Source organism: Quercus lobata, unplaced genomic scaffold (genome assembly GCF_001633185.2).
Source record: "Quercus lobata isolate SW786 unplaced genomic scaffold, ValleyOak3.0 Primary Assembly Scq3eQI_1866, whole genome shotgun sequence".
Classification (NCBI taxonomy): domain Eukaryota; kingdom Viridiplantae; phylum Streptophyta; class Magnoliopsida; order Fagales; family Fagaceae; genus Quercus; species Quercus lobata.
The window spans coordinates 485,765-557,853 of NW_022154708.1; the positions used below are offsets into that span (position 1 = coordinate 485,765).

General features: G+C 36.7%; 1 protein-coding gene and 1 long non-coding RNA gene across 2 annotated transcripts; one reads left to right on the forward strand and one right to left on the reverse strand.

The window, feature by feature from the left end:
- Nucleotides 1–38,496: 38,496 nt before the first annotated feature.
- On the reverse strand, nucleotides 38,497–50,201 carry LOC115972978. The gene is made up of 3 exons (XR_004087576.1): nucleotides 49,896–50,201; nucleotides 39,845–39,933; nucleotides 38,497–38,624 (listed from the first exon to the last, which is right to left on the reverse strand). It is a non-coding gene; the product is annotated as an uncharacterized LOC115972978 (long non-coding RNA).
- Nucleotides 50,202–66,271: 16,070 nt separating this feature from the next.
- Nucleotides 66,272–68,194, forward strand: LOC115972995 (short-chain collagen C4-like). The gene is made up of 2 exons (XM_031093208.1): nucleotides 66,272–66,772; nucleotides 68,129–68,194. Exons 1-2 carry the CDS (start codon nucleotides 66,272–66,274, stop codon nucleotides 68,192–68,194), a joined length of 567 nt encoding a protein of 188 aa, XP_030949068.1.
- The last annotated feature ends 3,895 nt before the right edge of the window (nucleotides 68,195–72,089 follow it).

A 72,089-nucleotide genomic window follows, 5' to 3' on the forward strand; every position in this document is an offset into this window, starting at 1 on the left:
ATCGAGCAAGTATGAATGGTACCGGCGATGGGAGAGAAGAAGAAGCAGTGACGTCAAATCCACAATCTTGCTCTAGCAGCAATCGAGCAAGTATGGATGGTACTGGTGATGAGAAATCCAAATTCGCACATGCGTGACACACGACACCGGATGAAATCCAAATTTTGTCGCACCAAAAATCTAATGTGACCTACACCTGCTTCGGATTTTGGCTGAAGGAAGAGAGATTTCTTTCTTATCTGGTTGAAGGGGAGAAATATCTTTGGCTTCTGCTTCCCTTGCCTTAACTGTGTCATTCTGAATCTTGGTGGCGCTTGTGGCTTCTGAAAAGGGCTTGGTTCCTTCACCCTCACCTTTATCCTTGACCATTTCACTCCCTAAATCTCAATCACTACTTTGGTGGGGCCCTTGGGAACATTTGAAGAGTTAAGAGCCTGAAACTCCCACAAGACTCAAGGATTTGCGAATGAAGAAGAACAACCCCCCCCCCCCCATGTGTCCTATATAGGAGGCAAACCTGGTGGCAATCAATTCGCCCAAATCTCCAAGAAAGAATTACAAGCGAGATAAATCTCGCTCAATTTCCAAAGCAGTCTTTAGCCGTTGGATTTGCGTCACCTCGTAAAAAGACCTTAATGAAAGCGCGCCTCGTGTATCGAAATGGCAAGAACGTGACTTGGATAAACTAAAAGAATGTCTCACAACCAGGCATAGTGCAAAATGGGCACGAAAGGGCAATCATCACATCGAGATCCTCCTTTCCTCCCATGAGGAAGAAAAGAAAAATCTCAAGGAGCTATTGTGGGGGGTAAAAGACTGGGAAGCCCATGTCAATATCTACATTGGGCCAAGGGCCCAGTCTAAGGAAGAACCCTCCTCGGCCATGGATGTAGCCGAGGACAAAGGGAGCAGCCTACTACTGGTAGTGACACTCCGAGTCATTCCACAGAATAGGGTAAGTACTAAGACAGAAAAAAACAACGGGAAGAATGGAAATATCTAAGGGAAAGCTGTCATTATTACATTCGGTGCTCTGTACTTGACATAGCCACGCCTCTTTGCCTTTACAACCACTCCCAACAACTTTGGGGATGGGCGGATGGGACAAGTAGCAGCCCTATGAATCTAAAAAGTGAGAGGAGCGAAAGGGGGTATAAAAAGGATGGAATGGGAGGCAACTGGGGGGACGCTGGAATCTCTATCACTCCACACGAACTGGAAAAGGCTCCTCGGATTGTGCCAAGGACCAATCTTCCTTGATAAACTCAGTTCATCTCAGCTTGATCGTGACAAACACCATATTAACTATTATACATGCACTAAAGCCTGGCTCTTCGACCCACTCTCTACAAATTTATTGTACTGGGTTCACTGGTCCAAGATCCCATACATCTGGGCTTAGGCTGAAAAATGTGACCCTATATTCACAATAAATGTGATTATGACTGTAATTGATGAATTTCAACAACTTAATTTATTTGTGTTTGAATTACTTTTTTATGTGATTGGTGAAAATTTTATGGCGCTTAACTAAAAAAAAATTAAAAACTTTACTTTTTTCTGTTATGATATGTAGGAAAAATATTGGGTTTAATTTTTATGGTTTGTTTTTTTGTTAATTTATGAAATATGATTTTTATTTCCTTTATTTTAGGTGTTTTTAAGGCTTTCCTAATTAAATTAGAGTTCTATCATGTGGTAGGTAATCAATCAAGATCAATTTAAGAATACTTTTTCTTGAGAAATAAGTTTTCTAGAGCGTTTAAATTGGCCTACAATAGGTAAAACGAAAATTTAATTCAAAAGTTAAAAATTTCATTAATAAAATTTTCTAGGGGTTTTTCTCTTTTTCTCGTGGATTCAAATTACGTATTTTTAGAGTTATTTGGAAGAATATTTTTGTAAAGGAAGTTATCATCATTATATAGTATGTGTGAAGTTATTAAGTAAAATGAGGAGAGATGTATAATTCGGTTCACCGCCTTTCTGCTTCAATTTGTAAGACTGTGAGTGGCAAAGGGAGTGTGTCTTAGAAAAATGGGAGTGATGGGATCAGCAAATAAGTTATTGAAGGAGAGCTTGCACCTGTAGTTTGACCACTTTAACTTTTTCTAATTCTCCCTTAATTCGGCATAATGTGTACCAAATTTAATCTTATTTTGGCATTGCTTTTACCGAATTATTTATCTGTCCTCATTCTCTCAATTACATCACACCTGCCATATAATGCTAAAAGAACTTGCCTACAAGCAATATTTTATGACCAAAAAAAACTCATTCTTGGCACAACTTTCAAAACTAATGAAAACACAACTTATAATATTAAGACGACTTATTACAAATTTGTTTCCAAGACAACACTCATATGACTAAAAGTATCTTCTTGCAACTCTTAGGCTTCTAATTAAAGCTGCAAAGATATTGGTTGTTGGCATGACATTGGCTGCAAACACAATATTGATGATTATTAGGATCACCTCGAAACACGCAACTACAAGGGGGTAAAAAAATGCAATTATAGGGATCTCTAGTCGCGTTTATAAAAACGCAGCTATAAACTCTCGCAAGAGACTATTGTCATGCAGGATAGGTCATATTTGGAAATGCAACTATAGCCTATAGCTACGTTTTTAGGGTATATAGATGTGTGGTTTAATACTGATGCTACAGGAATCCATCACACATCTAATGGAAATGGCTGAATAAGCAATGATAATACATGATCCTTAGGCCCTGTTTAGTATATCATTTGAAACACATGTTTTCAGTTTTTAAACAACATTATACGTATTTCCAAAAAAATTGAAAATTGTTGTTTAAACATACGTTCCAAATAGGCCCTTAGTCTCATGGTTTGGATTTCCTAACGTGTCTCTATGCTGGTAACAACAATGACCCATCCTGGCAAAATTAATTACGATCGCAATAAGGGTCTCAAATAAGGGAGATTTTGCAACTCGATCTTATTCATCTTCTTCCATGTTAAACCACACAAATATTGTATGTAATTACGAGCAACTTCTTCTGAAACTCTAGTTTCATGCATATAACATTGGATTGAACATCCCCTCTTTTTAACTCATCCTAAATCAATGAAAGGCAAAAGAAGATCATTATATTAGATACAATTGAAGAAAATAAAAATGTAATCATATTTATTGAAACTATTTTGGGAGAATGTAGCAATTGTAGCTTGCATACCTGAGATGTTCCTAAATCATTTGCGAATCGGACAATCATTGATGACAAACGAGTTATATTGTGATACTTCTCCAAGCATTGAAAGGCCTCTTTCATTATTGGATTTGTAACAAAAAAATAAGAATGCACTACCATTACAGGTCCTGCTATTGAAATCCATGCATTGTTGTTATATTCTTGAAAGCTTGGCATACCCGCTATAATACCATTTTGCCTCCAGTAAAAAAGAGTTACATAGATCTACCCACTGAAGCATTTAAAGTATTGGTTTGTAAATTTGAAATGCAATATATATATTTTAAATATAGAAAACATGCATGTTGAATTTCCAAAAATATGAACTACAAATAGTTTTCTTTTGACCTATTTTCTTTTTATTTTACTAAACACTGGAAGCAATTTTTACAGGTTTTTTCACAACACAAATGGAGCGTAAAATAAATAAATAAATAAATTATACTAAATGCTTCTACCTCTAGCTAGGAACAACTAGCAGCAATAACAATAAGAAAAACTACCACGTATTCACTCCGAGTGATTGCACATGGTCGTAATCCCAAATGGGACGTTGGTAATTTGTTGTTCTCCTAATAATGGTTGAATCGGAATCTCTTTTGGCCGCCATGCATTGGACTTGACGAGGGGTGTGACACTCACTACCATTTATTTTATGTGAGATGCGAGTTCTAGCTGAAGCTGACAATCTAGTGAGAGAGAAGAGGCACCGAAATGCTAAGGTGAAGACTCATAGTGATAGGCTGACTGCCTTTAAAATGAAACCATATAAGGTTCTTCTTTTTTGAGCTTAAGCTATATTAGATTCTTGGTTGACTAGGCATGCAATAGTATGCATTTATATACCCTTAAAAGCGCTATTATTTTCCCCCTTTTTAAAAAAAAAATTTTGTTTCCAAGGAAATAAAATTAGACAGTTTGATGTAAACAATAGTACAATATATTTAAGCCTTTTTTTAATCCAAAAAAAAAAAAAAAAACCCACTCTTTTTGGCATAGGGAAGCCAAGCAATTGATTGGTCCAGACTCCATCATCAAAGGGGATGGGACTGTTATATACCCTTAAAAGAGCTATCATTTTCCCCCTTTTTTTAAAAATTTTTGTTTCCAAGGAAGTAAAAAAGGACAGTTTGGTATGATGCAAACAATAGTACAATATATTTAAGCCTTTTTTTAATCCAAAAAAAAAAAAAACACCCACTCTTTTCGGCATAGGTGCAGTTTGGATAGGGCGTTTTGCCCGTCTACGTTTCCTCTTTTGCGTTTATTTTTTTTTTATTCTCCTCAACTGCAACTGTTGACCCGGTCTGTTGTGAAGAGTGCATTTGTGCACTGTTCACGGGTCCCACAAACTCCACTTTTTATCAACTTTTTCATTAAAAATGGGTCCCACAGCACTATTCAAACATTTAAAAATTATTTTGTTACAGTGTTTTCAGTTTTCAGTTTTTAGTTTCAGCAAAATAAGTTCTATCCAAACAGACCCATAGTGAAGCCAAGCAACTGATTGGTCTAGACTCCATCATCAAAGGGAATGGAACTGTTTCAGACTCCATCATCAAAGGGAATGGGACAGAAGGATAATTTTTGCCACAATTTACTTATATGGTAATTCGTGAGTAGTGAAGTTGTGGAGTCACATGAACTCACCATTTTTACTCTACTACTTACAATTTATTACATGAGCAAGTTGTAGCAAAAGTTGTGGTTTTAACATTTTCTTAAATGTACAAAAAACAAAAATCTTCCTTAGCATGCTTTTCATCCCCAAAAAAATTCCTTCTGAGTATGCTTTGTAATTAATCATCCTACGCTTAATTGTGCGCTTGTCTCCTTCGTCTTCAAAAAACAACACCAGTTTATTTGCATTTGGGTTGATAGGTGGGTCTTTAAAATCTTTTCAGTTTCTCTACTTACTAGCCTTCTCTCTCACTCTCTCTTATTAGTTTTTTGTTGTGTCGGTTTGGAATTCGCTTATTTTGCTAAAACTAAAAACTTTTTGCTGAAAGTACTGTAGATAAAGGTAAAAGTTAGCTGAAATAATATAGTAAAATTCATAAATAATATAAAAAATGCAATAAAACCCTAAATAGTAGCAAAATTAAACTAAATAATAAAATAAGCAAGTTTTTTAATCTCGAGCCAAACGCACACGCCTTCTTCAAGTTTTTCGATACTGATTGCTACAACTTTGGAATTTTACTCTCCAATTCTAAGAGGATGACCTCCATGTGTGTGGTGAAAAAATTAGACACTTCAAAAGGTAGACATTAAACACTTATCTACTCTCCACGTGGGTGATGTGATTTCTAAATAATAACAAAAATGCAATAAAACCCTAAATAGTAGCAAAATTAAACTAAATAATAAAATAAGCAGGTTTTTTAATCTCAAGCCAAACACACACGCCTCCTACAAGTTTTTCAATACTAATTGCTACAGCTTTTGCATTTTACTCCCCAATTCTACGAGGATGGCCTCCACGTGTGTGGTGAAAAAATTAGACACTTCAAAAGGTAAATAATAAACACTTATCTACTCTCCATGTGGGTGATGTGACTCCTCTTTGATTTCTTATTTTTTGGGTTTTTTTTTTTAAGAAGATATATATATTTTTTTGTTTTTTTAATTGTATATGTTCTATAATATAACATATAAATCACCTAATATGTCATATAAGAGCACTCACAGTAAAATTGCTAAAAATTATAACTTTTAATAACTCAAAAAATTACTTTATTTATTTTAACAACTTACTTTACAATATACCCAATATCAAAGCATCTAAATTTTTTAGCTTTTCATTTAAATATTCTTTTTTTATTACATTTTTATTCTTTTTTTATGTTTACTTTGTTCTTTGCTTCCAAATGTATTTTCAATTGATCATTTGAACGTAGCGAGCACATTTTTTAAAAAGAATTTGTTTTTAATTGAACAATCATATTTTGGAAATCCATATTTGTCATGACTATTGTGGGGGGGGGGGGGGGAAAGACTAATAGGCCCGTTTGAATATCTATACTGGGCCAGGGGTCCAGTCCATGGAAAAACCCCTCCTTGACCACGGAAAAATCCTCCTCGGATGGATAAAGCCGAGGGCAAAAGAGGTAACAAACCATCAATGGCAAAACTCCAGACCGTTCCACAGGGCAGGGAAAGCACGAAAGTGGAGAAAGACGACAGATAGAATGAATGCGTACAAGGGAAGGCAACCTCTATTGTACTCAGTGCCTTGTGCCTGACACAATCATACTTCTCTGTCCTTACAACCATTCCCAATAATTGGAGGTAAGGGCGGATTGGACAAGTACCTACCCTGGGGACCCCAGTCAGGAGGAGAAAAACGACTATAAAAGGGGAGTAAAGAGGAACAAGAGGGGGGGGGGTTAACAGAGAGGAGACACTAGAAAAAACTCCTCGGATCCTGCCGAGGACCAAATCTTCTCTATTAAACTTGACCCATGAGAGATACTATGTTGGTCATTGTTCATACATTAAAACCCAGTTTTTTGGCCCACTCTCTACAAAATTCATTGTATCGGACTCCCCAGTCTAAGGATCCATGCATCCTGGGCTTGGCCTGAAAAATGTGTCCCTACAATTGGCGTCGTCTGTGGGGAGAGCTTATGCGTTAGCAAGTGCAACGACCAATCACAATGGGGTCGAGCTCCTGCCACCGAGAGTCCATCAGAAAGACCGTCATGGTAGTGGTACGAGCTGCACGAAAGCCTCCCCTTTGTTACCTCAAACACATCGTCGTTGTCGTCACTCAGCCTCCACTCAGGCCCATACTTCGAAGCATGGATTACACAGGAAAGATTGTCAAGTGAAACGTGATCCTAGGGGCTTCTGACGTCAGATATTTGCCAAGGACGCCGGACGAGGGACTAACTCTCGTGGGCCTAGTAGTCCAGTCTATTGAATCCCCTACGCAGAGAGAAGCTGAAAACAAAGCCTAGAGGCTAGACAGAACCAAGGCCTTGCATGGTCCTCGGACTCAAGCCTATGGGGAAACTACACTCTGAAAACAAAGGCTAAGTACTAGACAGAACCAAGGTCTTGCATGGTCCTCGGACTCAAGCCTATGGGGAAACTAGACACTCTGAAAACAAAGCTTAGAGGCTAGACAGAATCAAGGTCTTGTATGGTCCTCGAACCCAAACCTATGAGAAAACTAGACACTCTGAAAATAAAGCCTAGAGGCTAGACAGAACCAAGGTCTTGCATGGTCCTCAGACTCAAGCCTATGGGGAAACTAGACACTCTGAAAACAAAGCCTAGAGGTTAGACAGAATCAAGGCCTTGCATGGTCCTCGGACCCAAGCCTATGGGGAAACTAGACACTCTGAAAACAAAGCCTAGAGGCTAGACAGAACCAAGACCTTACATGGTCCTCGGACTCAAGCCTATGGGGAAACTAAACACTCTGAAAACAAAGCCTAGAGGCTAGACAGAACCAAAACATTGCATGGTCCTCGGACCCAAGCCTATGGGGAAACTACACTCTGAAAACAAAGGCTAAGTACTAGACAGAACCAAGGCCTTGCATGGTCCTTGGACTCAAGCCTATGGGGAAACTAGACACTCCGAAAACAAAGCCTAGAGGCTAGACAGAACCAAGGCCTTGCATGGTCCTCGGACCTAAGCCTATGGGGAAACTAGACACTCTGAAAACAAAGCCTAGAGGTTAGACAGAACCAAGGCCTTGCATGGTCCTCGGACCCAAGACTATGGGGAAACTAGACACTCTGAAAACAAAGTCTAAAGGTTAGACAGAACCAAGGCCTTGCATGGTCCTCGGACCCAAGCCTATGGGGAAACTACACTCTGAAAACAAAGGCTAAGTACTAGACAGAACCAATGCCTTACATGGTCCTTGGACCCAAGCCTATGGGGAAACTACACTCTGAAAACAAAGGCTAAGTACTAGACAGAACCAAGGCCTTACATGGTCCTCGGACTCAAGCTTATGGGGAAACTAGACACTCTGAAAACAAAGCCTAGAGGCTAGACAGAACCAAGGCCTTGCATGATCCTCGGATCCAAGCCTATGGGGAAACTAGACACTCTGAAAACAAAGCCTAGAGGCTAGACAGATCCAAGACCTTGCATGGTCCTCGAACCCAAGCTTATGGGGAAACTACACTCTGAAAACAAAGGCTAAGTACTAGACAGAACCAAAGCCTTACATGGTCCTCGGACCCAAGCCTATGGGGAAACTAGACACTATGAAAACAAAGCCTAGAGGCTAGACAGAACCAAGGCCTTGCATGGTCCTCGGACTCAAGCCTATGGGGAAACTACACTGAGAACAAAGCCTAGAGGCTAGACAGAACCAAGGTCTTGCATGGTCCTCAGACTCAAGCCTATGGGGAAACTACACTCTGAGAACAAAGCCTAGAGGCTAGACAGAACCAAGGCCTTGCATGGTCCTCGGATTATATACAACAAGTTAAAGTTACGAATATCATCGAAAACTAGAGGAAGGACCCTAATGCCGGGCGACCCTCTCGGATAGTTTAGTTCAAATTACACATCCCTAGGCGGTTACTCTGTTCACAATACGAAACGTGCGGCTGTTATCCCGGTTAGTCCTATATGGTTAACTTTTTTAAAATCAGCACTATTGTGCTTGTTGATTTTGGTTAACAACTATATCACTGAAGTCATCGATTCTAAATACGATTCAAGAGAAGAACACCAACACATCCGTTCACACGATAATTATTGCAAAAAAAAGAAAGGATAAGGAAAATGCGGTAAGGTCATCTTTTATTAGATAAAGAGATGGTATAATATACATAAAGGAGCTTAGACAAGCCCGAAATCATAAGCTAACTAGAAATAAAAAATTATAACATAAAAATACACGGGGATGACAGGCCCTTCAATTCTGCTCTAACGACGACTAGGCAAGTCTGGGCGGCGCCAGTGATGGAAGAGAAGAAGAAGCAGAGGCACCTGGGGGGCGCCAGTGAGGGAAGAGAGGAAGAAGCGGGGATGCTAAATCCTCGTACTAGCTCCGACGGCAGTCGAGCAAGTATCATATTAGCTACAACCGCGCGAGAGCGGATGGTACTGGCGATGGGAAATCTTAGTGTTGTCGCACCAAAAATCTAATGCGACGTCCACCTGCTTCGGATTTTGGCTGAAGGAAAAAGAGGCTCCTCCCTTACACTATCCAGGAGAAGGAGAGCCTTGAGCCTTTTTCTCCCTTGTCCTGATCGGGCCATTCTGAACCTCGAAGATACCCAAGGCTTCCAAAGAGGGAGTTGTTCCTTCGTCCTCATCCTAACCATGATCATTCCACTCCCAAAATCTCAGTCACTCTCACAGTAGGGACTTTGGGAATGTTTGAGGAGTTAGAAATCTAAAAACTCAAGGCTCTGCTAACAAAGAGGGACTATCTCCCACCGGGCGTCTTATATAAGGGACGAATCTAGAAGCAATCAATTCGCTCCGAAACCCCAGGAAGGAATTACAAACGAGATTAATCTCACTCGAATTCCAAAGTAATCTTCAACTGTTGAATTTGTCACCTCGTGAAAGACCCATAATTAGAAGCATGCCTCGTGTACCGAAACAACAGGGATATGTCGGGGATAGCTTAAAAGAATGTTTCATAGCCAAGAACGCGCCTCAAGCAAACGAAGAGACTCTGGTATTAATGGAAGACAAGGCTTGGGAAACCGTGACAGGGGCTCAATGTCACCAAAACCCTCTTGCCCGTCCAAGGAGCCGAACAGCAGGATTTTGAGGGGCTATTATGGGGGGAAAAAGATTAATAGGCCCGTTTGAATATCTATACTAGGCCAGGGGCCCAGTCCATGGAAAAACCCCTCCTCGGCCACGGAAAAATCCTCCTCGGGTGGATAAAGCCAAGGGCAAAAGAGGTAACAAACCATCAATGGCAAAACTCCAAACCGTTCCACAGGGCAGGAAAAGCACGAAAGTGGAGAAAGAAGACAGATAGAACGAATGCGTACAAGGGAAGGCAACCTCTATTGTACTCAGTGCTTTGTGCCTGACACAGCCATACTTCTCTGTCCTTACAACCATTCCCAATAACTGGAGGTAAGGGCGGATTGGACAAGTACCTACTCTGGGGACCCCAGTCAGGAGGAGAAAAACGACTATAAAAAGGGAGTAAAGAGGAACAAGAGGGGGGGCCAACAGAGGGGAGACACCAGAAAAAGCTCCTCGGATCCTGCCGAGGACCAAATCTTCTCTATTAAACTCGGCCCATGAGAGATACTGTGTTGGTCATTGTTCATACATTAAAACCCAGTTCTTTGGCCCACTCTCTACAAAATTCATTGTATCGGACTCCCTGGTCTACGGATCCATGCATCCTGGGCTTGGCCTGAAAAATGTGTCCCTACAACTATCATATTTTTGGATTTTTTTTTCTTCAACTACCATGAATGTTATTTATTAATTTTGTTTCTTCAACTACCATGCATATATCATGTGCACTCAACGTATGAGATATTTCTCTCGTAGATATGTGGGCCCCATGCTCAGAGCATTTGAAAATTTCTCAATGATCTCATATATACTCCAATTGAACTAACTATCAACCTATCAGCACTATATACATAAATCATATACTTAACTATGACCTAACAAACCTCATATCAAAAGGCAAACATATTATAAAGGTCATTACCCTATCCACTTGGAGTAGTTTTAGCAACACTAAACTAAAATAATATTAGTGGTTGGTCTAGATAAAAATTAGTAAGAACTTGCCCATTCAATGTCACGAGAAAAGCTGTGAAAATATTGTGTCTGTAGCATTACTCATCATATAAATATAAAAATGTAATATTTGATTGGTTATTTAATTTATTTTAGGCATTCACTGATTTTTTTTCTAATTTTTAAACATCTTTTTTCAATTAATAATTTTTTAATATTAAACATGATACTTGTAAGGACACGATTCGCGACGGACCGTAACAGTATCGGGTTCGCGCCACGTAAAAAGGCCCAAACAATATCATTTGTAGAGCGTGGGTTTGAAAGGCTAGACCTTGGTCGCCAGGCGGTGGGTTTTTCGTGGTGTTCATACAAGGTTAAGTTTTCCTTCACCCCTGGAGCCTTTCTCCTGGAGGTGGGCTGGGAGGCTCTGGTTTTTAGCCATTTTTCCCAGCCCCTTGCTTGGTGCACCTACCTTTTTATTATATAGTCCGTCTTGGTTGATCCTGACCCTCCACTTGTAGGCCAGGCGGGGGCTTATTTCTGTATCCATCCCATCAACCATCCCGTCTTACTTTCTACTAGTTGCGAAGATCAAAGTTTACACCGTTCCAACGTCTTTTCTCATTAATCGGATCTGGGTGTTGGCAGATGCATTTAATGCGGAGGGGACGCATCTTCCTTGATCCAATCCTACACCCTGCTTCCCTATGGGCCCCCTTTCCACTTACATCCCCTTCAGGGGACTGTCTGGGGATAGCCTCTACCAAGATGTTGATCTTCCCATCGAAGTTCGGGAGTGCCGAGGACAGGGTAGCTTCTCAGCCGTTCCCCTTGACTCCCCGGCCATCGACAATTCGTCCTCGGCAAGAGACCTCCTCGACATGGGCCTTGGGCCCAGACAGAGTTTGGGCCGGATTGTAAACTTCCCAGACCCACAATAGCCCCTCAAAATCCTGCTATCCGTCTCTTCGGAAGGATGGGAGGGTTTTGATGACATCAGAGATCCGCCAATACCTGTCAGTCCTTGTCACCTATCGTTTCTCGAGACTTTCCACCTGCCCAAGGCACGTTCCTAGTGCCCCTGGAAGGCGAAACGTGGCCTCATTAAATACGGGCGGCTTTGTGCTTCCCACGTTCAACGGTGTGATGGAAATCGAACGGTGGTGATCTCCTGGCCTCTTTGGGCGGGAAAAGGGCGTGCAGTTACCCTAGAAAGTATAAAAAAAATTTTGGAGATGGATCCGTCTCTTCAGTTCTGCACTTAAAAGTTTTAGTGCGTGTATCCTGGGTTCATCTGAACTTCCGCTCAAATTCAAGTCTATCTCAAGCACATAAAGCCTATCCGAAGCGTAATTCTCCTTTTATGTAAGTTCCCTACCTCCATTAACTCGCGTTTTTTCTTTTCTGAGTTTATTTCTCTTTGGCTCCCTTTCTTTTCCGTCGCGGGTTAGGTTTGTTTTAGTAAATGACAAAGGCGACTAAATTGAGATTGCGGAAGTTGGTCGATACTGAAGAGGCGATGAATAAGTTCGTCGTTGATTATAGGATTCCCCCCAACGTAAGTCTGGAGCACTGTAAGATGGGGGAATGGCACTATAGGAGGGGAACGGGCGCGGTGGTAATTCCCGTCCTTGCCTTTGTTAAGGGAGGCATGAGAATCCCTATGGGGCCAGTGACGAGGGGTTATCTCAGGCATTTCCGTTTAGCCCCCACCCAATGTGCCGGCAACATTTTTAGGATTCTGGGGTGCGTGGACGCTTTGAATGAGAAGATGGGGTTAAGACTGACCCATCATGACGTGAACTGGTGCTGTAACCTCCAAAAACTGAAAGGGAAAACCTACTATATGAGGTCGAGGGACGACAGAGTTCGGTTGATCCAGTGCCTCCCTTACTCCAACAAGGGACTGAACAAGGATTTCCTTATCGTCTCTGGGGAATGGCACGATGGCGATCCATGCCCCGTAGTAGAAGGAGAACCAGGTGGGGTATTGGAGATGGAAGGGGGATAACCCTTTACGCCATTCTAATCTAATGTTGTTCGATAACTAACCATGCATATGTGTTTGTTTGTTTTTTTTTTTTTTTTTTTTTTTTTTTTTTTTTTGTAGATGAACACGCCTACATGCGGCATTTTCACTTGGTCAATCGGGCGGACTTGGAGACCGTTTTACAAGCGGCGGTTTTCATGAATGATAGAGATGGCCAAGTCCGTGCAGCTCACAAAATACTAGGATACCCTCCTGTTCAGAAGTCATTTGGGGACGCAAAGCACGTGATCAGTGCCCGCCGTCCTTGGCTTCCAAAAATTACCGTAGTCGAGAAGGGATTTTTAATCTCCCAGGAGCCAGCTGTCCCCGTGAACGTCCCCAGGTGGGCCCCTCTTCGTCTCATCAGGCAGCAGAGGACGAAGGTGAGCCAGATCAATCGGAGGAAGGGTTCGGGGTTTTTGACTTAGTCTACCAATCCGAGGACCCTCCTGGTGACATAGGTGACCCGACCTTGTCCGAGGCGGAATTGTCGTTAATAGGCACCTCTTCTCAAGCCGAGATGGGAGTCAAGAGAATACCTTTGACCCCCCTTCTCCAACTCCTCGAGGACCAACCAGGGAAGGATACCCAGGAGACACCACAACCCAATGCTCCTCCTCCACCACCTCGGCCCCTTACTATCCAAACCAGGTCATCCTCCACCAAGTCCCAGCCACAATCCACCCGCCTCGAACTTTCCATTTCCTCCCAACCAGTTCGGCCTCCTCGACCTAAAGGCGCTGATCCCAAGAGAAAGAGGAGCCCCAAGGGCAAGGATGTTGTGGACGAGGGAAAATCCCAACCTCCTAAGGAGAAGGATGAGACTCTGCGCACAAAACAATTGAAAATTGGACACCAAGGCAAGGGCAAAGAAACTGAAGCCCAAACTTCTCAAGGCAAGGGAAAGGGGATTGAGTCCCAGTCCCTACCGAGCGCCTGGCTTCCTGCCCCAATGCTTCACGGGGGTCCACTGCTGGAAACGGCCTCTCTGAGGGACCTTGGAGATGGCGAGGGTGGCTACGTGGCGGACGCATTAGGGAGAACCATGTTGCTCCCTAATGACATGGATGAACTGAGGAGAATGAGGATGCAGGAGGTCTTTCTCAGCACTAAGAGATACTTGGGCATGGTAAGATTTCTCGAAACCTAATACTTTGTTAGCTCTTGCCATTGATCTGTTACTAACCACACGCTCATCTTTCTTGACAGGCTCTCCAGGCAACCTATAGGATGGAGGAGGAGGTGAATAACAGGAGTAAGGCAGCCGAGAACGAGCGCAAGAAGCGCATTACGACCTCGAAGACTCTCGAAACTTCTAAAAATGAACTTGCCAAAGTCAAGGAAGACTTAACAATAACTACCCGCGAGAGAGACAACATCTCGGCGGGCCTTGCTAGCGCCCAAAAACAGGCCAAGGACCAAACAAAGTGTGCACTTGAAGCCGAGGACCAGTTGCGAATAGCCAAAGACCTGATCGAGGATTTAAATAAGCAGCTGGCCACGGCTGTGCATGAAAAGGGAGTGGCAGAATATGCCCGTGATGAAGCCCAAAGGGCAAAGCAGGAGGCTGAGTTTGCCAGGAATGATGCAGAGGCTGCCAAGAATACGGCCGAGGATGATGGTTACAACCTGGGAGTAGCCGAGACCCAGGCCACCCTTAAGGCGCAGATTCCTGGAGTGTGTAGGTTTTATTGCTCCCAGGTTTGGGAAGAAGCATTGAAGCGAGCTGGGGTGGATGCGTCATCTGATTTGTGGAAGGCGGAGAGCATATTCTACCCGGCGGCCATCCGCGAGGCCACTTCGACTAGCTCCGCTGCTACGTGTGATCAACCCAAGGAAGAGATCACCCCGTCGGAAGACTTGCAGGCCAGCGGTTCTTCTAGCAAGTCGCCCAAAGAAGGAGAACTTCAGGATGTGACAGTGATATCCCAGCACACCGATTCTGAGGCACCTAAAGAGGTTGCTGAGCCCGTGGTTGGCATTCAGGTGTCTAGTACAGAGGAGCCAACCACACTTGCACAGCCGCCACAGGCCATTCCCCTTACTGTGGTCCCTCAGAGTACCAGTGCTGGCCCTGTTCAGCCTTCCCCAGAAGGGACCATCCTTCCAGGCATTGAAGCTGAATCTGTTCCCTCATCTCAGGACGTGACCGACAAAAAAGCAGAAAAGTAGAAGTCTTGCTAGGCTTTTGTGTTCGTTTCTATTTGAACGATTAACTTGTTTCTTCTTATTTCAAAAACTTCCTAGTTTATTGATGATTTGCAAGCATTTGAACATGTATATATGAAATCGTGTTTTTCCTTTTTCCTTCTGGTTACATCGTTAGCCGCCCTCGTGGATACGCACTATTTGTTTATGAGTTCTGCGCTGATTCATTTTAACATGTACGAATATCTATGCATGCAATACATTTATCATCATGTTCCCCAAACCCTAATTTACTTGCACCCACAGAGGCTTTAGACTCATTTCTAACCTTCGTTTTACGAAGATATAGGCACCATTTTCGACGTCACGCATAGTAGCTAAGTCTTGCTACTCCCAATTTCTTCATCCAAGTAGTTGGTTTCCCCACAGGCTTGAGTCCGAGGACTATGCAATGCCTTGGTTCTGTCCAAAACCTAGTTTTCCTCATCCAAGTAGTTGGTTTCCCCATAGGCTTGAGTCCGTGGACCATGCAATGCCTTGGTTCTGTCCAAAACCTAGTTTTCCTCATCCAAGTAGTTGGTTTCCCCAAGGCTTGAGTCCGTGGACCATGCAATGCCTTGGTTCTGTCCAAAACCTAGTTTTCCTCATCCAAGTAGTTGGTTTCCCCATAGGCTTGAGTCCGAGGACTATGCAATGCCTTGATTCTGTCCAAAACATAGTTTTCCTCATCCAAGTAGTTGGTTTCCCCATAGGCTTGAGTCGAGGACTATGCAATGCCTTGGTTCTGTCCAAAACCTAGTTTTCCTCATCCAAGTAGTTGATTTCCCCAGAGGCTTGAGTCCGTGGACCATGCAATGCCTTGGTTCTGTCCAAAACCTAGTTTTCCTCATCCAAGTAGTTGGTTTCCCCATAGGCTTGAGTCCGTGGACCATGCAATGCCTTGGTTCTGTCCAAAACCTAGTTTTCCTCATCCAAGTAGTTGGTTTCCCAGAGGCTTGAGTCCGTGGACTTGCAATGTTTGGTTCTGTCCAAAACCTAATTTTCCTCATCCAGGTAGTTGGTTTCCCCAGAGGCTTGAGTCCGAGGACTATGCAATGCATTGGTTCTGTCCAAAACCTAGTTTTCCACATCCAGGTAGTTGGTTTCCCCAAAGGCTTGAGTCCGTGGACTATGCAATGCCTTGGTTCTGTCCAAAACCTAGTTTTCCTCATCCAGGTAGTTGGTTTCCCCAGAGGCTTGAGTCCGTGGACCATGCAATGCCTTGGTTCTGTCCAAAACCTAGTTTTCCTCATCCAGGTAGTTGGTTTCCCCAGAGGCTTGAGTCCGTGGACTATGCAATGCCTTGGTTCTGTCCAAAACCTAGTTTTTTCCTCCAGGTAGTTATCCAGGTAGTTGGTTTCCCCATAGGCTTGAGTCCGTAGACCATGCAATGCCTTGGTTCTGTCCAAAACCTAGTTTTCCTCATCCAGGTAGTTGGTTTCCCCATAAGCTTGAGTCCGAGGACTATGCAATGCCTTGGTTCTGTCCAAAACCTAGTTTTCCTCATCCAGGTAGTTGGTTTCCCCATAGGCTTGAGTCCGTGGACCACGCAATGCCTTGGTTCTGTCCAAAACCTAGTTTTCCTCATCCAGGTAGTTGGTTTCCCCATAGGCTTGAGTCCGTGGACCATGCAATGCCTTGGTTCTGTCCAAAACCTAGTTTTCTCGTCCAGGTAGTTGGTTTCCCCATAGGTTTGAGTCCGTGGACCATGTAATGCCTTGGTTCTGTCCAAAACCTAGTTTTCTTCTAGCACTGGAACTTGGCTTTAAGGGAGTTAGTTCCTCAGCCAAGCCCCTAGAATTATCCGCGCGATTAACGCTGACAAACGTAGCCCCTAATCAAGAAGCATAGCCCCTAGCGGAACTTTACGCTAAAATTCTATAACCAGTTGTCAGAAATGACAAAGGAACTAGTTCGACCTACCGCCTATGCCAACACACAAGCCGTTCCCACAGACGGCGCCAATTGTAAGGACACGATTCGCGACGGACCGTAACAGTATCGGGTTCGCGCCACGTAAAAAGGCCCAAACAATATCATTTGTAGAGCGTGGGTTTGAAAGGCTAGGCCTTGGTCGCCAGGCGGTGGGTTTTTCGTGGTGTTCATACAAGGTTAAGTTTTCCTTCACCCCTGGAGCCTTTCTCCTGGAGGTGGGCTGGGAGGCTCTGGTTTTTAGCCATTTTTCCCAGCCCCTTGCTTGGTGCACCTACCTTTTTATTATATAGTCCGTTTTAGTTGATCCTGGCCCTCCACTTGTAGGCCAGGCAGGGGCTTATTTCTGTATCTATCCCATCAACCATCCCGTCTTACTTTCTACTAGTTGCGAAGATCGAAGTTTACACCGTCCCAACGTCTTTTCTCATTAATCGAATCTGGGTGTTGGCAGATGCATTTAATGCGGAGGGGACGCATCTTCCTTGATCCAATCCTACACCCTGCTTCCCTATGGGCCCCCTTTCCACTTACATCCCCTTCAGGGGATTGTCTAGGGATAGCCTCTACCAAGATGTTGATCTTCCCATTGAAGTTCGGGAGTGCCGAGGACAGGGTAGCTTCTCAGCCGTTCCCCTTGACTCCCCGGCCATCGACAATTCGTCCTCGGCAAGAGACCTCCTCGGCACGGGCCCTGGGCCCAGACAGAGTTTGGGCCGGATTGTAAACTTCCCAGACCCACAATACTTAATAATAAATAATTTAATTTTAAAAAATTAAATTTATGGACAATTTAAATAATATTGATTGGACAAAATTTAGCTACAAAATTAATTGTAGCATTAGACTACAACTTTACTCTATATCTTTTTATTGAATGTGAATTTTGACAATCTTCTTCTTTTTATTAGAGGCTACAACCTTACTCAATAAAAATTGGTTGTAACCTACAATCAATTTGTAACTAAATTTTGTCCATATTGATTTATATAAACCTATAAAGTACTTAAACTCAACAAAAACTTTTGAGGAAAAAAAATAATTATTTCATTTTTTAGAGACACAAAATCCTGGCTCCGTGACCGCAGAAACAAAGGTTTTTTGTGAATCAAATGATCACACCTGTGTCATAAGTAAGCAACTCAAACATCTTACCAACTAAAATCATAGATTGGGTCATCCTATACTACAAGTCTTGTCGTGTCCTCTCATCCAATAATCTGCTCGGGTTGCCAACTAAAACCTCACTAGTTTATTTTCCTGTCAACTAAGCGTTTAGGACTACATAGTGATAACCACCCAAAAGTTCATGTAAAGCCAACAACTCATCACTTCCTATAGCATCAAGAATCAAGATAGCATCCGTGTTGTCAAACCATGTGAAATGGTGAGTCTTGTTGTGTAGTGGAGTTGTAATTTGAGATCAAGACAAGACCAAAAATTTTAAACTGGTTCAAATCAAAATTATTTGTTTTGGACTTGCATTTTGCGTATTTGAAAATTTTATGTTTTTAACTTTTCCCCTTAGAAAGTATGTATTAAAAATTTGGGTTTTGTTGCGGGACATTAGTTTAGAAGCTGAACAAAGTTACAAGACTGACCAGCTCAGCGAGCCTTTTTTTGGATTACTACGGGCCTATCAAATTCATTCTGGGCTTATGTATGGTACTATCGTTAGGCATTTAGGCCGAAATTTTCTCAAATTGGTTAGTTGACAAAGGCTGATAGGCATATGAACTATATATGGACTTTTGAGCTTTGGGTATACAGGCTCCTAGACCCAAGGTTTTAATGGGCTTAACTACATAACACCTACCAGGGCCTAGCTTTTCGGCTGATTTGCATCAAAAACAAAATTCAACAATTAATATTATATATAGTTCCTTTTAGTTTCTTTCTTTTAATTTTTCTATTGGTGATGATCAAGAGAAATTTTGGACTCTAGGTTATAATCCCAAATGGGACTTTGGTAATTTTCTGTTCTCCTAATAATGGTTGAATCGGAATCTCTTTCGGCCGCCATGCATTGGACTTGACGAGGGGTGCGACACTCACTACCATTTTTTTTTTATGTGAGATGTGAGTTCTACCTGAAGCTGGCAATCTGGTGAAAGAGAGTAGAGGCACCGAAACGCTAAGGTGAAGACTCATAGTGACAGCCTTTAAAATGAAACAATCTTGGTTGATTGGGCATGCAATTGTATGCATTTATATATCCTTAAAGCGCTATCATTCCCCACACCCCCCCCCCCCCCCCCCCACCCCAACCCCTTTTTTTTTTTTTTTTAATTTTTGTTTCCAAATAAATAAAAAAAGACAGTTTGGTATGGTGAAGCCAAGCAATTGATTGGACCAAACCACATCATTGAAGGGAATGGGATAGAAGGATTTTATCGTATGTAATGCTAGGATTATAACTTTTGTCACAATTTGTTTACATGGCACTTCGTGAGTGGTGGAGTTGTGGAGCTACATAAACCTATAACTTTTTTTCCACCTTTCACAACTTTCCAAATAAATAAAAAAAGACAGTTTGGTATGGTGAAGCCAAGCAATTGATTGGACCAAACCACATCATTGAAGGGAATGGGATAGAAGGATTTTATCGTATGTAATGCTAGGATTATAACTTTTGTCACAATTTATTTGCATGGCACTTCGTGAGTGGTGGAGTTGTGGAGCTACATGAACCTATAAGTTTTTTTTCCACCTTTCACAACTTTCCCAATAAATAAAAAAAGACAGTTTGGTATTGTGAAGCCAAGCAATTGATTGGATCAAACCACATCATTGAAGGGAATGGGATAGAAGGATTTTATCGTATGTAATGTTAGGATTATAACTTTTGTCACAATTTGTTTACATGGCACTTCGTGAGTGGTGGAGTTATGGAGCTACATGAACCTATAACTTTTTTTCCACCTTTCACAACTTATCACGTGAATAAGTTGTGGCAAAAATTATGTTCTTATTATCCTTTCATTTTCATAAACGCACCGAAGACAAAAGTCTCCTAAAGTATGCTTTTCATTCCAAAAAAAAATACTTCTGAGTATGCTTTGTAATTAATCATACTGTGTTTGATTGTGACGGAAAAAGAACATGTTTTGTCAGTTTACCCAAAGAAAAAAAGACAGAACTTAAGAAAAAAAGACAGAACTTAGGAGCATGGACCTTCAATAATTAATGGGATACCATTACCATGACCACATCCAGGGCGTAGCTACGTACAAGGGTGGGGGTCATAAAATTTTGAAATATATATAATTATTTTAATACTTTCAAAATTTAATCTACAAAAATAGGAGTTACCATTTCCTCCCAAATATTTAAATTAGTCCAATAATGTTCTTAAAAAAAAATTGGTCTAATAGTTATAGAGAAATAACTTTATTTTTCATAATTTTATTTTTTTATTGTAAAATGTGTTCATATATATGTTAAATATTTGATAAAATTTGACACCAAACATATTTGAATATATCTTTTTCAACCCGTAATGTGGCGATTAACAAGTCATTGACTCATTAAAAAAAATCTTGTCACTAAAACTATACATGAAATGTCTCTTTAATTGCTACATAATGAGTTAGAGTAAGATAGTTTCAAATATGTTTGGAGCCTAATTTATTCCTCCAAGTTTTGGATCATTCATGTTTTTGAAAATTTCATTAGTTCAATTGAAATAATTATGACTTACTTTAGTATAAAATTTGATAATTTGTATTGAAAATGAAACTTTTTAAGAATTTTATTGTGAAAATGGTAAAAATGAATTTTATTTTATGAAAGTCGCCATTAAATATAATTTTAATTGAAAATATTAAGCTTTTTTTTTTTTTGGGTGTATATATATATAACTTATCAAATAAAAAATAGTATATGTATATAATAAAAAAAGTGTGTATATATATGTGTGTGGGAGTTATCTTGATAAATATATTAATGCTGCAACTTGGCATTCCCAAACAAAAATTCCTGACCCGCCCCTGACCACATGATATTAGAGCCACGCATGTCCTGGAAACAGAAGGTTTTTTGTGAATCAAACGATCACGTACACCTGTGTGATAAGTAAGCAACTCAAACATCTTACCAACTAAAATCATAGATTGGGTCATCCTATACCACAAGTCGTTTTTCGTGTCATCTCATCCAATAATCTGCTCGGGTTGCCAACTAAAAATAGTGATAACCACTATAAAACCACCTTGCCTCCACTTGATATGATTTGCATAAATCTGCCCACTGAACCATAAAAAATATTGGTTATATAATGCATTCTACATATAGAAATTTAATATTCAACAAAGTGAGAAAAAAAAAAAAAAAAAAAAAAAAAAAAAAAAAAAAAATCATTAACATAGGGAGCAAATATGTACTGCTTTTTGAGTTTTTTTCAGGTAAGAACGGATGTGAAGTCCTTTGTTCCTTGAGAGTGTTATTGAGAACGTAGAAACATAGCTTCATATAGTCTGGAAGCTTCTCCATTGCATTGATGTCGTCCCACCTGAAATTAAATTGTAAATTGTATTAATTACAACCAAATTAAGTAGTAAAGAAGCATATACTTAACATAAGAAGAAGAAGCGTGTAAAACAAAGTACATTATTACTAACCATTCAACGGTATCTGTAAAGAGCTCTAGTTCATCTAACTTACCATACACATCATAAATATCATCTAACTTACCATACACACCAAATGGTGGATGGAAAATCGGTGGTGGATCAAGCACAAGACTTTCAAATGATAGTGGCAAAATTGAGATCCGAAGGCATAAAGATTGGAGACAATTTGGTGGTAGCTGGCATAATTAATAAACTATCACAATCTTGAAGGGAGTTCCAAACGACTTTGCGACACAAACAAAAGGAGACATCCTTGGAGATTTTGATCACAAGCATCCGTGTGGAGGAGAAGGCTAGAGGACAAGATGCACTCATGACATAAGAAAGCAATGGTAATTCCACCACAAAGGTAAACCTTATTTCAACCAATAATAATATGCCCAAAAATCATTTTCCTAGAAATGTTCAATTGAAGCCTAAAAAAAGAGCCTTTAAAAATAATACTAGACCTCAAGGAAGGGGAAACCCAAATAAAAATTACAATAAGAACCAAGGACCCCCTTCACAAGATCAATTTAATAGATCCTGTTTTGTCTGTGGCAAGAGTGGGCACACTGCTTGATTTTGCAAATTTCAGAAACGTGAATCTGTCCCGCAGGCTAACGTAACCGAAGAGCTTTTAGTGGCTATGATTACAGACATCAATATGGTGCATTATGTTGAAGAGTGGTGGGTAGATTCTAGTGCTAATAGGCACGTCTGCTATGACAAGAATTGGTTCAAATTGTAAACTCCTTTTGAAGAAGAAAAAACTATTATGCTTGGTGACTCTAGCAAAACCAAGGTTCTTGGGAGTGGTGAGGTTGAATTGAAATTCACTTCTGGACGTGTGCTAACATTGAAAGATGTACTTTACACTCCGTCCATGAGGAAGAATTTGATGTCAAGTCTTTTGCTTAACAAGGTTGGCTTCAAACAAATTATGGAATCTGATAATTATGTAATCACTAAAAAGGGATTATCTATGGGCAAAGGTTATGCTTGTGATGGAATGTTTAAATTGAATGTTGAGAATAACAAAGCATCTACCAGTTCAGTTTATATGTTTTCTTCTATTAATTTTTGGCATGCTCGTTTGTGTAATATAAATAGTAGATATGTGGGAATCATGAGTAATTTAGGATTAATTCCAAGACTGTTAAAAGATTTTGAAAAATGTGAAACTTGTAGTCAAGCTAAGATTACAAAAATTCCTTATAAAAATGTTGTAAGAAATACCGAATTGCTTGAGTTAATTCATTCTGATTTATGTGAATTTGAGGGAATTTTAACTTGTAGAGGAAATAGATATACTATCACTTTTATTGATGATTTCTCAAAATATACAACTATTTATTTGTTGAAAAATAAAAGTGATGCTTTTGAAAAATTTCAAGATTTTTTAAAAGAAGTTGAAAATTAATTCGGTAGAAAAATAAAAAGAATAAGAAGTGATAGAGGCCGTGAGTATGAATCAAGTGCATTCAACTCATTTGTTCAGTCTTTGGGAATTATCCATGAAACTACTGCACCATATTCACTTGCTTCTAATGGTGTGGTTGAAAGAAAAAATAGAACTTTAATTAAGTTAACAAATGCCATGTTAATTGAATCTGGTGCACCTTTACATTTTTGGGGTGAAGCTATTTTAATTGCATGTCATGTTTTGAATAGGGTGCCACATAAAAAGTCACACACCACACCTTTTGAGATGTGGAAAGAACATAAACCAAATTTGGGATATTTGAGAGTATGGGGTTGTCTTGCTTATGTAAGGCTTACTAACCCTAAAATGCCTAAATTAGGTATAAGAGCTACTACTTGTGCTTTTTTTGGTTATGTGATTAATAGTGTAGCCTATAGATTTTTTGATCTTGAAAACAAAATAATTTTTGAATCTAGTGATGCAATTTTTCATGAAGAAAAATTTCCTTTTAAATTGAAAAATAGTGGGGGTGAAGAAAATATTTTGTCACAACCTAGTTCTTCTACTTCACATTTACATAATCAAGAAAATTTTGAAATGGAACCTAGAAGGAGTAAAAGAGCTAGAGTTGAAAAGGATTTTGGTCCTGATTATTTTGTTTTTAACATTGAGGAAAATCCCCAAAATTTAAAAGAGGCTTTAACATCACCTGATGCTATATTTTGGAAAGAGGCTATAAATGATGAGATGGAATCTCTAATTTCTAATAGAACTTGGAAATTAGTAGATCTTCCACCGGGTTGTAAGACCATAGGTTGTAAATGGGTCCTTAGAAAAAATTTGAAACCGGATGGATCAATAGATAAGTTTAAAGCTAGACTTGTTGCAAAAGGCTTTAAACAAAAAGCTGATCTTGATTTCTTTAATACATTTTCTTCGGTAACAAGAATTACATCTATTAGAGTGTTAGTTACTATTGCTGTAATTTTTTATTTAAAAATTCATCAAATGGATGTAAAAACTGCTTTTCTAAATGAGGACCTAAAGGAAGAGATTTATATGGATCAACCCGAAGGCTTTGTAGAGCCTGGACAAGAAAGCAAGGTATGTAAGCTAACTAAATCCCTATATGGCTTAAAACAAGCACCTAAACAGTGGCATGAAAAGTTTGATTCCTGCATGATTGAGAATGGTTATAAGTCAAATGAATGTGATAAATGTATTTATTCTAAATCATGGAATAATTTACATGTTATTATTAGCCTCTATATGGATGATATGTTGATTTTTGGCTCAAATATGCATGTTATAAATGAAACAAAAAATATGCTTAAAAGCCATTTTGATATGAAAGATCTTGGTGAGGCTAATTTTATTTTGGGCATGAAAATTACAAAAACATGTGATGGAATATTTCTTTATCAATCACATTATGTTGAGAAAATATCATTTTCATGATCACAAAAGTGTAGCTACTTCTTTTGATCCTAGTGTTCATTTATTTCCTGTGAATTATGATGATGAGATTTTTAATCAAAAGGATTATGCTAGTATCATCGGTAGTTTGCGTTATGCTACTAATTGTACTAGACCTAACATTGCATATGTAGTAGGAGTGCTTAGCAGATTTACTAGCAAGCCTTGTAAAAATCATTGGCTAGCTATTGAGCGAGTCATGAGATATTTAATTGGTACAAAAAACTATGGTTTATTTTATAAAAAGTACTCTGTTGTGATTGAAGCTTTTAGTGATGCCGATTGGAATACTTTGTCAGGAGATTCTCTCTCTACCACTAGTTATATTTTTACCTTAGGTAGTAGTGCTATTTGTTGGAAATCTAAAAAGCAAACAATAATCGTTAATTCAACAATGAAAGCTGAATTAATAGCATTAGCTTCGGCTAGTGAAGAGGCAAATTGGCTTTGAGATTTGTTATATGAAATTCCACTTTGGGAAAAGCCAATTCCACCTATATTAATTCATTGTGATAGCACTGCCACAATTAGTAGAGTTAAAAACCATTACTACAATGGTAAATCCAAACCTATAAGAAGAAAGCACAGCACCGTGCGATCTTATTTGAGTAGTGGCATTATAACTGTGGATTATATTAAATCTAATGATAATCTTACAGATCCATTTGCCAAGGCCTTGGCAAAAGATAGAGTTTGGAATGGATCGAGGGGGATGGGACTAAAGTCCATAGAATCATGAGTCATGTATGAGGATACCCAACCCAAAGACCAGAGATCCTGAGAATTGGGTTCAATGGGAAAAACTAATCCATAAAGAAGAGGGCTTCCTTTGGTTACCTTGAGAAACATTATATCCATGCTGTCTAAGGAGTCAAAATTTGAAAGCAACAGCTTACAAAGCCTCCTTATCCCATGTATCATTGTTCGAAATTGTTAACGTATATTATGTTATGGGCTTTTGGCCCAATTAGGTTACTTGTATAGCACACTTGTACTTGTACTACACTCTACTTGTACTGCACACATATGCCTCCTATATAAAGGCAGTGATGTATATTCTTTCATTCATGAAATACAATACAATTATTCTGTATTTCTAACATGGTATCAGAGCCACTGCTCTGACCTTTTTTTAGCAGTCTTGTCTTCATTAGTGTGACTTCCTTTCTTTTACTAACGCTTCCGCCATCACAACTGCCGCCGCAGCCTCTCGCCGTTGAACCTCCGACGTCATCCAGCCGTCGTCCTTGGCTTCCGGACCTGCAGCCGCCGTCGTTAAGGAGTTTCACACTGCATAGACCACTGCTCTTTGCATCACCGCTGTGAATATTGCTCCGATTTCATTTTTGAAGGTACCACTGAGATCGTCTTGCGCCGATCTACACATTCGTGGAAGCCTCGCCGCCATCGGAGACCGCACACGCCCACACGCGCCGCTCAAAGCTGCTGCGACGCTGATCACGGGCCACACGCGCCACCACGCGTCGCAATTTCCTTTCACGTGCCGCCACTCGCCGCCACGCGCCTCCACGCGCTCTCACGCGCCGAAACCTGGTTTGCTGACGTCATCCCCTCTACCACGTCAGCCCTAGCTGCGTCAGCATCCACTGTTCTGCTGACGTCATCGCCACGTCATCCTGTGAAGTCATCTGCTGGCCGTTGACCGTTGACCGACCATTGACTGTTGACCAGATGTTGACCGTTGACTTTGACCATTGACTTTTTCAGGGTTGACTTTTTATGTCCAAGTTCTCCTTATCCAGTTTTTCGCGTAGATTTCATTTGTGCAGTCTATTTTTGCATATTTTGCTTCGAAATGAAGAATAAGGACAAGTCTTCTTCCTCTTGCAACGATCGTCGCCGACAATCCAACAAACGTTTTTGCAATTTTTGCAAATGTTTTGGCCATACTATTGAGACTTGCTATCAACGCAACAAATCAGCTGTTTCCATTTCTGCTGCTACTGTTGCTAACACTGAGAGTGTCCAACCTATGGCTCCCGTCTCTGCAAAGTCTTAGTTTTCTGGATCCACTTTCACCATTTCCAGAGATGACCTTATAAATATCATCGCCAATGTCATTCGTACGGTTGGTAATGCATCTTATTCCTCTTCTCTCTCAGCTTTATCTGGTATGTCTCCTACCTCTTAGCTTATGGATTCTGCTTGTTGCAATCACATGACACCTCACTCGTCCTTATTTTCTGACCTTAAACTTGCACCGCACCCTCTTAATATTCGCACAGCAAATGGTTCCACAATGTCTGGTGATAATATAGGTTCCGTTGCGACCTCCAATCTCTCGGTTCCTGGAGTCTTTAATGTTCCTGACCTTTCTTATAATTTATTTTCTGTTGGACAATTAGCTGAGTTGGGTTATCGCATTATCTTTGATTATTCTGGGTGTATTGTGCAGGATCCGAGGACGGGACAGGAGCTTGGGACTGGTCCCAGAGTTGGGCGTATGTTTCCCGTGGACAACCTTCGTCTTCCACTTGTTGCTCCTGTTTCTGTTGCTGCAGCTACTACGGCTTCTTCAATTCCTTCCCTTGCACTTTGGCATGCTCGACTTGGTCATGCATCTTCCTCTCGGGTACAACAATAAGCTTCTAGAGGTTTGTTAGGTTCAGTGTCTACAAAAAATTTTGATTGTGTTTCGTGCCAATTAGGAAAACAACCAACCTTGCCTTTCAATACTAGTGAATCAATATCCACTAATATCTTTGACCTTATTCATTCTGATGTTTGGGGCCCTTCTTCTGTCTCTAGTATTGGTGGGTCTCGATATTTTGTTGTCTTTGTTGATGATTACTCTCGCTATAGCTGGATGTTTAATATGAAACATCGTTCTGAATTATTGCAAGTATATTCTAATTTTGCAAAAATGGTTGAAACTCAGTTTTCCAAACGCATCAAAATTTTTCGATCTGATAATGCTCTTGAATATACTCAATATGATTTCCAAGTTGTTTTGCATTCCTATGGCACTGTTCATCAACTAACTTGTCTAGGTACCTCTCAGCAAAATGGTAGAGCTGAACGGAAACTTCGTCATATTCTTGACACTGTTCGTGCTCTTCTTCTCTCTGTCAAAGTTCCTGCTCCTTTTTGGGGCAAAGCTGCTCTTCATGCTGTTCATACTATTAATCGCATTCCGAGTCCGGTTATCCAAAATCAAACTCCATATGAGCGCCTTTTTGGGTCATCTCCAGACTATCACCACCTTCGCTCCTTTGGTTCTGCTTGTTTCGTTCTTCTTCAGCCACATGAGCATAACAAACTTGAGTCTCGGTCAAGGCTTTGTTATTTTCTTGGCTATGGCAAAACTCAAAAGGGGTATCGGTGTTATGACCCTGTCTCTCATCGTCTTCGTGTTTCCTGCAATGTTGTCTTTTGGGAACATCGCCTCTTTGTCGAGCTCTCGCACTTTCGTGCCTCCCTATCTTCCTCCTCTGTTTTAGATCTTTTTCCAGATGAGGCACATATTCCTTCTGTAACTGCTCCTGATCCTCCTGTAGTTGCTCCTGATTCTCTTGTAGACTTCTCTGTCCAACCACCAGATATCACTGATCCCTTTCCTAGTTCACCCTTTAATGAACAGGTGGAAGATGAACAGGTTGAAGACGAGCTACCCAACCCCAACCCTGAGCTTGGGTCCCCTGCTCCTGCTCCGCCTGAAGATCTTGCACAAGACATTCCACCTCGTCACTCAACTCGAGTAAGATCTATTCCTACACATTTACTTGACTATCATTATTACACTGCTCTTACTACATTACATGAGCCTCACACCTATCGTGAGGCTTCCACTGACCCTTTATGGTAGATTGCAATGAAAGAGAAACTTGATGCATTATCTAAAAACCATACTTGGGATTTGGTGACACTCCCTCCCGGGAAATCTGTGGTTGGTTGTAAGTGGATCTATAAGATTAAGACTCGCTCTGATGGGTCCATTGAGCGCTATAAAACTCGTCTTGTTGCAAAAGGTTTTACACAGGAGTATGAGATTGATTATGAAGAGACCTTTGCTCCGGTTGCTCGTATCTCATCTATCCGTGCCCTCTTAGCTGTTGCTGCTGCTGCTGCCCGTAAATGGGATCTTTTTCAAATGGATGTCAAAAATGCATTCCTTAATGGGGATTTACATGAAGAAGTTTATATGCAACCTCCTCCTGGTCTCTCTGTTGACTCAAACAAGGTTTGTTACCTTCGACGTGCACTTTATGGCCTTAAACAAGCTCCACGAGCTTGGTTTGCCAAATTCAGCTCTACCATCTCTCATTTGGGTTACATGGCCAGTCATTATAATTCTGCCTTATTTCTTCGTCGCACTGACAAAGGCACTATTTTACTTCTCCTGTATGTGGATGATATGATCATAACTAGTGATGACCTCAGTGGCATTCAAGAACTCAAGGATTTTCTCAGTCAGCAATTTGAGATGAAAGATCTTAAACATCTCAGCTACTTCTTAGGTCTTGAAATCACTCATTCTATTGATGGACTTTATCTTACTCAAGCTAAGTATGCTTCTGAACTCTTGTCTCGAGCTGGACTCACTGATAGCAAGACTGTTAACACTCCAGTTGAGCTTAATGCGCATCTGACTCCCTCAGGGGGGAAACCATTGTCTAATCCCTCTCTTTACAGACGATTGGTTGGCAGCTTAGTTTACCTCACAGTTACTCGTCCAGACATCTCCTATGCTGTTCATCAGGTGAGCCAGTATATGTCTGCTCCACGATTAACTAACTATGCTGCTGTTCTGCGCATTCTTCGATACTTGAAGGGCACCCTCTTTCATGGCCTTTTCTATTCAGCTCAGTCTCCTCTTGTACTCCGTGCATTCTCTGATGCTGATTGGGCAGGAGATCCTACTGATCGCAGGTCTACTACAGGTTACTGTTTTCTCCTTGGTTCTTCTTTGATTTCTTGGCGAAGCAAGAAACAAATTTTTGTGGCCCGCTCCAGTACTGAAGCAGAATATCGTGCTCTTGCTGATACCACATCTGAGCTCCTTTGGCTACGATGGCTCCTTAAGGATTTGGGTGTGTCCACCTCCTCTATTACTCCCCTTTATTGTGACAATCAGAGTGCCATTCATATTGCTCATAATGATGTCTTTCATGAACGGACTAAACACATCGAGATTGATTGTCATTTTATCCGTTATCATCTTGTCCATGGTGCTCTTAAGCTTTTCTCCATCTCCTCCAAAGATCAACTTGCAGATATCTTCACCAAGTCACTTCCTAAAGGACGCACTCGTGATTTGGTTGACAACCTCAAGTTGGTCTCACATCCACCTTGAGTTTGAGGGGGGCTGTTAACGTATATTATGTTATGGGTTTTAGGCCCAATTAGGTTACTTGTATAGCACACTTGTACTTGTACTACACTCTACTTGTACTGCACACATATGCCTCCTATATAAAGGCAGTGATGTATATTCTTTCATTCATGAAATACAATACAATTATTCTGTATTTCTAACAGAAATATTGTCGTATATGCTCTTCAACAATTTCTTTATATCATCCTCAAAATGATATGATAAACCAAGTTTTTGCAAGAGATCGATTAACTCAAGTTTATTTATTGGATCCACCATTTTGTCTAGCATCATTCTCACTTCTTCCTTCAACTTGTTGACTCTTTTGGTATATGATTCTCCCTTCATAATAATCATTTGAATAAAATTACACTTTTCTTTCGACTGTAATAATATAATTACATAGTTAGGAAAAAAAAAATTAATAAAACTACATAGCTTTTTTTTTTACTTTGTTCAACACTGTAATATTTAATCATTGTGGTCTCATTTATTTTAGATCTCAATCTTTCAATTTTGTGGATTAGAAAAGTGGAGTAAGATAAACTAGAGTAAGAGTGGCATTCTCTTTTTTCTTTTTTTTTTAAACGATACCAAATGCTTCTACTTCTAAGAATCAACAGCATGAATAAAAATAATAGAATCTTATACCATGTATTCACTTTTCAGTGACTGCATATAGTCGTAGTCCCAAATCGAACGTTGGTAATTAGCTGTTCTCCTAATAATGTTTGAATTTTCGGAATTTCTTTTGGCAGCCATGCATTTGTCGGAGTGAAGGAAAAGACTCATAGTAACAGGCCTTAATTAAAATAAAGCTATATAAGATTCTTGGTGGATTGGGCATGCAATTGTATGCATTTATATACCTTTTAACGCAATCATTTTGGGGATTAAATGTGGTAAAATAAAAAGGTAGGACCAAAATGGAAATAGGGTCAAAATGTAAGGACCAAAAGTGCATTTACGCCTTTATTTTTTGGTTTATTTATTTATTTAATTTTTTTTTTGTGTCCAAAGAATTAAAAAAGAAAGTTTGGTATGATGTAAAAAATATTAGTGTATTTACGCCACTTTTTAATTTTGGCAAACTGAAGCCAAGCAATTCTTGAAGGAAAAATATTCTTTTGACACTCACTATTTCACACATGTATCTGCAATTGATATGAAATTGTTTACATTTTATCACATAAAAATGGATATGAAAAATAAAATATGAGATAGTAGAAGGGATTGATGATCAGAATCTAGCCACCATACATGATGTGAGGACTTTGATGCATTGAGGACAGAAGTCCTCCTAAGCAAGGACGGACCCAAGTGGGGCCTGAGCCCTCTTGGCACAATTTATTTTATTTTATTTTTTTATACTTATTATATATTTCATTTTTGTAGTTGGGTCCCCTCCTCCCCAACTAGCCTAGCTAGCCTAGCCCAACTAGCAACTATCCAAACCAAAAAACTTAACAAAAACAATAAAAACATTCACAATGGTGATTGTATTTTAGCAAAAAAAAAAAAAAAAAAAAAACTATTTTGCCACCAAAGAATCAAAAAATCATGTGTTATAGGAGAAACTAAAACTAAATTTTTTGCAACTAAAATAAACTGATATAAATACCAATTGAGACAAAGTAGTTTTTTGAGGTGATAAAAACTAAATTTTTTTAGCACCATTACTGTGAATGCTCTAACTTAAAAAAAAAAAAAAAAAAAAAAAAAAAATCCTAGCTGGCCTAATATTAAAAATAAAAAAATTATTTTGTTTTGATTTTATTTTATTTGTATTTTTTATTTTTTTTTATCTTTGTTGGTAGATGATTGCATCTTAATGTATTAAGAAACAACGATTTTATGTATTTATAATTTGTTAATACTATATGGATGCCTATTGGGAGTTTTTCCCCCCTTGTATTCCGACTCCCTCTACCTTGAAATCCTAAGTTTGTCTTTGCTCTTGAGAATACTTTTCAAACCCTTCTGAGTTCTGAGTATGCTTTGCCCAAAAACTAAACCCCCCCCCCCCCCCCCCCCAAAAAAAAAAAAAAAAAAAACAACAACAACAACAACAACATTGGTTGTGACTGAAACACGTACAACACGTTTTGTGTCAGCTTACGTGAAGAAAAAAGACAGAATTTAGGTCCTATGAGGAGCTTCAATCCCATTATCAGATGTGATATTAGAGCCACGCATGTCTTAAAAACAGAAGGTTTTCGCGAATCAAGTGTCATAAGTAATAAACTCAAACATCCTTCTACGTATAGAAAATGGTTTCAATAAAAATATCTTTTACGAAAATGGTATGTTTTCCGTCGTTTATGTTATAAATTAAATTGGCTAATAATAGTTGCGACAATGTTTGTACTTAGATTACAGGTTGTAATTCCTAATTCAAAATAATTAAGTCTGGTAGGATCTTACTTCAGCAAGAGTATTCTTGCCTAAGCAACAATCGCTCAAGCATGCACAATCCTACTTGAGCAATCTATTCAGGGTCAGTGATGAGAATGCAAAATGTCATATTTTTCTCCATTAATGTTTAGTTTTTTATACTTATTTGGTGCCTAAATGTACTTATTATTCTTATATTTTGATTTAGGATGCAAATGGAGGCATTAAGTGCAAAACATAGCTAATTGGGCGATTCTGGATAGCTTTGACATCACTTCATAATCTGGGCATACTCTCTTATCCAAGCTTTGATTGAGATGATTCAAGATGCTATGGAACGCCAAGACAAAGATCTATAACTTTTATATTTTGAGTTTTGAGAGATACAGGCCGCATCAAGGTCGAAATCGGGCTAGAAGTTGCTGCACCTACACTACTGATGTTCTGGAAAGTTCCTTTGCTTGAAATTCTAATACGCAGCTCTGGTGGGGTTTACTTTTGGAAGTTTCTAGATCTTGTGCACGAAAATTCCAACTGAAAAGCACCACTTTCCTAGTTATATTAGGACTTTGTTTTATTTTTAATATTTTTCCTTAATTAGTTAGATTTGGATATTATTATTTAGAATATTTTTAGGAGATTTTGTAGGCTTGGGAAAGGGGGATAAGAAATCAGAATTGGACACACACGCCTCTTTCTCCCCTCTTCTCTAACTTCTCCTTTGAGTTTTCATCATGGCCCTGCTTAGCTAAACTTTTATACTTGGTCGAAGGAAACTGAAGTCTTGAAATCAATAAAACTGTGAGATCTAATTTGTTTTTATTGTTCAATTTATGCTTTGAATATCAGATGTTCTTCTGTACCTATTTTCATGATTGTCTCGTTGAATTACCAGGAGGCCTACTAGTTTATTATTTGTTGCAATCTACTGCTAGGTTAGATATCAAATCCATAATTATTTGATCTCTCTAATTTGTAAAGCAACTAAGATTTAATGATTTGTTACATTAGAAATTATTAGATCTTAGGAAAAATGCTCGACTAAATTAAATGCTACCGCTTGTGCTTGTGTTGTTTAGCTTCATCGATCTCTCTAATTCTTAAGGCTGCTCCTAGATTAAAACTTTAGCGTTTGTCTTGGGTTGTTTAGTAGTTAGGGTTAATTAGATAGCTTGTTTTCTAATTAACCGCGACTAAGGAGAGCTAGGAAAATAGTTCAAACGGTGAATATTCAAAGTTTGAATTGATATATACTTGCATGGATGATCAGTTGTAAAATTCCGATGGTGGATGTTGACTTAGACTAAGGTTTGTTCTCTTGATTGATTTTGATATTTTGATTTAAATTTTTCCTTTGTTGTTGTTGTTGTTGTTGTTTTTTGTTTTGTTTTGTTTTTTTTTTTTTTTTTTTTTTCATTATACTCAAACCCCCCCTCTTTGTTTATGTAGCATAAAACTAGGCTAGATACTCTCTGTGGGAACTATCCTTACTCGCACTACTACATATATTTTTAGGAGTACAAGTTTTATTTTTGGTTGTTTACGATAGCACACCAGTCAATTTGTGTGCATCAGACAAAGGTTTTGACTCTTCTCATCTACTCACACTACAAAAAACTTGTCCTACACCTGTGTTTTTTTCCTAGCACTTTTCAAAATTGCCATAATAGGTCACCCTATAGCAGTGCTTTAAGAAACTGTTGGTATAGGTTGCCCTATTACGGTGGTTCAACAGCGGCGCTTTTTAAACCACTGGTATAGGTAGACTTATTACAACGTTTTTAAACCACTGCTATAGGGTGGAAATATCGATTTCTTTTTTTAATTATTTTCTTTTTTGTAAAGAGCCTATTCCAGTGGTTTTAATATCGCTACTTTAGGGTATTTCATATGTAAAACCTATTCTAGGGTTTTTGAAACCACCGGGACAAGCACCTATTACGGCGCTTTCAAATCGTCGGTATAGGTTGCTAATATTGAAGACCTATTCTAGCGCTTTTAAAAGCACTGTAATAGGATATTACTCCTTTGTTGATATTGAAGACCTATCCCAGCGCTTCTAAAAGTGCTATAATAGAGTTTACCCCTTCCTTTATGTGATTAACCTATCCCAGTGCTTTTAAAAGCGTTGTAATAGGGTTTACCCCTTCCCTTATGTGATTGACCTATCCCAACGATTTTAAAAGCACTGGAATAGCGTTTACTTATTCCCTTATGTGATTTACTTATCCCAGCGCTTCTAAAAGCACTATAATAGGGTTTACTTCTTTCCTTATGTGATTGACCTATCCCAACGCTTTTAAAAGAACTGGAATAGGGTTTACTCCTTCTTTTATGTGATTAACCTATCCCAGTGCTTTTAAAAGCGCTATAATAGGGTATACTCCTTTCCTTATTTGAGCGACATATCCCAACGTTTTTAAAAGCACTAGAATAGGATTTACTCATTCTCTTATGTGATTTACCAATCCTAGCGCTTCTAAAAGCATTGTAATAGGATTTACTCATTCCCTTATGTGATTGACCTATCCCAACACTTTTAAAGGCGCTAGAATAGGGTTCAACTCATTCCCTTATGTGATTTACCTATTACAGTGCTTTTAAAAGCATCGGAATAGGATTTACTCCTTCCCTTATGTGAGTGACCTATCCCAGCGCTTCTAAAAGTGCTGGAATAGGGTTTACTCCTTACCTTATGTGATTGACCTATCCCAACGCTTCTAAAAGCGCTGGAATAAGGTTTACTCCATCCCTTATGTGAGTGACCTATCCCAGCGCTTTTAAAAGCGTTGGAATAGGGTTTACTCATTTTCCTTTTCATAATGACCGATACACTCCTGAAACCTAAAAAATGACCAAAGTACCTCTGAAACCTAAATACTAACTGAAACACTCTTAAAACCTTAAAAAATGATCGAAACACCCCCCCAAAACCTGAAAATGACCAAAATACCACTGAAATATAGAAAATGACCAAAATACCCCCATGCCTGAAAAAATACCAAAATACCCTCGATAACTAAAATAAGACCAAAAATTTTTATCATTATTATCATTATTGTAGGGATGCGTTTGGATCTTAGGCCCAAGGTATGATTGGATCCAAGTCCAATAAGTCCAATACAATGAATTGTAGAGAATGGGTTGGAAAACTAGGTTCTAATGAACAGGACAATAGTTAGAATAGAGTTTAAAGGATAATCAAACAGAAATGGACTGGATTTCTCCAAGTAAATTGGTCCTCCGCACAATCCAAGGAGGTATGTTTTAGTATATATTGATTGGAAATAGTTACAAATATGGTTCAAGTTGTTACAGTGCTTTCTCTTACAAATTTCCTATCCTTTTTCTATTGAGGGTTTCTTACATTATATAGTTTCCTTTGGATGATCTTGACCCTACTCTTGTTGATAATTTAAGCCACTACTTGAGTGCTTGTCTTATTGGACACCTCCTCAAGCTTTTTGTGAGTTGAGGTAGCCAAGGTAGCACTGTTTAGGGGTCTTTTTCACATTAATGCAGCCAAAAAGTTAGCTACAGAGCATTTAATACAGTGGTGGTAGCCCTGCCTTAGATATTTTCAAGCTTCCATCCCTCTTGTCCAGATGTAGAAAGCCTTAAACACACAGTATAACATTCAAGATCTACAACTCACGGTACAGATTTTAGCTTATAAAGTTCAGCTTTTGTAAGGTTAGTTTGTTTATATATTTTGATAGAGAAACATGTTCAATGTGGTACGTCTTAATAATCGCATTAATAGCCAATAGTTAATACCATTTGCAAATTCAATTCATGGCTTTAACAAATTGCAAATTCAATATTTTGAAGCACTTGCATTTTAACAAATTGGACATGTCTTTAAAGTCCTTTTATTTCTTTGGGGGGTAAAAAAAAAGGAGAGGATATGTTAAAACTTGGCATCATCAACTTATAAGAGAGGATATGTTCTTAGATGTTAGGAATAGGACAAAATGGTTACACGTTTGTTACGCCTAACTACCAAAAATTGCACATAAAGATGTATGCACCTGATCTACTTCCCTTTGCTTTTAGTGAAAGATTAAATGCACGCCAATGTTGAGATCAACCACTCTAAAAAAATAGTCTGTGCAATCATAAAATATTATTATTAGTATGAATTTTATGGAGTTGCGGTGTTCAAGAATTAAACCAAAATTCTTTTAAATTAACTATAATATTTTGTCCTCCGAAATTTTTCTCTCTTTAATTTTATTATTTTGTGTTTCTTAAGCTATAGAGAGATTTCCTTCTTTATTTTAAATTTTATGGGATGTAAAGAGATCTTTGATTTCGTGAAATAATTTATACTCTCCCCTTCTTTGATTTGATTTACTTACTATCTTTGGCACTTGCCATCGGCAATTACTCAGGGCCACTCTTATGGACTAAATCAACTTATTCTCCAGTCACCATCATTGATAAATGAGAAATCAAATCAAGGTTATAGTTTTTCTATTTGGTTGCTAGGGTTTTTGTTCATGAAATTGCTATTTTCTATTTAAAAATTGCACCTGTAGATCAATATTTATAGTTCTTAACTTGACATTTTGCACCTATGGCTAAAATTTGTGTGGATCTTTGTAAGTTCAAAAATCTTTTCTCCATTCACCATGGTTTTTCATTGAGTAATTTCTTTCTCTCTTACTCCTCTTGATGAGTTTTGTTTTTGACTAGAAGAAAGCTTTTTTGCTTTGAAGGTCATGCAGCACCTGTCTCATTTTATTTGTCCTCACCACAAGGAAAACATCTAGGTAAGGCAAATAATCTATTTTAAAGTTTGAATGGGAATTACCAAGTACAAGAGGTAAATCTTTAAGGGATGAGCTTAATTGTTTCTTATTTTCAATAATAAATCATTTTATTGCAATACTGGGTTTGAGAAATCCAATATGTTCATATCTCTATAGAATAGAGAATAGTAGAAGCCAATTTTATTACAACTACTTAAATTGAGTTGACTTAATTCCATACAATTACAAAGTATAGCATGAAAGATAATGAAATTAATTGTTGTAATTTTTATTCTCTTTCCATGTTTTGAATTTCCTCTATATTATTATTACAACTGAGCAAAGATTAAGAAAGTAACTTTACTACTCTAATTTGAAGTTTAATGCGTCCTTCTCAAGTCATGGTCTTTATTTATATATTTGCAGTTTATATTTCTAACCGTTGATGAGAAATTAAGGCTCAGTTGCACAATATGTGTAAATTTTTCAGAAGGCTACTTTAAATAGTAAGTCAATATGTCTCTTACATTTAGGTATTAGCTAGAATTGTTTTCAAATGATTTTACCAATAAAGGTGAATGTGTATAAATTTTGTTTAACTATCCCGTGCATCGTACGGGTTAGCGACTAGTTGTTCAAATGACGAGCAATCCTAAATTTTTTATGTAAAAATCACGACAGGTAACCTAACATTAACACAATCACAATTACGAAATACATTATGTTACTTGATTTAATTTACGAGGAATTTATATATATATATATATATATATATATAAAGATAACCATGAAACAATACACTAGAAAGACACCGATAACAAAAACTAACTCAATCTAGGGCTTTTACCCCCCCAAAAAAAAAAAAAAAACTCAATCTAGGGCAAGAGATACCAACTGAAGTAAAGGAAAACACAGTTTCACGACTTTAAGTGAGAAAAAAGGAGGCCTACTTTGGGCATATCACTGATTATTATTCGAACCCTACTCCGCTTTAGTCAAATATGGAGTTCCCTTCCCTATTACTTTGATTCTAAAGATGATTCTCAATCTTAATCTTCATTTTCTTTCTATTTTTTAATATAATTTTCTTTTGAGTTTAAATTCAGTCAAGATGTGGCAGAAAAGCTTTAGTTTACACTATCCAATTGTCACGCCTCAAACCCGATACCCGGATTCGTGACCATGACCGGCATGCTAATATCAAGTTTAAACCTGATATTAACAAGAACCAACTTAACTTTTAGTAAATTTTTCCAAAATTCTCTCTTTCTTTTCAGCATAATTTTCTTTATTTCTTGATATCGTTTTTCACTTGATAGTCAGAGCATCTACACTGTATTCAAAATATAACATAATCCACCAATCATTTAATTTCCACACTTTCACATAATACATCTCTTAATACTTTAAGGCACACAACTTTCTTTAGATCCTAAAATACACAATACTACAAAGCTAAACATCAAATTGCTAATTTAGGATCTATACATATAAAACTAAAACCAGCTCCTTCCAAGCTCGACTAAGGTTCCCTTTGCTCCAAAATAAAACATGTTAACTGAAAGAGTGGAAGGGGTGAGCTACACAGTTCAGTAAGGGTAAGATATATGAGAATTCAATAAGGATGCATGTAAATCAGCTCGTTTCATTCTATGAATATTCGAATAGGAGAACATGTTTTCATGCATAGTATTCTATACTATTCATAATAATAGTTTATACGTTCTTCATAGAAAATAATTTTTCTCCTTTTTCTTATCAGGTTCATATTACCAAAACCTTTCAGATTAAACTTCTTTCATTTCCTACAAAGTCACCATATGTATATTCTCATTACAAAATAATTATTTTAACTTAAATCAGATAATCGGCAACTTTGTATTAAACTATAAACATCTTGACTAATAAGAAAATTTTTCTTTATAAACTTCTTTTCATAAAATAATATATCTTTCATGGTCATAAAACTTAACGTTTCATAAAAAAAAACAGATATTTGATAACTTTTAAACGTAAACTTGTATTTTCATCAGAAGCTTTATCATTATAGTACAACAGAACTTCAGAAACTTTTATCTTTAATGAAAAGCTTTCTTTTTATCAGAAAATTCTTATTTTCATGAGAGTTTTTAACTTTTCATAATGCATTTAAACAAAATAATTTTCTCATGATTAATAACATAACATAGCTGTTCATATCATATTGGTTAGTTCATATTTGATAAGCTGTACAAAGAAGGCCTCATCACATTTGGGTGCCCCCGTGTGTATGATATTGTCCCCTTTGGGAGGCCTGATGGCACATCCCCTCCAGGTTTTATTCCTCCCTACTGTCTGTACACATTGGGGAGAAGGCCTTATTCAGATTAGAGTTACAGGCAACCCCATTTCCTCTACTTTAAATGGCCTAGAGTTACAGGCAGCCCCATTTCCTCTACTTTAAATGGCCAAACAGATAACATTTTTCCATGGAAAGCCAGTAATTAACCCCTACTAGCCGAGTTCAGATTACCAGAAGACATAACCCGAAAATATTTCATACTTTACATCATACTGAAATTTCTTATTTTGCATGACATTTCATGATAATAGCATTTCCATTCTTTTCTTTAAACATCATTTTCGCAGAATCAGTAATAGCATCAATATGCTGAAATCATATACATAAGGTTTCGAAAGCTCACGAACATATCTTTGTCAGAATAATGATTACACGCCATATCTCTAATTAAAAACATTTTAATGCATAATATACTTTAAAATAACCTCATGACTTACCAAATGCCCATATAACTTATCCTTTACCCGAAAGCAGAGGAACTGAGAGCCTAAAGTCGAAGGAGCTTTGACTTGGATACTGGTAACACCTAAACCAAATATCAAAGCTTATTACTATATATAATTCCTTATCATAAACTTCACATTCGTCTCAAAGCCTATCTCTTAGAATGAAGGAAGTCCTAATCCCATCTCAAAGAGGTTCCCACAAACACAAAATACATTCATCAACAAGAAGTACAAAATCCTAGAGAAACCAACATTCTTATATTAATCCCATATCTCTAGAAGAGCTAACTTTATTTCAAAATGTGCTTTGAGGTTAGGGCAATAATGCATGCCTAAATATAAAATCTTTTAAGCATGGTCATATAACTATATTCATTCATATGGTAACATACAACCTGTCTAGCAAAACAGCTTCATACATACAACTGTCTCATGGTTTAGAACCCCTTCCTTTGAGTACTAAACCTCAAAAAAAGTTACACAAGATTAATCTATGATTGAGACATACCAAAAGATATGCATATTAAATTATAGTTCAAAACATTCACCCTAACTTGAGAATTAAATCCACAAAGTTAGGCATGTCCCTTACTATTCACTATTCTATTCCAGCAGCATAGGCTCCATTTGTAAAATACAAACGGGCTGCTCAAACACATCCAATTGTTATGAAATTTTACAGAACTACTCCCCTGTATGTCCAGTATATACCATAAAAATTTCGGAGTTAAAGAAAAACCCATGATTTACTAAAAATCACACAAGACAGCATACTCACATTTGTCCTGACAGAATTTCTTGCAACTTAAAAATTAAACCATTATTTTTATGTTCATCCAAATTCTTTGAGACCACTTCTATAACAACCAGAAATGTCTTAGGTTTCATAGGAATTATCCCTAGCATCCAAATTCACTATATGTAATTTAATACATAATTTATCATGCACAAACACAGAATTTGTCACAGTGACAGTTTTGCAACGTTTTTCTCGTAAATTCACAAACAATTATCAAAGAATGGTATTTTCATATAGGGATTTTAATACACTCATTAGACATTGTTAGGTTCTAAAGTCTTAGGATTTTATGTATTTAGAACTCTAATTTGTATTGTTGGCAAACCATAATCAAAATAATGTTTTAGAAGTGTTTTTAGTCTAGCTCAAAGTTGTGATTTTATGTAAAGTTGGAATCGAGTTAAAGCAGGAAGCATTGTTCCTTTCGGCCTGGCTCGATCGATCGAAAGACAGGCTCGATTGATCGAAGCTCGGGCAGAATGTTTTTTTGCAAATTCGTCCAACTCAGCCCTAAGTGTTTTAAAACGTTTTTAGGGTTTCTTATTTGTCTTAAGTATAAAAGGCAAACTCTAGCCACATTTTAGTGTTGCTCATAATTACGGTTTGTGTAAATTTCTTGTGAGATCTAGAGGAGTTTTCCTTTACACAAACTTAGGGTTTTCAAGGAGAAGATTTATCTACGCCTTGATGATCAATTCAGTTGCTACCATTGAAATTTAAAGAAAACACAAGCAAGTGTGCTTGTATCTAGTGGTGAATCCAAGAAAGAAGGAGTCCATGGATTCGGAGCTTGCACGTGGTCGTGTCAGTAAGTTCTACTGTTTGGTAGCAATAAGAAGTCGAGCGTGGGTGCTTGTAAGTCTTATTGTATGAACTTCGATTCTTTCAAGATAGTGGATTCAAGTTTACCTTGAGGATAGCTAGGTCAAATCCTCCCCAGGTTTTTACCGGTTTGGTTTCCTGGGTGATCATATCTTGTGTTATTTATTTTCCGCTGCTGTGCATGATTTGATCTTTGATATTGTGATAACCTAGATTTATTTAATTGGACTAAATAACAACTTGGCTAATTACCTAGGTTAAATCAATTGTTTAAGGGGTCTAAAAATTGTCAAGTGGTATCAGAGCGGGTAGCTCTTTTGTTGTTGATCCTTTGATCACTGAGTTGATCCTTGACCCATTTGTTATGGACTTTTGGAAATTCTTTCTACTTATTCATCAACTTGCTTACTTTGTGTATTTGTCTATTGTTGAGTTTGTTAAATCTTTCCTTGAATGTCTTGGTCTTATCATATGTGGTAATAATTATTTGTGTTATACTGCCTTAACTGCCTTAAAGGCATGTGATTCTTGTCTTTAGTATTTGGATAGTGGTTGTTCCAGGCATATGACAGGAAATAAAGGATTATTCAAGACCCTCTTTGAAGGAAAGATTGAGACAGTCACTTTTGGAGATGGAAGCAAATCTGTCATCAGAGGCATTGGAACTGTGGACATCCTAGGGTTACCGGTCTTTGAAGATGTTTGGTATGTTAATGGACTGAAGGCAAATTTACTCAGCATCAGTCAGATTTGCGACAATGGACTAAATGTTCTTTTTACTAAGTATGAATGTGAGATACTCGATGGAGGAGATGACTGTATGTGTGTTGGTGCAAGGACAACAGACAACTGTTATGGATTGACACCAAGCATAAGCAACAAGTGTTTTAGTGCAAAGATTGATCAAGTTGATTTGTGGCATCAACGGCTGGGGCATGCAAGTCATAAGCAGTTAGAAAAGGTTTTCAAATGTGATGTTGTTGTTGGTTTACCTAAGTTTGAGAAGATAGATAAGTGCATATGTGGACCATGTCAGATAGGTAAACAGATAAAATATAAACATCCATCTGTGGCTAGTGTTCAAACTTCAAGACCTCTGGAGTTACTGCACATTGATCTTATGGGTCCTGCTCGAGTTCAGAGTTTAGGAGGAAAGAAATATATTCTAGTGGTTGTGGATGACTTTACCAGATATACATGGGTTGTGCTTTTGAAAGATAAAGCTGAGGCTCCTGAGAAGATGATACATCTATGTAAGAAAATGTAGGTTGAAAAAGATACAGTGGTAGCTAGAATTAGAAGTGACCATGGAAGAGAATTTGAGAATACCAAGCTAGCTACCTTCTGCAATGAACAGGGCACACATCAAGAATTTTCATCACCCAAGACACCACAACAAAATGGAATAGTTGAACGGAAAAATAGGGTCATTCAAGAGATGGCATGTGTCATGTTGCACAATAAAAAATTGCCAAAATCTTTCTGGGGAGAAGCAATTAACACTGCTTGCCATACACTCAACCGGGTGTATTTTAGACCTGATTCCAAGAAGACTCCTTATGAACTCTGGTGAGGAAAGAAGCCGGTCGTTAAGTATTTCAGGATATTTGGCAGTAATTGTTACATTCTACGTGATAGAGAGCACATAGAGAAATTTGATGCTAAGAGTGACAAGGGATATTTTCTAGGGTACTCTTCTACTAGTAGAGCATATGGAGTGTATAATTTGAGAACCAAAACTGTCATAGAATCGTCAAATGTTGTGATCAATGATGAAGTATGTCCAGAAGCACATCCAGAATGTACTACTCAGGTTCAAGATAAGCCTATGGAGGTTAATGACTCTCTTCCTATTGATTATGTTGTGAAACATAGTGATGAGGAGCTAATAGTGTTGAATGATGCAATTTTTGTGTCATCAAGTCCTGAACCATCCACTCCAGTTCATAAGACTCAACAGGTTCAACATGAATTTAGTCCTTTATCAAAACAAAGAGGTACATCCACATCTCTAGTTAAAGGTCCTTCCTCTAGAGTAAGGATTAATCATCCCTCCTCAAATATATTGGGAAGTTTGAATGACAACATGAGATTAAGGTCAAAAGCCTTAAGTGTCATTACACACTCATGCTATCTGTCCCAATTTGAACCGAAAAAGGTAGATGAGGCACTTCAAGATGCTAATTGGGTAAACTCCATGCATGAAGAACTTCATCAATTTGTTCGAAATGACGTGTGGGAATTAGTTCCTAGACCAAAGGGTGTAAATGTAATTGGAACTAAATGGATCTTCAAGAAAAAGTCAGATGAACATGACACTGTTATCAGAAATAAATCAAGACTTGTTACTCAAGGCTACATACAAGTGGAAGGGATTAACTTTGATGAGACATTTGCTCCGGTAGCAAGATTGGAATCCATTAGGATATTGTTGGCTATAGCTAGTCATCTGAACTTCAAGCTATATCAAATGGATGTCAAAAGTGCTTTCTTGAATGGATTGCTGCAAGAAGAAGTATATGTTGAACAACCTAAAGGATTTGTTGACCTTCACAGACCTGATGATGTGTATAAGTTGAAGAGAGCACTGTATAGTTTGAAACAAATTCTACGGGCTTGGTATGATAGATTGACTGCATATCTTACTGAGCATAGCTTCAAAAGGGGATTTGCAGACACTACTCTCTTCATAAGAAAGGATAAGAACAGTTTTGTTGTAGCTCAAATTTATGTAGATGATATTATTTTTGGTGCTACTAATGACTCTTTTGCTCATTCTTTTGTAGATGAAATGAAGGTGATGTTTGAAATGAGTATGCTTGGTGAACTAACTTATATCTTGGGATTACAGGTGAAGCAAACGAATTCAGGGATCTACATCAACAAAGCAAAATATGCAAAGAATCTAGTCAAGAGATTTGGACTGGACAATGTTGCCCATACTAGAACACCAATGGCCGCCAATGCAAAATTAACAAATGATCCATCAGGTGAGTCTGTTGATGTTACATTATACAGAAGTATGATTGGATGTTTATTATATTTGACTGCTAGTCGGCCTGATATTGCATTTAGTGTTGGTGTTTGTTTTAGATTTCAGTCTAATCCTAAGGTTTCACACTTAAATGCTGTTAAAAGAATAATTAAATATGTTGCTGGAACTTGTGATTATGGATTATTTTATAGTAAAAAGTCTAATCTGTCTCTTGCTGGTTTTTCTGATTCTGATTGGGCTGGTAATGCTGATGATAGAAAAAGCACCACTGGTGGATATTTTTATGTTGGTGCTAATCTTGTTGCCTGGATGAGCAAAAAGCAAAATTCTGTGTCCTTGTCTACTGTCGAGGCAAAATATATTGTTGCTGGAAGTTGTTGCTCACAACTTCTTTGGATGAAAAAGGTTTTAACTGATTATGAGATATCCCAAGATACCATGGTGGTTTACTATGATAACTCTAGTGCTATTGACATATCTAAGAACCTTGTTCAATATTCTAAGACTAAGCACATAGAGATTATATATCACTTCATTAGGGATCTTGTTGAAAGAAAGATTGTGTGTCTTGAGTATATTCCTACTGAACGTCAGAATGTCGAAATTTTCACCAAACCTCTTGATAGAAGTAAGTTTGAGACTCTTCGTCAAGTGATTGGTGTCATTCTGTGTCCCTGATCTGTCTTTGTCTTCTTGGTCCTTGTGCTTCATTACTCTACCCTTTGTGACCATTGTTCCTTGGTTGTGGTTTTTTTTTTTTTTTTTTTTTTTTTTTTTTTTTTTTTTTTTTCTAGGATTTGCATAGCATGACATTCATGCATTTCATTCTAGGTGTTTTTTTTAATTTTAAATAAAATAAAAAAAAGAAAAAGAAAAAGGAAGCAAATTTTGTTTTTGTACTATTCTTCTTGGTTTTTAAGAACAAGGTTGGTCAATTTATTTTCACATAACATGTCTTTTGTACCTTGTTTAGCTTTGATGAGCTTATTTATTGCACTTTACTAGTTGAGGCTTTGTAGTGCATGTTGTGTGGGAAAGATGTGTATGGTATTTGATTATTCTGTCTTAAGCTTGAAGTCACATGTTTTTAAATGTTTGACTTGAACTTTTAGAGAAAGGCATAAATAACCATCTCACCACTGTTCACTAGCCAATCATGAACACCTTAGTGCATATCATAAGATTTTGTATTCGAGAAAGTGTAGCACATGCATAAAAAGAACATAAGGTGAAGCCTCGGTTTATATTGTTTAATACTTAAAATTGGTGTGTACTATTAGGCTTGATGCCATACTCACATGACTTAAAATTGGTATGTATATTATGAGGCATAAATACAAGAAACTTACACGATTGCAAGTTTATGATCTAGGAGATTTGGGAGTTATATGATGTAACTCTTTAGGTGATAGTCTCTTTGAAATTCTTTGTGATGAATTTTGTAGATTTTGTGAGTGATTGATTGCTATTCATATATCACCTCATATGTATCTCAAGCTTTTGCTAGTTGCACACATTACACAAGTTACTCTTTGCTAAACTTTGTACATGTTATTGTATGTGTTTATGGTCTGACCAACCAAGTTTTGCAAATACTTTGAATTTTGTGCAAAATTAATTTATTGCTTGAAAATTTTTGGAGTATGCAAGAAATTTTGTTTTGAGGAATTTGGGCTTAAAATTCTTGTTTTGAAAACCATATCATCACATACTCATGCATTTTTGTTCTTAAATTTCAATGCTTTGAGTTAATTCTAAATGTTTTTCAAAAACTGTGTTTTTTCCTCAAAACTTGGTGAGCCTCTACCTATTTCGATCGATCCATTCTGTTTTTCGATCAATCAAAAATCTTTAAATTTGATAGAGAGAGTCTCTGTCTATTTCGATCGATCGAAACTGATATTCGATCGATCGAACTTGTTTCAAATTGTTTTTTTCGATCGATCGAGGCTATTTTTCGATCGATTGAAACTTGTGAAACATGTTTTTAAATAGGTCAAATTGTCCTTTTCAAAAGGACTTTTTCAAAAGTTTTTCAACTTTTCTCTCTCTCTGCGTTGGCTAAAGGCTCCACCATCAATTTTTTGTCATTTTCCTCCACGATTTTTGCAAGGTTTTTGTCCTTGAAGGCCGGTAAGTCTCTTTTGCCCTTCCTTTTGCATTTTATTTCATGTTTTCATGCATTTTTCATGCATTCTTGTGGCTATTTTCGGTACTTTCAAAATTTTGGGGTTTTTGATGATTCGAACCTATTTTGGTGAAATTGATCAATGGTTTTTTGTTCTATGATGCTATAATGATGATTCTTATAGTTTAATTTGATCAATTTTGTATTTTTTGAGAAACTAAAAATTCTAGGGTTTGAAATTGTTCTGAATTGGGGATTTTGTCTAATTGGGTTAAATTGATGAAATTGGCTTGTTACAATGATAAATTTGGTCATTAATATGTGATTTCTATCATGTGTGATGATCAATTCGTCAATATTTCTTAAATTGATCAAGTGGTTTTTCAAAATTTTGGGGTTTTTGTGTTAATACCTCTATGTTCAAGCTGAATTTTGTGAATTTGAACTTGTTGGACTTAATTGCACTGCATTAGAACATGCATCATGTCATCTAACATGTTCATGCATCATACAGATTTTTATTCTATATTCTGTTTTTATGCTAACTTGCAGTTTGCCCTTGGTTTTTTTTTTTTTTTTTTTTTTTCTCTCTATGTGTTGGTCCTTATCCTAGCACCATGCCTAGGAAAACTAGAGCCCATAGGACCACTTCCACTTCCTCTGAGTCTCCCACTAGGGTTGAGTTGTTTAGGAATGATAAGTGTAGAGAAGCCTTTGAGACCTTGAACTGTAAGCGTAAGATATGGGCTAAGCGAGCTGTGGTCTTAAATGAGCTTGATCTGGCCATTAAGGCCAATTTTGAGTCTAGAGGTTGGCTGCCTCTCTTAAAGATAGATCATCCACCCCGGACTGCCCTGATTAGAGAGTTCTTCTCGAACCTCTCTTGCCACGTCTATGATTCCAACACCCTTGTTCGGAGTTGGATACGAGGTGTAGAGTTCACCATTACCCCTCGGGTAGTGGTTGAGGCTCTTGTGGTTCTGGTTGTGCGGGAGCCTGACTATCCCTATGATGAGTCACCCTCATTAGATGTAGTCATGTCATACATCACTGGGTCATCTATCCAGTGGGGTTCTGATCCTCGGATCATGTCTGCTAAGCTTACCGAGACTGCTTACCTTTTCTTTAGGATAGCGTGTCATTCGTTGTGGCCTATTTCTCACTTCCACACCATCCCTTTAGAGCGATGTGTTTTTTTGTATGCTTTTGCTTCTGGTGCTTCGATCAGTTTTCCTCATTTGTTCCTTCGTTCTTTGAACGAGGTTCATAGGAGTTCTGCCGTAGGGCATGCATTTATTCATCCTATTTTTATTCAGAGGATTTTTCTCTTTTTAGGTTTAGATGGTTTTCCGTCTGGTGAGCCTGTGCATGTGATTGCTCCCATAGGTGCCACTTTCCTTTAACAGAGGGCTGCTCACTTGAGAGTTGCTCCTTCTCGTCCTAGGGGTGCGTCATCTAGTTTTGTTCCCCCTCATCCCTCTTCTACAGGTACTGATGCTACTGAGATATCAGGTGCTACTGCTAATGCTGATGTTCCTCCACCGACTGCTTCGGATGATTCAGACATTCGTCGCACGTTGGATCATGTCTTGACCATTCAGGCGGCTCTAGGACAGATTTTGGTGGACGTGCTCGATGAGATCCGTGCCTTGCATGCGGAGTTGGCGCAGTTTAGACCACCTCCCTTTTGATGATGGATATCTTGTTTGCCCTTTGGCATTTCGTCACAAAAGGGGGAGTACTTTTGTAGAGGGTTTTTGCTTTCAGGGGGAGTTTTATTTATTTTGGTTGGAGCTTGTGGAGTTTAGATTGTATCTAGGTGCTTCACTTTGTACTTTACATTTTTAGCTCTTGCCATGTTTTTTGATGGGATATTCATGTTAGGGGGAGTTTTTATGTTTTGTTGGTACTTTATATGTTTTTTGTTTCAAAACTGCTTATTGATTTATATTTATGAGTTATTCATTGATATTTGTCTTTATTTGTGTGTTGTTTGAAATCAAGACGTATTTTGTTTACTTGTATTGTTTCCACACATGCGGTTATGCTTTTTGTTTAGTGTTTCAAGAAATATACAAGTTGATTCAATTGAGTTGCTGTCTACACTTGCAACTGATGGATAGTAGTTAGGATTGAATTTGTTTTATGAGCATTATTTTGTAAATGACTTTTTATTTTGTAAACTTTGAGTTTCTAGTAGTGTTTTGTCACGGATTGCCAAAGAGGGAATTTGTTAGGTTCTAAAGTCTTAGGATTTTCTGTATTTAGAACTCTAATTTGTATTGTTGGCAAACCATGATCAAAAAAATGTTTTAGAAGTGTTTTTAGTCTAGCTCAAAGTTGTGATTTTATGTAAAGTTGGAATTGAGTTAAAGCAGGAAGTATTGTGCCTTTCGGCCTGGCTCGATCGATCGAAGCTCGGGCAGAATGTTTTTCTGTAGATTCGTCCAACTCAGCCCTAAGTGTTTTAAAACGTTTTTAGGGTTTCTTATTTGTCTTAAGTATAAAAGGCAAACACTAGCCACGTTTTAGTATTGCTCATAATTGCGGTTTGTGTAAATCTCTTGTGAGATCTAGAGGAGTTTTCTTTTACACAAACTTAAGGTTTTCAAGGAAAAGATTTATCTACGCCTTGATGATCAATTCAGTTGCTACCATTGAAGTTTAAAGAAAACACAAGCGGGTGTACTTGTATCTGGTGGTGAATCCAAGAAAGAAGGAGTCTGTGGATTCGGAGCTTGCACATGGTCATGTCAGTAAGTTCTACTGGTTGGTAGTAATAAGAAGTCAAGCGTGGGGGCTTGTAAGTCTTATTGTATGAACTTCGATACTTTCAAGATAGTGGATTAAAGTTTACTTTGAGGATAGCTAGGTCAAATCCTCCCCAGGTTTTACCGGTTTGGTTTCTTGGGTGATCATATCTTGTGTTATTTATTTTCCGCTGTTGTGCATGATTTGATCTTTGATATTGTGATAACCTAGACTTGTTTAATTGGACTAAGTAACAACTTGGCTAATTACTTAGGTTAAATCAATTGTTTAAGGGGTCTAAAAACTGTCAAACATGTTATAAAACATTTATACATAGTCATTTAACCATTTAGAGCAAAAATACATACAACAAAAATCCCAGCAGCAGCAGCATAAAAAATACTCATCCTAAATTTTTCTTACTTCCTTAATCATATAAAATCATTAATTAGTAAACACCCTAATCTACCTTCAACAAACCATCAACACAATTTCAGAGCTTCTTAAAACAGCATATATATATATATATATATATCTGTGGACTTACATGAAAAGAATTTCCTTTCCTAGTGGCTGGACCAGAAAGTATGAGAGGTAGAGAGCTTGAGAGAGTTGAAAGAAGCTTCCTTCTTGCTGCTGGACTTTTTGTCTGGTGCAGCTAAGGAAATGAGATAAGGGGAAGACTTTTGGGTGGGGTTTTGTCTTTCTTTTGGTGTGCGAACCGGTGGACTTGAGAGGAAGACTCAAGGGAGCTTCCTAGCACTTTCCTTAAGAGAAAAAGAGAGCAAAGTAAGCTGAAATTTTTGATTTGTGTGTGTACCCGTGGAAAATGAGAGCAAGAGAGCTTATGGGGTGTCCTAGAGCTTGAGAAAGTCAAAGAAGAGATAAAGGTGCAACCAATAAGAACAAAGAAGGAAGAAAACAAAGAAGTAAAGCAAGAATGACCAAGGGAATTTCTAGTGCAGCCAAGAAGTCCAGCAAAATATCTTGGGTGAAAAGAAAGGGTAACTTACCTTTTTAACTTTCTCGCATTCACACTCACTTTTCTACAAAATAATATCACTTTGCATATACACACGCACATATACATATATATATATATATATATCCTTACCTTTATAAAGTTATATCCATCACATTAAAAGAGCATATATGTTCTATAATATCTCATGCATCATATATAGTTAAAACACCACAACTATATATATATATATATATATATATATCCCTACCTTTATAGACTTAATTAAACACCAACAATTATATATCTAATAACTTAAACTACTTAATATAATTTTGTACATACTTAGTATATATTTAAAATACCGATAGCAATTCAATTATGTATAATCTTTACAATTTTCATTCAATGGCATTATAAAATAATATGCTTATTAAATACTCTTCTATTAATTTTTGTAAGTAAGTGGCTTAAAATATTAATAATACTTAACCACTTAAACACATAGTTTAATTATAAAAATTGGGTCGGGGTGTTACACCAATAGTTGTATGTCATATCAGCATTTTACTAAACAACCCATACAACTTACCACACACAATAACAACTTATTTATAACATATTTGAAAAATAAAAATCAGAATCTCCTCCTTAGAAAAGGTTGCACCGATCCAGCCACCCTGCCACAGGGCCACAGATGCCATCACACACCATCGGAGACACTACTATCACCACCGTTTGATCTATTTTCCCACCCTCCACATTAACAACTAATTAGATGGTGCTGCACATGCCGCTTGAGAGAGCTAAGCTTCTTAAGGAAAAGAGGGACATCGAAAAGTTTAAACTGGAAGCAAGAAAGGAAGTTCAAGTGCAAACTCTCGTGGGTTAGAAAGTACTTATGTTGTTGGCTTTAATTATGGCTTGGAAAGTAAAATTTCAAATATATATATAAAAAAATAAAAAAAAATCATTTTTTTGGTAAAAATTCAAAGAAATTATGTTGCTGGATTTGTCGTTTATTGTGTTTCACATTAACAAAATGAATTTTTTTTAGCATAAATTTTAGTCCATTAAAAAACTAAATTTTTAAGGAAAAACGAATTTGGTCTTGATGATGGTTATGGGTTTCAACTTTCAAGTCATATTGAAGATTATGTGTACTTGGGTTTCTTTTTCGAAGTTTCAGAATTGATATTCTGAGGTGGGTTGCTGAATCGGTGTTACTTGTTCTAAGAAACAGGTTTTAATTTCAAATTTTGAAATAGGTTATAATTATTGTGTTTGCACTGTGTGGTAAGTTGTACTGTTTTTTGGGTAAGACAATGACATGGCATTTAATTATTGGGTACATTAGGTGGCAAAAAACATGGCTTTTACACCATGACCGGACCCAATTTACACTCTTTTCTTTTTCATTTTTTATTATACATCCATCAGATAGGTTTATGGTCCACGTCCTCACCCTCTCCACACATTATTGAGGGAGGAGAAATTGTCAATTCTATTTTTTTTACCCAAGTGGAAATCTCGGGACTTTTTCAAATCACTTTAGGCGTTGGGGCCTCTAATTGTTTCTCGGCTTTTTCTTTGTTAGTTTCTGGCCTTTAGTAATTTTACTTATGATTCTATCCCTTTTGATTTATCGTATTTTGCTATAGTTTTTTTTGCAGAAGTGTTTAGTTTCTTAATTTGTTTTGCCAGATTCTGTACGAGGTTTATATTTATCTTTACTATCTATTTTATTAATCAATTTATTTTTGCTATAAATCTTGATTAAAGTGTGCATGGTATATTGTTTCTCAAAAAATAAAAAAAAGTGTGCACGGTATTATACATGTTTTGAGATCATATATATTAATGACAAGTACTTACCAGCCTATGATGTTTTTCCTAGCATATTTTGAGATCATATTTATGACATTTCTCCATATCATATTTTATGGTGCATTATTTCCCAATTGAAATTAAGTTTCACTAGGACATCTCCTCATATACACTCAAATACGGCTTGATATTAGACTACGTATCAATGTTATCGTTTAGATTCATATGCTTAGGTTCATCCGTACTCTTTTATGAAACATATGATGTAATACCCGGAAAAAAAAAAAAAAAAGGATTTAAAAGGAGGGGTATTTAAGTAAATTGTTTATGGGGTCAATTGTTATAATTAACATTTGCTAAGGGATTTTTTAGAAAATAAGGTTGAAACCCTAGTTATATATAGTCTAATTTTTTTAAGTCAATGTATAATGGTAGAAATAATTTGAGAGAGGGGACTACTCAAAGGATTGAAATAGAGAAGGATTGACTACATTCTTGAGGTAAGAGTTTCAGAAATCTTATTCTTTTGTCAAATTTAAACTTTATGAGGTATTAGAATATTTTCTTATGTGAGTATTTTGGCCAACAGTGAGACTTCCTTTAGCCATGGCCGAATGGGTGTGTTCTATGAAATTTTCTTAAGGAATTGAATCGGATTGATAGAGAAAAAAATAATAATAATAATAACCGCTTGACGCAAAGAAGAAACGTCAACTTCTTTCTAATATATTATTATTGTTTTTTTTTTGACTTGGTAGAGGAAGAATAGTTTCAATAAAAGCTTGTGGCAGAGCTTGGTTTGTGCGATTTGTCCTCATGCCAAAAGAAAGCTAGAGGCGGCAGTGGCAAAAAAAAAAAGAAAAAAAAAAGGGGAACACGTGTAGAACTATAGATTGAATGATTATATGTATCCTAAGTTTTGTTAGTGGCAACATAGGATATATATATATATATATATATATATCTATTGAATACATGGATTTTTATTTTGAGATAATAAAGTGAAATTATTGGATATTTTAGAATTCTTTCTGTTATTCAGGTACCGTTATAAGTCCTTCTTAAATTATTTGATTATTGAGTAAAAAAAATTTGAAAATTATTTTAGGTAATATCTAAGGATTTTAGGGGAAGTGATAGGGAAAAGTTCTTGTTGGAATGGCTTTTAGAGGTAAGTAACCTTATCCTAATTGGTTTTATTGTGCGTATTTTAACTACTAAAAATTGTTTACATTTTCTATTGTATTACTGATTTCAAGTAGAGAATTATCACAAATATATCTAATTACTGAATATATGATGTATCCTATTTAATTTTTTTAGCTATATTGATTTAAAATAAGAATATAGAGATATCACAAATATATTTGATTATTGAATATATGATTATATATATACGTATTTGAATAAGATATATTTTTGTTAGAAACTATGATTTTATACATACGATTATGGACAATTTGACTATTGTGGGGCCCAAATAATTTATGGGCCAGGCCCATTTACCCGTAGGGAGTTCAAAGGCCCAAGCCGAGGAGGGTTATGGCCCAAGTTTGATAATATAGAGCACAAAGTGGCCTCGGGTTACAGCCGAGGACAGTTCAGTCCTCGGCGGACCCAAAGTCCCACCAGAGAGAGGGGCAAAGACGGTATGGAACCAAACTTGAAAGAAGATCTAAAATATCCAGGGAAAGCTGCCCTTACTGCCATTCAATATTCTGCACCTGACAGAGCCGTATTCTTCAGCTTTTACAACCACCCCTAACGACTTTGGGTATGAGCTGATGGGACAAGTATCAATCTTGGAAAGTTTGACCCTATACGTGGACGAAGGACAGTGAACGCAGGCGAGTATAAAAGGAAAAATGAGTAATCTAGAGGAGGGCTGGGAAAAATAAGCCAAAAATCAGAGCCTCCCAGCCCACCTCCAGGAGAAAGACTCCAGGGGTGATGGAAACTTTACCATGTATGAACACCACGAAAGACCCACCGTCTGGTGACCAAGGCCTAGCCTTTCAAACCCACGCTTTACAAATGATATTGTTTGGGCCTTTTTACGTGCGAACCCAACACTTTTACGGTCCGCCACGAATCGAGTCCTTACAACTATGAATTGATTTTGATACCCAAACCAATGGGGGTTATTCATTGGTATTCTGATACCCAAACCAATGGGGGTTATTCATTGGTACTCTGATACCCAGCCAATGGGGGTTATTCATTGGTATTCTGATACCTAAACCAATAGGGGTTATTCATTGGTACTCTGATATCCAAATCAATGGGGATTATTCATTGGTACTCTGATACCCAGCCAATAGGGGTTATTCATTGGTACTCTGATACCCAGACACGAGGATATAACGTGACCATAGTCATAAGATTGTTAAAAATATGAATTACGTTTGAATATTTGAACTATTTTGAATCCTTAAAACTACATATTTGAACTATTTTGAGTCAATTAAAACTGCTTATGTATCTTTTTTGGAACGTATTGTAAGTTATAGTTTTGATATATGGAAAACTGACTACTTTCTAAACCATCTATGATATATTTGTTAGATTAAAGTATTTGATCTATTTGCAACTTTTTATCTTAAGACTATGAAACTTTTTTAGTTATTTATGAAAACCCATAGTATATTATAACTTTTGAAGACTTATATTTCATCTTATTACTTTACAGATCTATTCCTTGATAGAACTTATTAGGACTTTCGTTACTTATTGAGTTATCAACTCACTCCCTTTTTTTCCCCCCCCCCCCCCAATTTCAGATTGTGAAGAATAGCGAGTTTTGATGTTGTGTTGTGAGTAGGAAAGGAAGCTTAGTGATTTTGGGATTGGATGGTCTTCTAATAGTTTTATATTTATCGGCCAATTGGCATTATGTACATGAGGTTTGGATTTTGTTCCTTTTAAATTATTGGAGATCTGTTCATAAAGAAATTGTTGAGGTATTTTGGATTTATTTGGTTTAATTTTTGAGGATAAATTTTAGTTGCTAAGAAGGCCTTGCACACTTGTAGGGTGCTTACTTTATAAGCGTACGGCGGTTGTCACGTGGCTGTCTTTATAGTTGGGTTCGGGGTGTGACATATGAAGATGGTTTAACACAATTATTATTTTATAATTATTATTATGTTTTGATTACAAAGTTTATTACTTTTTTTTTCTTATGATTATATATTGCTAGTATGATTCATACAGCATCTTAAAATCCTTTCATGGTTATTTCAAAAATCCAGAAGCGACAAAGCTAACAATAGATATTGGATATTTTAATGAAGAGGGACAATTATTTGTTGTGGACCGAATTAAGGAGTTCATAAAGCCTTATGGCTTTCAGGTGACTTATCCTTAGTTGATTGTTAAAAGTTCAGGTGCATGTAATCTTACTAACCATTTCTTGTGAGAGGATAAAAGCTATCTGTTTCTTTTAGAATTTCTATTGACATTGAGGATCTAACAGTGCACTAGTGCAGGCATCTGACTTTTGGATAGTTTTACATTTGCTCATATAGCATTACTGGGGAGAATACATATGTTCTTCCCCTGTGAGTGAATGATCCATGAGCCTCCCGATCATGTTATGTAATGAAAATTAGCTGACCTGCAACATTAGCACTAATGTTCTCTGCTTCATTTGATATTTTTCTCAATAGCTATTCTTTTTTCTAAGCAAAAAAAAAAAAAAAACCAAAGTGCTATATAACTTGCTCTACGGACGATTTGTCACCATGTCAACAGTCATCTGATTAGTTTTGAATTGGTTGATTAAGCCCTAAAACCTTTTCTCAAATCCTTCTCCCTCCACTATTATTTCCTCTCTTTTACTTCTAATATCTCATATTTTACAACTTAACTCTAATTTTGTATTTAAGTTCTATATTTGCACTTGACTATTTGTTTGGTGGCACCGGCCGAGCTTTAAGGGCTGCTGATTTCTCACACTGAAATACCAGATGCTGTTGTGATCCCGTAAGTGTCATTATTTTCCCCATGCTTTATAAGCAGTTATAAATGTCCATCTGTTGCCTTATCTTTGAATCACTGCATGCATTACAGTTTAATTTCAATCTTGACTTTGTAAATTCCCTGATGCCAAAGATGGTGAGATCCCAATTGCACAAGTTGTGCACTCGCCAAACAGCTTGCTAACAGAAGTAGACGTTCAGAAATTTATTGCAATGTAGGTAAAGGGTCTGCAAAGCATCATTCAGTACAGGGACGGAACTAGGATTCAAAGTTGGGAGACAGGCTTAATATAAGTTCGTTGAATTTCAAAATGTCCATTAACATCTTAATCCCATATTTATGGATAGATATATGATCATGTTGCAATGAACTAATACTTATTTTATCAATAGCAATTTCTCAAAATGTTGTTAAATGATTTTCAGAAAATAGGATATTAGTAATTGCTTTTAATTTATTTGTATTTTTCAAAAAATCAAATATTGTAGTTGACTTTCTCATTATCTACAAATCATATAAAAGTTATATAAATTATAAGGATACATTTTACATCTATGTAACATTCAATAATTTCTTGACTTGTAAATAATGAGAAAATCAATGTTTATTTGGTTTGGTTTGGGTCTAATTTTTGGAACAATGAATTTATAAAATTGGAAAATAATAATAAAGTATCTCAAAATTAATTAAATAAACAGTGAAATGAGTACTCCTTTTATCTTTCTTTTTTTGGGTGAAAAGTACTCCTTTTATCATTTCTTAATTATCTTTTGAACAAATTTTGACACATATATTGATATATACTCCGTCTAGCACTATAGCAAATACGTGCCACAACCCCCCTCTACCCATTTAGGCAATCAATAGTTCAGCATTCACACAACCCAACACTACACAACTATTTAATTTTATTTTATTTATGTAAAGGATAGCCACAAGTTCACACAGTATCAGTTACTAGCATTCAAGAGAGAGGGGAGAGCATAGACTAGAGTAGTGGTCTGCAAAAAAAAAAAAAAAAAAAAGATCTAGAGTGCTTTCATCCTCATAAAAATGAAAAATTGGCAAAGGATCTACCTCACAGGCTCACATAACAAATCTTAGATAGAGCAAAGAGAGGGAACTGATAAAAGATTTCAAAGAAGAGAGGTTAGATTAGAGAAGGAAGAGTCTTTCTTTTTTTCTTTTTTCTTTTTTTTTTTGGGGGGGGAAACAAAGAAGGAAGAATCTGATATGCTATATTGCCTAAAGGGTATTCTTGTTATCTAGATTTGTGATTTTTTTGATTGGTTTTTTTGGTTTGTCTAATTTTTTTTTTTTTTTTTGGGACAACTGGGCAAAGAGTAGGTTATAAATATATAATTTTTTTTTTTTTCCTATTTGGGTTTCATGGATCAATTTGTAAATATTTTAGGGAAGGGGGGCCAAGTATATAAATTTTGGGATCATATGTTAAAAATTTTGTTTATATGCATACAAAAGTCAAATTTTAAAAAATTTGTTGGGGGGGGGGGGGGGGGGGCATAGACCCCCTCTGTCCAAATGTAGTTCCGTCTTTGATTCAGTATGAAGGAATTAGGAAGGGCGAAAAAACCAACCTTTTTCAATGATTGATTTGATCTTGAATAACTTAAGCACACAGTAATTATTTGGATGATATCTGTAAGGTTGAATTTATTCAACTATGTGTTGGTTTTATTCTATACTAAATTTACTTGTAATTCAGCATTTAGAAACCCTGTATTTAGGTGAGAATAATTTAAGGGTTGTGTGTGAGAGTGTGAAGAATTGATCAAGTGTGTGCATCAAAAGGCTTCTCGCGACTGGACCTCATGACTGACTCGCAAGTGGTAACTCGCCATAATCAAACACACGTGTGAAGTATGCAGGAAGTTGAAGGGTCAGGACAGCTAGATTACTACAGGACAAAAGGTACAGTCTGACCATTCTATTAACTAACGACTGGAACTCACAACTTGTCCCGGTTGCAAATGACTAGCCAGTGCACCCTGTTTTACAAAAAAAAGACTTTTCACCTTCCTTCTTATACTCTACTATAAATACTCTTATACCCACGAAATGTAGAGAGTTTCCGGAGAGAATTTTGAGAGATAAATCTTAGAAAACAACAAGATTAATTCATCCACAATCTTATACCTTTGATTCTCGAAATTCCTCTACTCTGACCCTCTCCATTGTCATACCCTTGAGAGGATCTTAAGTGAAATTCTTACCTCACCACATTCAGAGCAATGAGAAGGTTATTTGTGTTTGGGATGCAGTTCAAGAAAGAACCAATTCATTTTGGTTAATGCAATGGGTTAATTGCGGGATCTGGTAAGTTAGAGAAGACAAGGTTAGGCATAACCCTGTTGGAGCAAGAAGCTTAGAAGGCTTAAGTGCATCAGGTAGATTAGGCTTGAAGGGTCTATTGATATTCATATATCTCAACTGATTTTCTAGTATAACATCTTACCACTTGGAGAGCAGTGGAGAGGTTTTTCACCGAGTTCTTCGGTTTTCTCTTCGATAACACATGTCAGTGTTATCTTACGTTTGCTTTTCTCTATCCTTTACTCGTCACTTTTAATCACTGCTGTGTTATAATTAAATTATGGCTTAGAGTAGTTTGCATGTTTGGGTATAGTTTATATTTATCATTCCACACATATATTGTTTGAGTATAAGCTTGTGTTGGTTATTTTGTAATTGGGGGTCTGAACATTCACTAATGTTTTACACACTAAGTGAGCTTTCAATATCAATTGCAGCGATGGCAGAATACCTTTTTAGATAAATAGTCATTTCAGTCTGGAACTCATCCATTCAAAAATCACTTGTCTATTTAATGTTTACCTTTCAAAAAATAAGGTCATTTTGTGAGAACCTCAATGGTAATTACAATAGCAAAAGTCTTAACGAAAAATTGTTCCGTTGATAGTGGGATATGCCTCATGCTTCTATGACTATGAGGCCCTTAGTGCATCATCTTGGATTTATGGAACCAGAACCATGCAGTCTCTCATTAATTAGCGTCATTTGCTGTAAAGTCCTGGCCAGCAAAATTCTTAATTCAAAAGTAAATGTCCCAAAACCTAATATATGATATTTCATATTTGCTAGTTAATGTGAACTCTACACAGGTGTGTTGGTCTGGAGATAAAGCATTGCCATCAAATAGTAGATGCTCTGGTTCAAATTCTATGATTCCTATCATCTGCTCAAGAAAAAGCCATTTTGTGATATCTTTTGCTGCTCATGGATGCTTGCATAAATTAAGTTTGTCACCATGTTTCGTGAATGAACGTGTATTGCTAACAACTGATGAAGAGGCTCAAACGTTCCTTTGCTTGAAATTCAATCATTTTTCTCTAAGATCATTTGTGTGAGTTTTATGGGCTTGCTTGGTGCAATATACTAAGTACACACACCCCGTTCCTGCTCCAACTATGAAAGGAACCTCGATAACCTTGCTACCTTTGCCCCCTAACTCCATGAGCTTTGATACCATTTGTTGGGGAGATAAACACCTTAGGAAGTTTTCCTTGAGTAATTAATATAACATATAAAAACACAATTTAATCCAAAAGGCCTAAGTCCAATGAGTATATACTCAATTATGTTATATTAACTACTCATTATTCTCATCATTATTCAATGTGGAACTTCACTCACACGTGTATACCCAACACAGTGTCCCAAGGTTAGCTGTAGGAAATATCTTGAGAAGAGAACTCATAAAGAAAGTCTGATCCAAGATATAAGGAACATAGGTTGTATTACACTATTACTAATACTGAAATGTAGACGCCCTTCAGGAAAAATCCCTTGTAGAATTGTATCATTCTTTGTTTGAATTATAAAAAAGCTTAATCATTTAGCCAAAAAAAATACAGAAATATAAAAGCCAAGAGCATGTAGTTCAGTTGTCTTGTCTAACTCTCTCTAGGGAGAGATCTTGGGTTTAAATCCCTTGTTCCCACTTATTGTAAATTTGTAATACAATTTTTTTTTCCTGAAATGCATAAACATTAAGGTGAATGGAGCCATGTTTTTTTCACAGGACCATATATTTTGGAGAGGTCTGTTCCCCTTTGGGGGGCATCAAGGCTGCGTGCAATCTTGTTTTAACAAATGCCTACCTAAGGTAAATGGATTCTAAAGGAAAAATATATTAAAGCTACTATATATCAATTTGGTATCGCATGAACAATATAAGATTTATTTAGTAAAATTTGTGATTCGTGATACATTATTTTGTAAGATTTATGTATTATATTTCTAACATTACTCTTCTAACAGAGGCACATGAGTACATGATGAAATTGCCCACAAACCTAGAAATTAAGATGGAATCACTCTTACGATTCAATAGCTATTTTATACCAAACTTCACGTTTAACAATGTCTTTTTTTAACTAAGAACCGTGTAATTTAACTAACAATTCTTGGTATTTATAACAAAGATATATAAATATATTTATATATATATATATATGGGTTCAAGCTATACTTGGTGTAACTTCACAAGAGTTATACATTTTTTGGACCATTTATTTGTATTAGATCTAAGAGTGAAAAAAATACTCATAGTCATGTATTTATTGTTCTCAAGGACGGAACTAGGATTCAAAGTTGGGGGGGCAGGCTTAATATAAGTTCATTGAATTTCAAAATGTCCATTAACATCTTAATCCCATATTTATGGACAGATATATGATCATGTTGCACTGAACTAATACTTATTTTATCAATAGCAATTTCTCAAAATATTGTTCAATGATTTTCAGAAAATAGGATATTAGTAATGGCTTTTAATTTATTTGTATTTTTCAAAAAATAAATATTGTAGTTGACTTTCTCATTATCTACGAATCATATAAAAGTTATATAAATTATAAGGATACATTTTACATCTATGTAACATTCAATAATTTCTTGACTTGTAAATAATGAGAAAATCAATGTTTATTTGGTTTGGTTTGGGTCTAATTTTTGGAACAATTAATTTATAAAATAGGAAAATAATAATAAAGTATCTCAATTTTAATTAAATAAATAGTGAAATGAGTACTCCTTTTATCTTTTTCTTCTTTTTTTTGGTGAAAAGTACTCCTTTTATCATTTCTTACCTATCTTTTGAACAAAATTTGACACATATATTGATATATACTCCATCTAGCACTATAGCAAATACATGTCACAACCCCCTCTACCCATTTAGGCAATCAGTAGTTCAGCATTCATACAACCCAACAAAACACAACTATTTTATTTTATTTTATTTATGTAAATGATAGCCACAAGTTCACACACTATCAGTTACTAGCATTCAAGAGAGAGGGGAGAGCATAGACTAGAGTAGTGATCTGCCAAAAAAAAAAAAAAGAAAAAGGAAAAAGGGAAAAGGTCCAGAGTGCTTTCATCCTCATAAAAATGAAAAATTGGCAAAGGATCTACCTCACAAGCTCACACAACAAATCTTAGATAGAGCAGAGAGAGGGGACTAATGAAAGATTTCAAAGAAGAGAGGTTAGATTAGAGAAGGAAGAGTCCTTTTTTTTTTTTTTTTTTTTTTTGGTTGTTGGAAACAAAGAAGGAAGAGTTTGATATGCTATATTGCCTAAAAGGTATTCTTGTTATCTAGATTTGTGATTTTTTTGGTTTGTCTGATTTTTTTTTTTTTTTGGGACAACTGGGCAAAGAGTAGGTTATAAATATATAAAAATAAAAATAAATTCTATTTGGGTTTCATGGATCAATTTGTAAATATTTTAGGGGAAGGGGGCCAAGTATATAAATTTTGGGATCATATGTTAAAAATTTTGTTTATATGCATACAAAAGTCAAATTTATAAAAATTTTTTTGGGGGGGGGGGGGGGGCCATAGCCCCCCTCTGTCCAAACGTAGCTCCGTCTCTGATTGTTCCCAAGAAATTAGTATCTAAGTCATTAATTCTCCTTATTAAAAATAGAAAAATAAAAAACAACATTAACTCTCTGCTCTCCATCATCTTCATCTTCTCTCCCTCTCTCACATGGTCTTGTGTTCTATCTTGTGAGCATCAATTGTGGGCTTGAAGACAAGAAAGACAATAACAATTGAATGGTGTTGTTAAGTACTTGGGAAAGGACAAAAAGTCCTTATCTTATGCTGGAATCTTCATAAAAAGATGAAACTTCAATCCTTATCTGATTCAAGTTAGTCGTGGTTGCACTGTTTCGGTATCACATGAACAATATAAGATTTATTTAGCAAAATTTGTGATTCTTGTTACATTAATTTGTAAGATTTATTTATTATATTTCTAATATTACTATTCTAATAGAAGGAAAATTATTAGGTACTCTCAAAGTACCATAAATGCGTAGTTCTTTCTCTCACATGAATGGTGGGTCCTACTATGAATTTAATTAACAGAACCTACCATTCATGTGAAAGAATGAGAGAAGATGAAGATGATATAGTTTACTATCTATCTCACAGTCTCACTCTCTTGGCTGTGTATGTACATGTATATGGCTAAAGTTACTCTCTTGGCTTCACCAAAAAATGGCACCAGCTCCCCTAAAAAAATGCTCCCAGCTCTCTCCTCATTTTTGCACTCACATCCTATCTAAAATAAATTGGCCAAAACCTTTGTTTCAACATGCTAGACATTCTTTTTACTTTCATTATAAAACATCTAAGTTAAAAATGAAAAAATTAAATAAATAAAAAATAATAATCAAACATATGATATATCATAATTAATGAAGTATAGAGTAAAATACGAAAAATGAAATAAAAGATTTGTATTGGCCAAAATCTCGGAAAAAATTGGCATTTGTCCTTTTTAAAAAAACAATTCAGCATTTTGCCCTATTTCCCAAACTAATTAGGGAAATGCCCCTCTTTTGAAACTCGATTTTCTCAAAATCGAATTAAGCCCTATAGTGGCATTTTTAAGGAGCCCATAGTGACGTTTTAAGGACCTATAGTGGCGTTTTGTAACTCGATCTCCATGAAATCAAGTTATAGGTAAAAAAAAGAAAAAAATTTGCATGTAACTTGACTTTATGGAGATTGAGTTAAAAAAAAGTCATTATAAGTCCTTAAAATGTCACTATAGACTCTTTAAAATGTCATTATAGGGATTCAGAAATATTTTTTTTTATAACTCGATTTTGAGAAAATTGAATTTCTAAAAAAAAACATTTCCTTAATTAGTTTAGAAAAGAAGACAAAATGCTAGATTTTTTTTTTTGAAATGGGCATTTGCCCATTTTCTCCCCAAAATCTCTTTTAGGGTATGTTTGAATAGAACTTATTTTGCTAAAACTGAAAACTGAAAACTAAAAACACTGTAACAAAATAATTTTTAAATGTGTGAATAGTATCGTGGGACCCATTTTTAATGAAAAAATTGTTGAAAAATGAAGTTCATGAATCTTATGAACAGTACATAGTGTACTGTTTACTGTTGAAGAGATCAAACATGCGGCTGAATCCAATTAAAAAAAGAGAAAATGCGTGAACAGTACTCAATTAGTACGTGAACAGTACTAATTGTCCCCTTTGAAACGCGTTAAAAAAAAAAAAAAAAAAAAAAAAGAAAAAGAGAAAGAAGAAAACGTGAGTGAACTAAACGTAGACGCAAAAAACACTCTCTTATTTTGCTCCTCTCTTAGCCATTCACGTATCACACATCTACCCACTGGCATGCATTAAGAGGTACTACCTAATGCTATAGGGAGTGATGAGTTGTTAGCTATTCCAATAATGAAGTCTGTCTGTTATGACTTGGTCCATATTTTTAGAGAGGTGAATAAATGAGCCGATTTTTTGGCTAGAAGAGGCTGCTTTATGAGGAAAGATTTTGTTATTTTTGATGCCCCACCCTCTTCTGATTTGGTTAAAATGCTTGCTTCAGATGTAAATGGCCGGTCTGATATGAGGCTTGTAGCCAGGACATTGGCCTCTGTGGCCAACTTGTAATGTTCTCTGTTTATACTGTGTTTTATTAATATTAATATCAAGCCTTTTAACCAAAAAAAAGTGTGTTGTGACTTGTGAATTGGGACCTGGTGGAAGCGGGCTCACACAATGAAACCATTTTTTGTAGAAGGATGTTTGAGTTGAATCAGGTGTGACCATTTGATTCTTTTTTTTTTTTTTTTTGCTGAATAAGTGTGACCATTTGATTCGCAAAAACCTTTTGTTTCCACGACATGTGTGGCTCTAAATATCACATTTGGTGATGGGACTGAAGCTCCTCCTAGGACCTAACTCGTCTTTTTTGTTTTTGGCGTAAGCTGACAAAAAACGTGTTGTGTGTTTTAGTGGGACCCACCGATTTGACAAATACCCAACCAATTTTCTTTCTCTCTCCAGACTTTTCTTTTTTATTTTTCTCTCTCTTGCGCGTTGTTTTTTTTCCTCTCTCTCTCTTCTTCTTCTCTTTATTATTATTATTTTTTTTTTTTCTCTTTCTCTCCTGCATGCTGTCTTCTTCTTCTTCTTCTTCTTTCCTTTTTTTTTTGGCCTTTTTTTTTCTTGTGTGTGAATATCCTAGTTGATGGGTTTCTCTTGTTTTTCTTTTTTCTGGGTTGGATGACCAGTGATTCAGTTGGATAGAGTAGCAATTTGGCTTTGGTTTGGTTGGGTTTGCATTCTCAAAAACACCTACATATATCAAACACATAATTATATTTTTTCACTTTAAAAAAAATGTTATTAGAAATATAGTACCAAATACATTTTTTTGCATAAAAAGTACTTTGAACACATGTTTTCTCAACATTTTTTAAATCACAATTTTTACATCATTTTGAACAACAATACTTGAAATATGCTACCAAAAATGCCCTTAAAGTCTTCCTGTCGCATAATGTGGTTTGATTTGGGTTTTGATTCTCACCCATCCACTTTTTCATTTAAGATTTTACGTGTTAAAATGTGGACAATACCGTATCAATAACTGATGTATGTGTGAAATAGTGTGTCAAAACAATATTTTTCCTCCAAGGAATTGCTTGGTTTCACTCTGCCAAAATTTAAAACTGGCATAAATACATTGTATTACATCTGCTAAAAATACATAGTTAAATGGTTAAATTTATTATATCTCAATAACAAAAATTTTTAAGACAATCAGTAATTTAATGATATCCTACTAAACTTTGTTTTCTAATACTTTAGACACAAAAAATAAATAAATAAATAAATAATGACTGCCTTAAAGGGCATATAAATGCATACAATTGCACGCCCAACCAACCAAGAATCTTATATATCTTTATTTTAATTGAGGCCTGTTACTATGAGTCTTTTCCTTCACTCTTCTGTTCCTCTTCTCTCTTTCACTAAATTGGCAGCTACAGCTAGAACTTGCTTTTCACATAAAATAAATGGTAGCGAGAGTCCTTCCCCTCGTACAATCCAATGCATGGCGGCCAAAAGAAATTCCGAAAATTCAAACATTATTAGGAGAGCAGCATTTGCTGGTCAACGAGATAGTGGGTCTCGTGTACAGTGGACGAGACCCACTTACAATACCGTGTTCCACGTGAAAGGTTCTCAATAAAATAAATAAAGGAAAACGCAAACATAACAATACCGTTTAGATTGGGCTTATTATTGCTGAAAACTGAAAATTGAAAATACTGTAGTAAAATAATTGTTAAATGTGTGAATAGTATCGTGGGACCCATTTTTAATATTTTTTAATGCGTGAACAATACATGAACAGTATATAAACAGTACGTGAACAATGAACCCATGTGAGGTTACTGTTCACGTGCAAAAAAAAAAAATGGCAAAACGTGGAACTGAAAACGCAAGAATAAGCACAATCCAAACGCTCACTAAGTGTGCATTTAGATTAGGATGAAAAATGAATATTATTTCACTATTCAGCTTATTTTTGTTATTATATATGAGTTCTATTACACTTTTGACACTATTTAATATTTATAGGTAATTAACTTTTATTTTTTATTTACAGTAATTTTAGCAATAATTTTTCAGTTTTAGAATAATAAACGATATTTAAACACACACAGACTATCTACCAAACTATGGTGATCCAAGCAACTATAAAAAGCATGGCATTGTGGCTATTTCAAAGCAGACGGACCTTCACCTCCTACTCCAAAATCCAAATATTTCAACCATGTTTGCCCTGTTGTTCATGCTGTTTACCACCATCATCGCACCACTAATTCCAACCCTCTCTTCACAACCACCACCACCACAACCCTGTCTAAGCTGTCTTACTCCGCCTCCTCCACCGACAGCGCCAGCACTTGAGTCTCCTCCAATCCAACATTTTCCCCCATTTTCCCCTTTCACTCCATCACTACAAGATGACAACATATGGTCTTCACCAAGTCCAAGACATCCAATATCTGTGTTGTTCGTGTTGGGGTGTATCTTGGCTGCTATAATATTAATTAGCTTAATCGTATTGGCGATTTACATTCGCCTGCCAAAAGGGCTGAAAGGGGATAAAGGGGATCCAGGGAAGCCGGGCCCGAAAGGGGACAAAGGGGACAATGGGGAGAAAGGGGAGAAAGGGCCAAAAGGGGACAAAGGGGAGAAAGGGGAGAAAGGGCCGAAAGGGGACAAAGGGGATCCAGGGCCACCAGGGCCGCCACCCTGCCAGTGCTACCAGGTCTGCCATTGCCATGTTTATTATTATTAGCTACTAGGAAAAGATAACAGTAATTTTTTTTTTTCCTATTTGTTTGGATTTTTATTTTTTTTTCCCCCGTTTTTACCATTTGGTTCGGTCTAAGTATTTCGGTGTTGGAGTTTCTGTAATGGGCTTCTTCTTTTTTTCTTTTTTCTTTTTTTGTGGGAATTTAATTTTAGAGTGCTTGTATTTGGGTGTTAGAAATGTTTTTTTTATCTCAGTTGTATTAACAGTATCAATATTCGCATCAGACTATACATCTCAGTTCTATTAATGGTATCAAAATCCGGACCGGACCGGACCGTACGTTAACGAAGAACCGCCTCTTGAAATGGTTTTTTAAACTCAAAACCCGCTCTGTACAAAAAATATAGTGAACCATGTGAACCGCAATTGAACTACCCGGGTTTGAGAGCTGTGGTTGGTCTCACAGGTTAAGCTGAAGCTAGAAGAAAAAAAAAAAAAAAGATGATGATGGGGGCGTTGACGTTATGCCATTTTCTCCGTTGAACTATGGCTTTTTATCTCTCATCCTCACCACAAATCCGAAAATGCAATCCCAAAACACACCAAGTCCACAAAATAAAATAGAAATGAAAAGCACCAACCTTATCTTTACCCTGCTTCTTCTGCATTTTCCAGTTTTCCTTCTTCTACAATCTTCTGTGTTTTCTTTCTGCATTTATTCTTCTTGCTTGTTTGGGGTTTCCTTTCTTCTTCTGTCATTGTGTTTTCGTTATATCATACAAATGTACAAGAAGAATTTCCCAACGTGATAAACATGCTCTTTCCGTAACATGCAATATTGTTGTCGTTATTTTCTCCTTTTGGGACGGACGGGCCAAGGGGGCTTGGGCCCCCCTGACTAAAATTAAAAAAAAAAAAAAAAAAAAAAATTGTACTTGGCCCCCTTACTTTGTAGCTTGGCCCTCCAAAATCGTGAACCATTAACTCAGCCCAGGTACATCATAATAAAAAAATAAAAAGAAGCAAAACCAAATTTTATTAAGAGAAAAGAAAACAAAAAAGTGAATGAAAAAAGAAAAAGAAAAATAGAGAGTAGTTGAGATAGAAACTAAATTAATTCCTGTGAGATAGACTGAGAGGCACTCACGCCCACGCTGCCATGCGAGACCCATCTTATTGCCGATTGCTTTGTTGCTCCAGCCTTCACAGTTCATGCCGCCACGCGAGACCCATTCTGGCCCGTTTCGTCCATTCCGGTCAATTTCTTCATTTTTCACCCGTAAAGAGATTTTGCCTTCTTGAACGAGTCCAAACTTGGGCAAACTTACTATTTACTTATGGCATTCTTTGATCTTTGTCTTATTGTAGTACGGAGGATGTGAAGAAGAAGATGCTAAGAAGGAGAAGATGCTAAAAGTATGCAAGAATATTTGAGTAAAGAATTAATTTGAGATCCTGGCATTGCTTCCTTGGTGAGAGATTGTGAGGAAGAAATTTGGTTGCGAAAATAGAAAAAAGAGATCTGATGGTAATAGTAAAACAAGTGTTGAGCAGTGGACCTATCAAAAAAAAAAAAAAGTGTTGAGCAGTGGAGAGATTAAGGAAACTTCCTACTTAAAAAATAATCCTATATTCTTCTTTATTTACAAGATTGCCATAAGTAAATATTAAGTTAAAAACCTAATATAAAATGTGAATAAGATTATAAATAAATATTTTTAAAATGTGAATTAAATTAAATTCATTATTTTATATAAAAGTAACAATTATTTTATATTTATATATAAATATATATATATATATATTTTTTTTTTTTAAAAAAAACCCCAAAACACCCTAAAATGGGCAATAATAGAGACAAGTAATAGAAAGAGGAATATTGATTCAACTTTCAAGGAATAAAAATGGTCAAGTTAGGAAAAGTGCTTGTTGGTAGTGCATAATAAATTCATAGTGTCCAGTTCCATTTTCATAGATAATGTATTAAGAAACAATAGTGTTTTTTGTCTTTGTTTTTGTTGATAGATGATTGCATCTTAATATATTAAGAAATAATGATTTTATATATTTATATTGGTTGATAGTTGGTTAATAATATATGGATGCATATTTGATTTTTTTTTTTTTTCTTGTACTTATCCCCGGTCCTTCCTAATTTGAAATCCTAGATCTGTCCCTATTTTGGAGCAATTATACGCAGAGGGATTTCTATTTTTTTACGAATGAAAAGCATACTCAGGAGGACTGTTGTGCTACTGCTCAGTGCATTAAAGTCTTCCCCCTTCATGGCATGTATCATGAATTGAATAATTGGCTTCTCTCTTCCCCACACACTTCATGATAATTGGCTTCTCTCTTCCCCACACACACACACACACAACACACACACACACACACACTACTGCTCAGTGCATTAAAGTCTTCCCCCTTCATGGCATGTATCATGAATTGAATAATTGGCTTCTCTCTTCCCCACACACTTCATGATAATTGGCTTCTCTCTTCCCCACACACACACACACACAAAAGACCTTTTTTTTTGGGCTAGCTGAAAGAGAAAAGAGTGGCTTAAATATCTCGTGCTGTTGTTTTCATCGTACCAAACTGTCTTTTTATTTTATTTTTTTAAAGCAAAAATTAACAAAAAAGAGAGTAAAAGAAAAAAAAAATGATAACCTTAATTAAATGGTACATAAAAGAGAAAAGAGTGGCTTAAATATCTCGTGCTGTTGTTTTCATCGTACCAAACTGTCTTTTTATTTTATTTTTTTAAAGCAAAAATTAACAAAAAAGAGAGTAAAAGAAAAAAAAAATGATAACCTTAATTAAATGGTACATAAATGCAAACAATTGCATGCCCAATCAACCAAGAATCTTATATAGCTTCATTTTAAGGCCTGTCACTATGAGTCTTCACCTTAGCACTTCGGTGCATCTTCTCTTTTTCACTAAATTGCCAGCCACAGCAAGAACTCGCATCTCACATATAACAAATGGTAGATTGGTGTCGCGCCCCTAGTCCATTCCAATATATGGCGGCCGAAAGAGATTCCAACTCAACTATTATTAAGCATAAACCCCCTGTCCCCCCCCCCCCCCCCCCCTTTCCAAGTATTGTCCTCTTCGGAAATGACGTTGAACCTTAATCCTCAAGGTTTTACTCAATCCCACATTGAGGAGAGACGCTTCCCACCCTTACCTTAAAAGCCTTTGGCCTAAGGAAGGGTGTACCACTATTATGAATCTTTCCCTAATTAGGTATTGTCCACTTGGTGCTCACTTGATGGCACTCCTTGCTAAGTCCAGCGAGGGAAGGTGGGGTTTCCCCTTAAACATCAAAAGGCGCCTTTTTGTGGGATTAAGCAAAACTTTGAGAATTAAGGATCAATGCCAATTTCGAAGAAGACAATACCTGATTGGGAAAAAATTCGTTCCTCCCACATTTCTTATTCTTCTTCTCTCTCCTCCTTTTTAAAGTTGGGATATATTATATTTTATTTTGTAGATATATTATTTTAATGTGTTGACAGTGATGTCAATTTGGGTTAGCGTGTCAAATTCGTATCATGTCAAGGTAGGGGTATTTGACTAAATACCTCAACCCAAACCTGACCTATTTAATAATCATGTCATGATTCTTCAACTCTAACCTAACCTGTTAATGAAGCGGGTTAACACGACCCAACCCACTTGACACGCTTAATAAATAGGTCATGTTGGATTGACACGAACGTGATACAACCCATTTCAACTCACTTAATATTAAATATAATGTTCATATAGAAATAAGTTCTTTACATCCCGAAAGTAATGCATACGCACGTAATATTAAATATAACATCCATATAGAAATAAGTTTTTTACATCCCAAAAGTAATGCATACGCTTCTAGTCTTCAACTCACATTCAAAATAACATAGTTCAATAAAAATATAACATCCATCTAGAAATGAATTCTTTACACTCCATAAGAAGTGCATACACTTCAATCCAAATTCAAAATAATATAGTTCAACAAAAATATGACATTCACAGAACTTGCCAAATGCTAAATATCAATATTGAAAGAGTTGGTGCAAATAGTAGACTAATCATGACTAGGGTTTATAAAGTTTAATTTACAATTATATCACTTATAAGTTTTTGTAATTACTCACATTTTTAACTTTAAAATATAGGTTGGATCTAAAAGATATTTGACGATCTAATATAAAATAAATATTTATTTTTTATACGAGTTAAACGGGTTGTGTTAAATGGGTCACTTCGGGTTGATACAAATAAATTGGCGCGTCAAACGTGTCTATTGCGAGTCACACAGGTTGACTTGTTTATGGCACGTTTCTTATTGTGTTGCTTTCAGGTCAATTTATTTATGATCCAAACCCACTAAGGCCCAACACTAACCCGCAAAAACCCATGTGTTTGCGTCGTGTTCACAAGTTGGGTCAAACATTGACACCCTTATTGTTGTATGTAAAAATAAAATCTAGGATATTGGTTGTATTATAAAGTGAGATGATATAATAAATAAAACAGTTTTTTAGATAATAAAATATAACATTTTTTGCAATCCCAGGTGTTAATGCTCCAAAGGATAGCAAATAATTACCAACTTCCCATTTGGGACTACAATTATAATTGAAGACAGAAAGCCCAATTGAAAAAGGTTAAGATCCCATTGATGTGATGTAATGGACGGGGCTGATCAAGAACTATTATCTTAGAGCATCACCATTAGGTGTGCCAAATGCCAAATATGGCACACCAAACACCAAACACCAAAAATCCTCCCTTATGAGGTGTGTCAAATGCCAAAACATTTTACACATATGAATAGTGACATTTCAAAGATGGCACAATACGAATAGAAATGTTATATGAAGATATTAATTTTTTAATAATTTTCTCTCTCCTCTCTGTCATTTTATCTCCATTTTTTCTATATCCCTCACTTTCTCTCAGTCATTCTCTCTCCCCTTTCTTTCTCTATCTTAGCCTCTCTCACAATCCACCACAGTGATCTCTCCACCTGCCACCTCGCCTCCGCCGCTCGCCAGCAAGTCACCTCCTCCACTCACCAAGCAGCTTCCTCCGACGCCAACACTGCCCGCTTCCGCCAATGCCGCTCGCTAAGCAGCTTGCTTCGCCTCTGCCTCCGCCGAAATCTACCCGATCTCACTAAGATCTAATTCCACTTATTTGTTTGGATTGTTTATGGTTGATTTTGGGGATTGGATTGGAGGATAACAATGATTTGGGGTTGGATTGTTTGATTTAGGATGGCTTTTGAGGTTTGTGAATGTGGTGGGTTATTATGGATTTTTTT

Bases quoted from the DNA above. Each gene is read 5' to 3' on its own strand.
- LOC115972995 (XM_031093208.1), top strand. From the start codon at position 66,272: ATGTTTGCCCTGTTGTTCATGCTGTTTACCACCATCATCGCACCACTA. The intron at 66,773-68,128 runs GTCTGCCATTGC...GTCTTATTGTAG, and splicing joins CACCCTGCCAGTGCTACCAG to TACGGAGGATGTGAAGAAGA.